The sequence below is a fragment of the Cibotium barometz genome, chromosome 21 (assembly GCF_041138505.1).
Source record: "Cibotium barometz isolate CiBa-2024 chromosome 21, ASM4113850v1, whole genome shotgun sequence".
Lineage (NCBI taxonomy): Eukaryota > Viridiplantae > Streptophyta > Polypodiopsida > Cyatheales > Cibotiaceae > Cibotium > Cibotium barometz.
Window position 1 is genome coordinate 7,794,275 of NC_141066.1, and position 72,089 is coordinate 7,866,363.

General features: G+C 45.9%; 1 protein-coding gene across 2 annotated transcripts; it reads right to left on the reverse strand.

The window, feature by feature from the left end:
* Window positions 1–20,556: 20,556 nt before the first annotated feature.
* Window positions 20,557–59,515, reverse strand: LOC147626798 (pentatricopeptide repeat-containing protein At2g39620-like). 2 transcript variants are annotated; one of them, XM_086815347.1, is made up of 2 exons: window positions 59,013–59,515; window positions 20,557–25,047 (listed from the first exon to the last, which is right to left on the reverse strand). In XM_086815347.1, the coding sequence occupies exons 1-2, from the start codon at window positions 59,375–59,377 to the stop codon at window positions 21,423–21,425; spliced, it is 3,990 nt and encodes a 1,329-aa protein (XP_086671473.1). In that variant the 5' UTR covers window positions 59,378–59,515; the 3' UTR covers window positions 20,557–21,422. The 2 variants fall into 2 exon arrangements, with proteins under 2 accessions (XP_086671473.1, XP_086671474.1); XM_086815348.1 differs by having other exon boundaries at window positions 20,557–25,043; window positions 59,013–59,403.
* Between the last annotated feature and the right edge of the window lie 12,574 nt (window positions 59,516–72,089).

Sequence of the window (72,089 nt, forward strand, 5' to 3'; positions counted from 1 at the left end):
ACAAGCTCAAGCACAGAGAAAACGTGAGAGTGTTGGAAAAGATATGCTCAATAATGATAAAATGAAAGTACAATGAGAGTACTAAAAAGCCTAGGGCTAAGTGCCCAACACACAAGAGTGTTCACACGGGGAAAAATCATGTGTCCAGCCACAAGGAAAGAGTGCCCGTGAGTAAGCTGGGTTCACACACCTAAACTAGCCAGGAGTGGTTGGGTGGACATGACCAACACATGTTGGCTACTATCGACAATTCATTTTTATGTATGCTGATATAGCTTGACCTCTTTATGGACTCTTGATCGTTTTCGAGTGGACGGAGGAATGCCAACATGCTTATACCACTCTCAAGAAAGCCATGGCTAGTGCTCCTAGTCTCAGGTCCCCCAAATGGGACATTATCTTCCATGTCCACATCGATGCCTCCGCTTTTGTTGTTGGATGTGTGCTGGCCCAACCGGGTGAACACAAAATGGATTTCCCCATTAGCTTTGCCAACCGCCAACTCAACGAGGCCGAGAGAAATTATACCACAACCGAAAGAGAAGGGTTAGCCATGGTCTACACTGTTAAGAAGTTTCGCCATTATCTTCTGGCAACCAAATTCATTTTCTTCGTAGACCATCAAGCTCTTCTATACCTGGTAAACAAGCCTTGTACGACAGGCAGAATCACCAAGTGGCTTCTTATTTTTCTTGAGTTCGACTTTACTGTTACAGTGTGAGGAAAGGCTCACAACATGTTTTGGCAGACCACATGTTAAGGATCCCCAATGGCAAGCCACCAGTGGGCGTGGATGATGATTTACCAAATGCCGCCCTATTCCAACTATGCTTAATTCCTAAGTGAGTGGGGTGAGATGGTAGCACACTTTTTAGCTAATGGCTTACCAGAGTGGACCCCCTCCTATACAAGAACCGTGCATGTTGCCTAATTAAACAGGCAGCCCCCTACCAACTCATTGGAGGCCAACTCTACAGGCAAGGGAAAGATAAGATTCTATGACGTTGTGTCCGTGAAGACAAATACGTCTTCCTTCTAGAACAGGCTCACTATGCCTGTGATGGGGGAAACTTTGTAGTAGATATCGCTGCACGCAAAGTCCTCACAGCCGGGTTATGGTGGCACACCTTAATGGGTTGATGCAGCAGAATATGTCAAGCGGTGTGATGAGTGCGAACGAGCAGCAATTTCTCGCTTTAAGGACAGCATGCCCCTGAACCCAGTTGTGTCTTTGCAACCATGTGAGAAGTGGGGCATAGATTTCATTGGACCCATTAGTACGAGGTAATCCAATTCCTCTTACAAGAGTTCCTTGTTACTCTCATCGAAAGTCCTCCCCATATTACCCACAAGCGAATGGCCAAGCTGAAAGCGCTAGCAAGGTTTTGTGTGCCATTCTGACCAAAACTGTGGAGGCCAGCTCTGCCTGCAACGTTTGGAAACAAAAGTTCCCGGTAGCACTTTGGGCCTATAGAACCTCCTACAAGGCAGCTACCAATGCTACACCCTTCAGTCTGCTGACCTATGGTAGTGAGGCGGTTATGCCCATGGAGTTCTTAGTCCCAAGTTTACGCATCGCAGTACAAGAGAAGCTCACAGGGAATGTCTTAGGCTATCACCTTTTTGAGCTTGAAACACGCCTTTTAACAGTATATAGCATGAGTGTGGAAAAGCTAAGGCAAAAACAATGGTTCGATGACTAGCTAAAAGACAAACAAATGAATGAGGGACACATGGTCCCCCTATTTAGCACGAAAACGCACAAAAAGAAACTCAAGCTCAGAGGCGTAGGACCCTTCCTATCACTAAGATAACCCCGCAAGGCGTTGTGCGCATAGAGACACTTGACAGTGTCGAAATGGCAAGGTACTTCAACGGTAGTAGTAAGTTAAAACGCTACTATGGCCCACTCACTGAAGCCACCCTAAGGGCCACCATCCATGCAAAGAAATAGAGAAAATAGGACCATGAAGATATGAAACAAGCCGCCCAACAAGAGGCAAAAGTGAAGCAAGCCAAGCTTAAATAGAAATATATAGCGGCGGCCAATATGGCCCAAGTGGTAGACCTCGAAGAGGAAGAATGGGAGGTGAAACCTGCTCGGTTGTGGTTAGGAATGACCACCCCGATGAGCTTCGTCCAAAAATCAGCTCTCATAGATACTGGGACTAGCTATAATTTGATGTCTCACGAAACATGGTGTTCCCTTGGAGAACCTTCACTGAAAGATATCCCTGCCATAGTCACAACAGTGGCATCTCAAGAAGTTCACTGCTTAGGCACAGTCACACTTTTGTTCCACATTGGAAATAATACCTTGGAAGGGAAGGTCTATGTGATGCCTACAGGAACAATGTGCGAAGGGATCATCCTCGGAAGGGATTGGATGGGACACAATAGGTGCAAAATCAATTGGGATGCGAGGACGACCACCTTACAGCTGGCCTCTGGCCAAGTTATTGTCCTCATGACGGATGAAGAGCCCGTACCCGCTACTCCCCCATGCCAAGAAGTCCCTCCTCCACCCCCGACCATCATTCCATCTTCACATGCCCACAAATCCATTCCACTCAAAAAGATGCCACTCATCACTCCAAACACCCCATTGCCTCTCACACCATCCCCACCACCACACTCGGCAACCCACTCCCACATCTCAAAACCCACACAAGCTGTTGAACCACCACCGAAAACTAACCACACTAATCCTTCTAACCACACTAACATTTATAACAACACTAACAAAAGCACACAGGGCACGCCTTCTCAAAACTGGGTACCGAAACGGCTCCTAAAAGCGCAAGGCTATTATGAGGGCACTTCAACTTTGTGGATCCCTTGACGATCCACCTCTCACCCTCATACACAGGTACCCCGAGCTCCTCGTCCACCTCGTCGGAAACCCATTCAAAAACCACAAGCCCACAAGGTACAGAACAAATACCGGCCAAAACGCTCTCCAACGCCTCACTATCCTCAATCACAACCCCAACCTTGCCCACCAACAACCCTCAGGTGGATTCCAAAACCTCTACTGCAAGCCCAATATTTTTATGAGGGCAATCGCAAAACATTTAGATCCCCAAACCATCACAACCCCAACTCCCACCTTGTGTTACTCCGCAATCACCCACCTTTCAATGGAAACCCAAGTTGGTCTCCGCCACGACGACTGGCGAAGGAAAAGGGAAGTAAAAGCTTCACGATGACAGTCTGACCCCCATTCTGTAGCCGACATCCCTTATCAGTGATATACCTTCGACGTCGGTAACTCCACCCTTTATTCTCAAGCTGCCTTGGAGTACTCCAAAGCAATCGTCAACCTCTCCAGTTTTCAAGTATTCCCTTTTCATCAACCTCTGCAGCCTCCCAAGAATTGGAACCTTCCACCTCGCCATCACCGCCTAATCGGAATTGACTCCTCTCTTTGGCGAATTGGGCACGCCGTCAGTACAAAACCCGCAATGGGGTGCTAGCAGCATAGCCCAAGGGTAGAAAACCTGATTCAGGGTGCTCACAAAAAAGAAAGAGAGAGAAAGAAGGAGAGAAATCCATGACCATACCAGGTTTGCCACAACCATACCATTCCCCTTCTGAGATGCCACGGCCATACCACATCCCCCCACGGCCGTACCACTCACATCCCCCTTTTCCACCACCGCAGCCTTCATAACTCCAAATATGCCACGGTCACACCAACATTCACTTCAACTGCCCCAGCCGTTCTGAATGTGCTACAGCCATTACAACTTTTGTTCAACATGCCACAACTGTACCAACCCCCAAATGAAGTGCCATGGATGTACCAAACACAAACCCCATCTGCCACACGGTCATTCGCTTCAAGATGCCATGCCCATACCAATCAGGTTGCCACCACGGCTGTGACCTTCTAGAGAACTATAAATATGAGCCCCACCCCCTCATTTCCTCACTTTCAGCTTTCATTGTAGCCAAACTCTTGCCAATTTTTCCCTCGAGCCTTCCTTTACTCCCATCTTCTATCAGCTATGGCCGACACCTCGAGCTCCTCCATGGAGGTCCAGCACCACCCCATCCTCAGGAGGAAGCACCCGATGGGGGGATGCTTTGAGGAATATGCCCGCCACCCCATAGCTTTCACAGTTGGGGGAGCCACTCGTGAAGCATGCACTCTATGATGAAGAACAACCATAAAGTCGAGCACAAGCTACTTTAGTTTACAGGGCCATGCTTCAGGGCAATGCTAGCCGACCACGCAATGGTAACACATCTGGAGCAGCTCGGGCTAGGAGGTCTACCAACAATGAAGCCATGGGGGCCTGATCTCTATAACTGCCTCTATTTCACAAAAACATATGATAGCAACCTCCATACAAGTGAAGTGCTCGACAATGAGGGGCAGCCCCAGAGAATGCAATTGAGCGTGGAACTAATCAAAGATGCCCTCCAGCTCCCCCAAATGGACCAGCCTTACGTACGGCTAACCAACGCACCCAAGTTGACCAGGGGCACACCAAAAAAAGACGGGGTCAAATGGGCCAATATCACACAGCAAGAGTTAGTAATGCCAAGAAGGGCCCTGCAGTTTCTGTTGACCACCTGCTAGACAGACAAGTTCACTAGATGCAACATGTCCACATGGGCCAAGGTACCAATGGCAGATGGTGAATTGGGTCGAATATTTACACAAAGAGCTCCAAGCAGTGTGCTCAAATCCACAAGGAAAGCTCGCAGAGCAACCACGCTCCTAACGAAATTTCTTTACCATGCCAGGCCATCCAGCTCGGTGGACCGGATGTAGTGCCAATTTCTATGCCCCCGCCGCAATCCTCTCCCCAGCCCACCACCAACAAAGCGCCACCAACGGGAATCTAAGGGCAAGGAGCCGGTTCCCCACCGCCCAGTCAAGGCTCTACACGAGGAGTAGGATGCTGCAGAAGTGAGACGAAAGGCTGGTGAGGAGGAGAGGCAGAAGCAAGAATTTTTCAACCAGAACCTTTATGAACCCCACCCTGGACAGCTTCACAGATTTCCCCCCTCACTTCACAAAAGCAAGCCCCTCCTCTCCTCACTCTTCTCATGTTAACACGCTGGAGACTCTTCGCTAGGCAAGATCAAGAAGCTTCAAATCAAGTCAGGCATATGCTGAGAGTAGACATGCGGCCCATGGAGCAATGCCGAACTTTGCACTAGGGTTCTCTAACATGGCCAGGGAGCTGATTACACAGATGATAGATTGTATATATCGCCAACAGGAGGTGGCAGAACCATGTCCCAAAGAGATATGTAGCTAGCGAAGGCTCAAGAGAGCCAAGCTGCAGAAGATTTATACACTGCCAATCTCAACAACCTGCAGCTCCAGAAAGTACTAGATGAGTAGGCACAGCAACTCGGGAAGGCTATATCCACCTGAAGGTGAGTTTATGTAGATGGGTTGATCATGTCCCAAAGTAAGATCTTGAATGGGGCTCTCCTCCGAGTAAGAAGTCCCATTCCCTGTGTGGTCCAAATCAGAGTTTGGAGAATCAACTTCTGGTGAGAAAAATTGGTCCTCCGGGAGTGTGGGTAGACGATCCATTCTGTGCTCTCGAGGTCTTCAATCCCTTTGCTCATGATAGCTCTGATACCATGTGAGGGAAAAAGGACGAAAGGACCATATGTACAAGAGATTAGAGCAAAACAATACAGCATGAAATAGGTGAGTGAGTGTATATATGATGGTGAGTAAAAATATGTACAGGAGGCCCTCTGATGTGAGGAGACACTAGTAGAAGACCAATGCAAAAGCAGAGATGATGTCAGAGCTGAAGCACGGTCGATGACGAGGGCTCGCGTTGATGTGAGGCAAAGCACTCCGAGAGGTGATCGATGTCGAAGGCTCGCGTTGGTGGATGTAGAGGCACTGTGAGGTGGTAGTGGGCAGGAGAAGGGATGCAGACTCATCCACTTCTGGTGGATCTTCCAAAACTGGTTCCATAGGAGCATAGTTGTTTCTCGTACACGTACGAACCTATTCGTACGTACGAGTCGTACGGTACGATACCGTACGAATTCGTACGGTACGAGTTAGGTTTTCCCCCCCCCCCCCCCCCTCTCCCAAAAATTTTTTTCCTTGAAAAAAAATTTCCAAATGCTAAAAAAAAATAGAAACCCTGCTTTACGAAGATCCCAAATGCTCGCAATACTTCGCAACTTTCGTGTCCACTTAGTATTCCATATGGGGTTGTGGAGAGACCTAAAAAATCTGGCGAGGTAGACTGGTAGTGTACACTTGATTGGTAGGATGAGAGAATCTTGCTACATCACTTGGGGATCCCTGGTATAGGTAGGCTAGACAATTAGATTCTCAAGTTATGCACAAGGGAGAACATTTGGACATGGCCATTTTGATCTAGAGAGGAGTCCCTAAACTTATCACCCTAGATGCACTCCTCGTATTTGTGCAAGGACGGTCCCTTAGTCATAAACGCTACACTGGGAGACCTTTGGTATTGCATTACCCATCCAGGTTCTTTTTTGGAGACAATCGGAAGATCCAACCGGGAGAGACACATATCCATGTACTGGTTTCTCAAGCACTGTAGACTCCTCCCCTCCCAACCTTCCCTCACATTCAAGCTTGAAGCTCCATAGCTTGTAAGTGTAAAAAATAAAAACCGTATTTTATCGTACCGTATCCCAAAATTTCATATCGTACCGAATATTCCCGTACGGTATCGTACCGTACAGTATCGTATTTTCGTACCGTGACAACTATGCATAGGAGGTGGTCCCACATTAAGGCCTCAACAAACTGACATGAAAGGCATTGTGTATTTTCCAATGATCGGGCAATACCAATCTATATGCCACTTCATTTATCTTCTGCAAGGTTTGGAATGGCCCGTAATATCTATTTGAAAGCTTAAGAAACCGACCTTCTTTACCTGGCCACTTCCGAAGACGTGCTTTCTCAAACTTAAGTAATACCCAATCACCTTCCTTGAAATCCATGGCAATGCTTTCCCATGGTTCCTGTGGTGGAATGGGTAAAGCAAACTAGGTGTCTTGTGCCTGTCAAACTTAACTTTCTGACACACTAGGCACTCACGCACATAAGCTTCAATATCTATGCGTAAATCTGGCCAAAAGAAATATCTTTCCAAAGCTTGTGTAGTAGCCAGAATACCACGATGACCTGCATATGGAGGAGCATGCACTCTTCCATAACCTTTTGGCGTAATTCATGCACTACACAAATACAGTTCTGCATCATCAGAAACCCATCTCTAATTGAATAAGGTGGGACAACAGTACCATCATTCAAATCAGCATAAATAAGCTGAAAATTTGTGTCCAAAGCATACATATTTCGCATCCCTGACAAGTCCTGATGATAGGGGGTAGTTACGACATGCACTTGACAAAACATCCGCCACCAAATTCTTCTTGCTGCCTGGAGTATGCAAAATCTGAAAATAGAACATGGACAAAAAGTTTGCCCACCTTAGATGCTTTTTCGAGAGTTTAGACTATGTAAAAAAGTGTCGTAAACTCTGATGATCTGTTTTGACCATAAATTCAGCCCCCAAAAAGATAATGCTTCCATGTTTGAAGGGCATGAATAACGGCCAACAACTCTTTCTCATAAACCTGCAAATACAATTCCACATGTTGCAGGCGGTGGCTTTCAAAAGCCACTGCATGTCCCTCTTGATTCAAAATAGCCCCCAAACAATCTCCACATGCATCACACTCGACCACAAAAGGTCTATGCAAATCTCGAATAGTAAGAACTGGCCCTGATATGATGGCATCCTTCAACTTATGAAAAGTTTCCTTTTCGGAATCTGACCAACGGAATGCTACTTTCTTCTTCGTTAGATCATGTAACGACGAAGCTAAGAAAGCAAAGTGTCGAATAAATCGACGATAATAAGAGCATAAACCAATAAAGCTCCTAACTTGATGCACATTCTGTAGTTCTGGCCAATCCTTGACGGCTTGAATCTTTGTGGGATCCATGCGTACTCCATCTTTGGAGACAATATGCCCCAAATAGTGAGTTTCTGACAAGAAGAATTCACTCTTCTTCCCATTGATGAAAAGTGTATCTTTTCTTAGCTCTTCAAAAAAAATGGCAAGATCCTCTTTATGCTCAGCCTCACTCTTTGAAAAAATGATAATATTATCAAAGAAAGTTCATGTGAACTTGCGGTGAGGTCTAAAAATTATGTCTATCATTCTATTGAAAGTGGCGGGAGCATTTGTAAGTCCAAATGGCACAACCAAATACTCATATAGTCCGAATGATGTTCAAAAAGCCGTATTGTGCACATCTTGAGGTACCATTCGAATCTGATGGTAACCACTCTTAAGATCAATGCGACTGAAACAAGCAGCTCCCTCAAGTTTATCAAGAATATCATCGATTCGAGGAATCAGAAACCTGTTCTTGATAGTAATCTTGTTAAGGGCCCTATAATCAACACACATTCTGTATGTCCCATCCTTATTCTGCACAAGTAAAACCGGAGAACCATTTGGGCCCCTTATTAACCCCTTCTCAAGCAAATCATTCACTTGAGTCATGATTTCCTCTTGTTGGGCAACACTCACCCTATAAGGAGGTCAGTTAGGAGGAGAGCTCCCAGGGATTATGTCAATACAATGACCCTCTGGCCTCTCTGGGAGTAATTGTCCTAGTAGTGAATCAGCAAAACAATCAGCATATTCACTTAAGAATTCAATCTTATCTTGATCTATGGGATTTACAACATCATGCTCAAGAGCAACAGCCATCTGTATTCATATGAAGTTATCTATTGAGACATTATCAAAAAGGAATAAAGTTGTTTGGTCCTTTAACTTGCCCCAAGCTTTGCATAAGATCCTGCTCTTTGGTTCATGTGCAATGTTACCCTGAACATCGGGTATAACATTCACACTCAGGAAGCTCCCGCCTTCACCCCTGCTCGCGCTGCCTGCTCGCCCCTCGCCTTCCCTCCCTCGCGCCCTCCCAACCCCCAACCCCCCCCCCCCGCCTACCATCGCTTATGCGCCCCCCCCTTCATCTCTTTCTCGCCCTCTCTCGCGCTGTGCCCGCCTCCCCTTCAGCTCGCCATCGCGCCCGCCTCCCCTCGTCAGCGCCCCGTCCCTCCCCCTCCGCCAGCCCTCTCTCTCCCCCCGCCTCTCCTTTCGAGCTGCTCCCTCCCCCCCCCCCTCCCCAGGGGGTTTTTTTTCTTCGCCGCCTTAACCCCCCCCCCTCCCCTTCTTGCTGGTTTTTCCGCCCCCTGGGGGTTCTTCTGTTTTTATCCTTCCGCCTTCCCTCTCCGCCCTTCGTGTGCACCTCGGTTCTTGCAGGTTTCGCATTCGCTCTGCCTTCGCCACAGCTTCAGACTCTGATGGAGGCTCCTCCCGCCCCACCTCAGAGGGACTCTTCTGCAACCCCCTCGACCGCCCCTGAGGATACCCCCATCAGGCTTTCTCTTTCGCCAGAAGAGGAAGTGAGCCTCGCCGCAGAGGTGGAACGCCTCTAGGCACATTCCACCATCTGCCGTATAGTCGGCACTTGCCCCAGCAAAGGGGAGATCCGGGATCTTCTTCAAGCCCGCCTTCTTGCAGACGTGGGCAAGATCCTGGACGTTCAGCTTCTGGGCCGTGGACACTACCAGATCGAGTTCGAGACTGCCCAGAGCGTGGCCCAAGTCCTTGCCATGAGTCCCCTAGACATCAGGGGCGCTCGGGCATTCTTCAGACCTTGGCAGCATGGCTTTGACCCCGCAGCGGCAAGCAGGGAGAGCGCCTTTTCCATGTTACTGTTTGCTTCCCTGGACTCTGCCGCGAGTACCTTCCGCTCCTTTCAAGGCTAGGAGCACTGGTGGGCTCGGTGCTCGAGACTGGCCCCACTGCAGCCTCAGTGGTGGCTAGAGAAGCTGGGCTACCTTCGGTCAGAGTCTTGGTTCCTGACATCTCCTCCCTTCCGAAGGTCATTCAGCTACCTAGGATAGGGGGGGGATGGATTGATCAGAGAGTGGAGTTCTCGGGGCTCCCGAACCAGTGCTTTATTTGCAGACAGGTCGGCCACCTAGCCAAGGCCTGCCCTCGCAGGAGACTCCGACCTGCACCGCAGCAGTAGGCCCCTGATGGCCCGCCCACAGATGCGGCTCGGCAGGCAGCCTCCGGGACACCTGCTCAGCCCACAGAGACCTCAGAGTGGCAGCCTGGATAGGGGCGCCGTCGAGGGAGACAGCCCCAGCAGCACGCCCAGAGACCGATGCAGCAGCAGCCACAGACTCAGCATCACTGGGTTCCCGTGAGGAACAGCTTTGCTCTCCTCCAGGAGGAGACCCCAGCGCCGACTGAGGACCAAGAGATGCCAGCACCCCCTCCTTCGCCCCCACCCCTCCCCCTCCCCCATCCCCCCCTCCCGCCTCGCTTCCTCCTTCGCCTCCTCCCGTCCCCGTTCCGGTTTCGGCAGCGGCTCCTTCCCCACCCCCCTCTCCCCCCCCTCCTCCCCCCCCGCTCGCCTCAGCTCCTCGGGAGGCCCTGGCGTTCACCTGCAGTCCGGAGGGCTCTGAGCACCGACCTTGCTCGAGCACCGCAGAGGAGACTTACCATGCCGATTCGGGCTTCATGGATATCCTCTATCCGCAGTCGGCTGAGTCGTCTCGACACTAGACAGCGCTCGGAGGCTTTTGATTACTCCTTCACACGGCTTTTTGGAGCAGAGGGCCCCCATGAGCCAGCACCCATCCGAGTTCATGTAGTGATACCTCCGGCCCGCGGGGAGGAGGCACTTGATTCAGCGGTGGCCTTCTCATTCCCTCTCTGTGGCCCTTGCGACCGGGAGTGGACCCTGGAGCTCGCTCTTAGCACTTTGAAGACTCAAGCAGTTGAGTTTTCTCACCATGTGAGCGATCTGGAGGTGACAGATGTGATAGGCCGACTATGGGAGTTGGCTCATTTTTTCATTGATCCCGGGAGTGTGGATGCCTCAGGGATTCGACATTTGTTCGTTCGCATTGTGGCAGACTTAGCACGCGACCCTGGATATGTATGTATACACGAGGGTGCTCTGTCTGAGCGGGAGGCAGTCGCCATGGGACACAGCCACTGGCGCCTGATCCGAGATTCTTGCAGTACACCAGGTGGCAAATTCGTAGCCGCTCGGATGGGGACTATTCTCCATCCAAGCCGCTTGCGAAGACCCGCCGTACGGCTGAGACAGCATCCACCTCAGCAGGTCATCCATGAGGATCATCTCATGGAATGTATAGGGCCTTGGCGGCGCACATTATATACGTTATCGTGGTTGCTTGAGGCAAGAGCTTCAGAGATGCCTGGTTGGGGGCAATATTGATATTCTGTTGATGCAAGAGCACCATTTGGGTGAGAGCAGGATCCGGAGATATGGTTCGGTGATACCTGGTAGATGGGACACCTTTTGGTCTGCAGGATTTGGCTCTTTGGGTGGGCAGGGAGGAGTATGTATGGTCATTGCGGATGTATGGCGGCAGGCCATTGTGGATCGCAGGATCATTGTGCCTGGTAGAGCACAGTATGTCATTCTGAGGACGCATGATGAGCTCTTTGGCGTGCTCAATGTCTATGCGCCCAACCATGCTAGTGCCAGAGAAGAGTTCTGGACCCAGGTTACGGATGCATTGCCAGAGGCCGCACATTGGTGTGTCGGGGGAGACTTCAACATGCTTGAGGACCTGGCCGATAGGGTGGGAGGCAGCCATGTTACACTGCACGGTACGGAGCTTGCAGCTTGGGAGCGATTTTGCATGACACTGAGGATCACTGATGCATGGCAGCATGAGGCCTTCTCCCGCTCTCAGGATAGTCTTAGTTTCTCTCGGTCGGATCGCCGGCAGGGAGGGACTAATCTATCACGGATTGATCGCTTTTATGTGGGCGACAGGTTAGGGGAGCGAGGGGGCTCCGTTGGCATTCTCGCTGGCACCTCTTTTTCAAACCATGCGCCAGTTATTTTGACTCTTGAGGAGAGGACACGGGTGACCAGCTTGCAGTTGAGGATCCCAGGGAGGGTACTTACAGATCCTAGTCTCGCTGAGGACATTGAGAGGATATGGCATGATAGCCAGAGCTCTGACCAGGATGCAGCAGGCCAATGTGCCCAGGGACTCATCGAGCTGAGCTCTTTTTTGCACGCTGCAGCCTTGACACGGCTAGGAGAGGCCCGCGAGAGGGAGCGTCGGCTGAGACGTAGCCTTGCTTCGCTTCAGCGCCTTCAGGAGCAGCAGCCTACATGTGAGTGGGTGGTGTCCCAGCTGAGCCAAGCACGCCAGGAGGTTAGAGAGGCGGAGGAGCAGAGACATGAGTTTTACTATCGTCGCCGGGCCTCTCAGTGGACGCAGCTTGGTGATAGAGTGACTGGGGAGTTTTTTGAGATTACTGGGCCCCGCCATGCTCGAGCAGGAGTCCGCCAGCTTGGGAGGCCGGACGGATCGGTAGCTACTGAGCCCGAGGAGATCAGAGCCATAGAGCCACTCGGTTCTATAGAGACCTGCTTTCAGCGGAGCCAGCCACTGAGGCTCGGGATGCTTGCAGACAGACTGTGTGGGCCCATGTGCAGAGGAGGGTCACAGATCGTATGCGTACAGTTCTGGGTGAGCCTCTCTCAGAGGTTGAGCTTGCTAAGGCCTTGAGGGTCCTTCCGTGCCATAGTTGCCCAAGGGAGGACGGATTGACGCCTGCCTTTTTTATGCGCTATTGGGACCTTTTGGGGCCAAGCCTCCACAGGGGCTTTCAGTATGTTTTGGACACTGGGGTGATGCCACAGAGCTTTCCAGAGGGCTTGATCTTTCTTATCCCCAAGGGGGAGGGAGTATCAGATGATATTCGGCATTGGAGGCCTATTACGATCCTCAATACTGTCTACAAGGTCTTGGCAAAGGGGGAGGGAGTATCAGATGATATTCAGCATTGGAGGCCTATTACGATCCTCAATACTGTCTACAAGGTCTTGGCAAAGGCCTTGAGTTTGAGGATCCAGCCCTTCCTGGGGGAGTTGATTCATGCTACCCAGACAGGATTCGTCAAGGAGCGTAGTATCCTTGACAACATTTTCACCTTCTGGGAGGCGACGGCCCGAGCTAGATTTCTTGGTGAGGACTTGGTCGTGATGCTTCTCGATTTTGAGAAGGCATACGATAGAGTCGATTGGGGTTTCTTAGAGGGCACTATGCTTCGCCTGGGCTTTGAGCCAGGTTGGATTCGAGGGGTGGCGGCTCTATATTCCACAGCTCGTAGCCAGGTGCTGATTGCAGGAGGAAGGGGGCCGAGTTTTGAGTTGACCAGATCAGTCCGTCAGGGGTGTCCTCTCGCCCCGTTTCTTTTTCTCTTCTTTGCGGAGGCTATGAGCATGTATCTGACGGCAGAGGAGGTTGGTTTGAGAGGACTCCAGCTCCCAGTCAGGGGGGAGGACCTGCTCGATGCTGAGTTTGCTGATGACACGGGTTTATTTTTGCATGGCCAGGAGGCCAATCTTCAGCGGGCAGAGCAGTCGCTCCAGGTTTTCAGTGCAGCTTTGGGAGCATTGATCAATTGGCGCAAGACAGTGGCCTTTTGGATCAGTAGCGCTCCCACTCCGGCATGGAGCCCAGACCCGGGTTTTAGATGGATTCCTCCTGGCACAGCAGTGCGATATTTGGGATGCCAGATTGGACTAGATTTGTCACCTGAGCAGCAGATTGCCCCGCTTCTTCTCAGCATTCGGAAGAATGCTTTTGTATTGGAGTACAGCTCGGCTATCCTTGGTTGGGAGGGTGGTGGTGGCAAATCAGGTGCTTTTAACGACCATGTGGTACATTACGTCTTGCTGGATCTTCTCGAGCTCTTGTATCAGCCAGGTACAGAGGCTGATCAGGAACTTTCTTTGGTCTGGGCGGGATGGTCAGCCAGCCAGGGCGGCAAAGGTTGCTTGGGCAGTTATTACACTTCCGTTGGCCCAGGGAGGCTTGGGCATTATAGATCCAGTTGATCAGAGTAGAGCCTTATTGGGGAAGCTTATTGTTCGGGGGCTGCTTCCAGGCGGCGCTGAGCCTTGGAAAGAGCTTTTTTTGCAGTGGCTGCAGGCTCGAGCTCCCCCAGCAGGGGGCACTTGGGCACCAGAGATACGATGGATCTTCATAGAGATGAGGAGGACAGGCCTTAGTAGAGGAGGGGAGGATAGATTTGCCTTGAGCATCCTGAGAGCTTGGGAGTTGCTGAGACCGAGGCTCTCTCAGAGACCTCCTCCTTGTGATGAGGAGCGGGCTAGACAGCCGCTCATCTGGAGCCCAGCGGTTCGCACAGAGCAGGGTCATATGCTGGGTTCTCGGCCTCGTCTAGCCTGGGGACCATTGGCGGCAGGCCCAGCACGCAGTTTTGGAGACTGGCAGGTCTTCTGCAGTCTCCCAGAGGAGATCCAGGTGGAGAGGCTGGGTCACTTCAGAGGGGGGTTGATTATGAGGGATGACATTCAGGAGGCACTCACAGAGGAGTGGTTCACGCCTCTCGAGCCCGTGGCCCCACGGTGGATGGGAGCCTTTACTCAGTTGGAGATCTTGATTGCTGTCAGAGCTTGCACTGAGGATGGCAGATGCCTCTACTATGAGATCCAGGATGAGGGCAGACTTCAGAGAATGGAGGTGGAGTCGCCTTTGGTTGCAGAGTGCATCTTTCAGCAACAGATTTGGCTGCGGATGCTGCGCGTTCCGGCCCCCCTCTCTCCAAAGGGGATGTATACGTAGGGTGCCGCTGCTTGGTCGACTTCGTCAGGACCTGCTATGGGCTATGAGACGCAGCAGGACAGCCAGGCCATCAGATTCATTAGGGGCCAACCTCGCCTTGTTCCTTCACCGGACTTCTCGTCCGCCGGCTGGACACAGGAGAGGGATCTACGATGGGCGCTCCTCAGCAGCCTCACCATATGGTTCACCTGGAGGGCCGGTGTTTCACGGCCTTTGAGGGGAGACTGGAGCCACCAGCCGAGACTGTTCGGGGGATCTGGTAGGAGCTCATCCACACCCTGCGAGGACAGTACGACCGCATCCGACCGGGGCGACTCGGATGAGGCGATCTTGTGGCGCCAGGCCTTTCACACCACTTGGCGCAGCGGCCCCTTCTATACCCTACACGTGGGGTCCCCCCGTTGGCACTACAGGCCACCTGTTTGGCTTTTTCCCCCTCCTATTGTATGATATAGCCTCTCTTTTCTTTGTACTGATTCTTGTATTTTTCAGCACCTAGGGAGAGTCTCCCTGGCTGCCTTGCTTTGTTCTCTACTCTGTTTTCTTATGAGCAGAGAGGATCTTTTGTAGCCCTACGGGCGTTTTTTATATAACTAATGAAAGGATCTTTTCTCGGAAAAAAAAACATTCACACTCGGTTTGGCATCCTGCACATTATTCTTTTGAGATTATGGGGGCATTGAGCTTTCATGTGATCCTTGCTCCCACATGTGAAGCACTTCCCCTCTCTCATGCAATCAAAAATATGATGTCTGGACACCTTAGGATCATCCTTTTTACCCCTCGGCTTCTTTTCCGAGCCCCCCTTTTGCATTCTTGGACTCATTAGGCATAAACTTAGGTGGCTATCCACCCTTTTTCTGCTCATTTCCAGCTCTGAATTTTCCCTTGTATGAGCTGAATTCTTGCCTTTTTGAAGCTCCCTTACCATGCAACTCCTCAGAAATAGTGGTTGAGTATATGAGCTCCTGTAAGGTGTTGTGGGGATACACTGCAAGACTCTTCTGAATGATTCTTTGCAGCCCTGACTCAAACTTTCTTTTCTTCTCATCCTCACTAATCGTCACGAAAGGTGTGACCTTGAGAAGAATCCTCCAAAACTTTGAGACATAAGAGGAAACGGATTTGCCTTCATCCTGTGTTAGCCAATCTCATTCCTTACATACATCCTTTTCTAAGTGAGGAGGAAGAAACTAATCATAGAATTGCGCTTTGAAAGCACTCCATGTATGAGCAACCGTCTTGTCCAAAAGCTTTGCCATCCACCAATCACTTGCAGTCTCTTTAAGATGCATACCCACATGCCTGAGCATAGATTTCTTGGTAAATTCCTCAGTGCAAAAGGCTATTTCAAATTGCCTTATGAAAGCAAGTGCCTTGGTGGTATCCAGCTTTCCATTATAGCTCTCGAATTTGATGTCCTTGTCCCCTGACTTGAACTCTTTGGCCTTCTTGCTGTGCCGAGCATCTCGACGCTCTAAAACATCATCCTCCTCATCATGTCTACAATGGCGACGGTGCCCAGATCTAGGGCTGATTTCCCGTGCAACACCCTCCACTCTGGATGGAACTCTGGGAGCAAGAACATACCTAGAAGGTGGAGATACCACCGACAATGCATGAAGATCTTCTGCATCTCTCAAATGGGCTGAAAACCCCTCATCATCCCTTAGAGCTACCTGTCGATGTACATCATCTCCTCGGGCTGCATGCCCACTTACATCACTTGTTTGGGCTTCATACCCTCTTACATCACTAGTGCGGGCTGCATGCCCTCTCACATCACTGGTGCGGGCTGCATGCCCTCTCACAACATCATCGGAATTCCCTTCACAGGATAGCCTGCGAGGCTGTCGTGTGAAGGCCCACTTGCCCTCATCATCGGAAACAACATCGCCACGGGTTTTCAAATAAGCAACAACCAACTCTCGAGGTTTGTCAATTCCCATCTATTGGACAATTGCATCAAAAGTGACCACATCAGCCTTGACATGAGATTTTGATTCAATGACCCTCTGTACATCAAGATCTCTTTGCAAAACACAGAGCTCTTCAAGCTCATTCATCAAGGCATCAATATCATGCTGATCCTCATCCCTGGCAGACAACGGTGGGTCGTTATCTACCAAAGCCCCAACATGATCCCTATCTCTATCCTCTTTCCGCATGCGGTGAGTACGAGTGATAGAGTCCTCCACAGAATGATCTGACTGGCTAGCCATACTGTATCTTCCAGACTTTTAGAAAGAAAAGAATTTTCCGTGCCCCAGAATCACTTGCTAGCAGCTCCCCAAGTATGATACCGAATAGACTGCAAGGGTGCAATAGTGCCCCTACACAGACAGGCGGGCCACGAAGTCTTTCCACACGCTCACTGCCGCTTAAACCAAAAGTAACCTCTTTCACGGTACGACAATAAGACGAGGGCTACCTCAGAATCCCAACCTTCTCTCACGGATAATGACTCCTTACAGCCATATCCAACATCATATTAGGCACAACTGTGTAGAAAGCCAAGCTCTGATACCAATGTAAACGGAAGGACAACTGTACACGGAAAAATCTTATCAATCCTGAAATCTGAAAATACACATAAGCATGCTAGATAAAACAAGATGACAAATCTGCTCAATACACTACACTAGGGGCCAAAAGATAGGCTGACCCCCCCCCCTTTTTATGGTTAGATTACCAAAAAGGAGTCTACTTCCAAATACAACTTCACGGGTGCCCAGGGATTCTCTACTGGCTAGCACCTGTCTCTTCCAGTACAATATGAAAGCAAAGCAAAAACACAAGCAGAATTTGTTGATGATCCTCAACACAAGAGAGCATTCCCGGAATAAACAACACATAGCACTCCCACATTAGTCCAGGACAGCTCTGCATCTTCATCTTCCTCATGTTTGACTCATAGAACTAGTCGACCAGCCTTATAGGGCTGTTAGAAACAGTAGACCAGTCTTATAGGGTCGTTAGAAACAGTAGACCAGCTCTCAGTAGCCACAAAAGGGGTCGACTGGCAGCAGCACACATTCGAGGAAGACTCCGATCAGCAAAAGATGACTCGCTCTCCAATCGGCCAACTTTCTCCCCTTTTTTGAGCCCTGACCAGCAGCTTTTTAAGAGCTGTAAACAGGCGGCCAGTAGCAAGAACGGCTCCCAGGAGTAGTCGACCAATTTCTACCATACACCTGGATGGTTTCCGTCGTGATGGATGGTGAGAAGAGGCTGCCCACATATGCAAAACTGGTCGATCAGCTCCCATGCACCCAGAAAAGCTAGAAGTGGATATAAATGAAGTCCGGTGCCCACCTTATGGTGGCCACATGTACTAAATAAGTCCCATCCAATGTGTACAACTTATAAGTTGTCCAGCCACTTATAAGTGTGTGTGAACCTACACCCATATTTATTGGTATGTGAAAACGTAAAGCTGTAAATTGGGTTTTTGGGGACACTTACCATCTACGAAACACATGTAGACCACTTGTCAATCCCAAACAGGTGTGCACATACACGTCCACAGGGTGCCCAGGCGTCCCCGGCCCCATGGACAACGCAGGAAGAAATCTCAAGCATTGTCCAGGCAAACAAGACAAGTCATCCAAAGATAAAATCAAAGTCATCCACACACATGAGTGTGGCTAGACTAGAAGAAACACCCATCTGCTCAGTTGTATCCGATAAAATGTCCAGGGCTCATGATCCTTCCGGAACCTTCCTAGAATATAAATACAAAAGATCTCCAGGATAGCTAGTCCCAGGGACTTACATCATGTCAGGCTCCGTGAGCCATACATGTACACCATGTCAGGCCCCACAAGCCACACATGTTATGTCAGGCTCCATATGTCACACAAACACACCATGTCAGGCTACACCAGCCATACATGTATGTCATGTCAGGCTCCACATGCCACACATGAACAGTAGAAAAACAGAAGCTGTACGGAATTTTGTGACACGTGGCCTTCCCGACGGACTTCACACCCAAGAAAGCTGCGGAGGCAAAGGCATTTTTCTGATCACATGGCCCAGAAGATTCTGGAGACGAAGCTCAAGGCAATGACAACGACGAGCACGACAGAGACGATGACAACCAAGGCGCCTAGCCACCTCCACCCCCACCACCCTCATCTCCCCCCAATCAACCTCCATCCCCCAACCCCTCTCACCCAAGCACCAGCACCCAACCACCACCACCCCCTGGAACCTCAACCCTCCCCCTATTCCCTCCAAAAATCATCTTCCCCCATTCGTTTTCCTACCCCACATCCCTCACCACCTCTGGAAACAAAGTCTGTTAAAGTCACAAAGGGTGATCATGATGGCAAAGGTGGTGAAGGTGAGTTGATGTAGATGGGTTGATCATCTCCCAAAGTAAGATCTTGAACAGGGCTCTCCTCTGAGCAAGAAGTCCCATTCCCTGTGTGGTCCAGATCAGAGTTTGGAGAATCAACTTCTGGTGAGAAAAATTGGTCCTCCAAGAGTGCGGGTAGACGATCCATTCTGTGTGCTCTCGAGGTCTTCAATGTGGCCAGTAGTAAACACTGATGTGCTGGGGCTCACAAGCGATGATGATAAAGCAGGTATGGCGTATGCGCCGGCAGCAGCAACAGCAGCAGCAGATGGTATCTGATATGGTCAAGAAGTGGTACAATGGTGAAGTGATCAGGCAAAGCTATATATAGTCTGTGGGACTGCTGGTCAGCCAGCAGCAAAGCCACAAAAAAGAAGGAAAATCTAATAAATCCAGAAAAGTCCAGAGAAAATCCCCTTTTTAGGACTGGACAAAATGCCATTTTCAGACACTAAGCCCTAGAAGGATTTCTTCATGTACCATATTCTTAGATGTGCCCCTGAGAGTGGTGGTGATTGGAGACACGACACATGTTTTATTTTCTCTCAGGCAATTCACCAATCCCATCCTCCCCACTGGTTTCTTCCATTATCTAGGCTTGGAGAAGTATGAGGATATTTTTATGTCATAGATCCCCAAGCTCAGTAGATGAGATTGAATGGAAGCCCATTATGTGGAACAACCTTATCAGAGCAGACCCCTGGGTGCAACAGGTGTATACAGTGGCCAGGCTGGGAGAGATGCGCAGCGACAGTACTTGACTGCAGAAATTTTAAGTGTCTTCTAGATGATGAGAGAGGAATCTACCTAACATCTCAGAGGAAGTCACTGAGGGATTGCACAGATAATGCATACCTAACCACTCGATCACTGGTACATTTGTACATGAGTATCATCACTGATGGTTGGGGTTTTTTTCGGGGACAGCATGCCCCTCCAGGTGTTGGGATTCTGAAAGCCAGAAGAGGAAGAGGGGTGTTGCCTTTCTATTCCATTCAGTCTGGATGGCGGATGGAGAGAGGTGATGTACAAGTGATCACACCGGGTTCTGTGATCCGTCCAGTGAGAGTAGTGGGTCACTCCAAGAACCATTATACTGACCCTTCCCCAGTGATGGTTATTCATGCTTCGTGGTGCCTATAGCTATATGGTGGATGCCCTATCAGATATCTACATTGGGACGCTAGTGAGTGGGAATGGACTGATGTGACTAACCCCATGAGGAGCATACCTTTCTTCAGCTACACTGTGCATAACGCCAGGTTGCTCATGCTTGGGCAAACCCAAGAGTTCCCACTCTTAGGCCTCATTGGGATGTGTATGACATTACAGCCCCCATTCAGCACTGGTAATTCGGCCCCGATCATATCCCAGCCATCCATCACAAACGTGTTCTACAAAGAAAACTTGCCTTGAAAAGTTTGAACCAATCATGAAAAATGACAGTGCCCATGCTATCCAATCATATGATGGTGGGAATTTGACAGCCGCTTTATATCTCAGCAAAATTGATGAAAAAATGTGTCATATGCATGCCTTATGTATGTATTATTCCCTCCTTCGAAACAGGAAAACAGTTTCCAGGTTGACAGAATGATTTGCTGCTCTATCGTTGATATAAATGGCAGACATTATAAACCCAGATATTTTTTACATGTATGAGTGTCACTTTCAGTGGGGCACACCTCTCACTGCGACATCTTTCATTACGTCATGGTCTTTTAGCCACTAAAAGATCCTCCAGTACCTCTGCAGGTAAAATCCATTCTGCATGGAATCTGACATGTCACCCTCTCTCCGCCCATCATTTTCAACCTGGGAATGCTCACTGCAGACAACATCATCCTCGGAATGCAACCATGACGTTCATGAATGTTTATGAGTCACTATTTTCTTGGAAAGGACTTCTGGCTGCTGCCACCAGTCGCTCTTTGCCGGAAAACTGGCTCCCCAACAGCTGTTCCCTCTATTGTCACCCCGATATGACCCATGACAGCAGATGCGATTACAAACCTGGGGCATATCCCTTCTTCTCTCATTTTGGAGGGAAAATCTGTAGCTTTGCAGACACACCATTCCTTTAAGAATCTCTTTTAAGCCCAACCATAGATGATTATATTCACCAACTTTGTCTCTATTGGGAATTCTGGGGTAGCAGTTTACATATCAGGCTCTTAATCAAGAAATTCCAGGATCAAATCCCATTCCCTGCACTTCCGTGCAGTCATATGGATCATGTGTTGTGTCTAGTCGCTTGGCTATGACATTGAAAGACTCATCTCAATTTATTCCATGCATGTCTTTCCACTCTCATTACCTCATCAATGCCTGTATTTTCAGTTGCATTGCCTTTCAACCCTTTCCACACCCTCCTGCATGTCAGCATCCACATAGATGTTAGACATACAGACATAAGCTGCAGCATCCTCCTGATCCAGTTGCACTGCATGTTCATAGGCATGTTTTCCAAGCTCCACATTGCCCCACTTCCGACAAGCACCCAACACAGTATGCCACATCATAAGATTAGGATGGAATGGCATCACCTTGATCATCTCTACCACTTTGTCTAACTGGCCTGCACGGCCAAGGAGATCAACCATGCACACATGGTGCTCGAGAGTTGGGGTGATGCCATAGTCTTCTCTCATAGCCTCAAAGTATGCATGGCCCTTATCCACTAGACCTGCATGACTGCACGCATTAAGAACGCTAACAAACGTGACATCATTTGCCTCTTTGCCTTCTCCTCTCATTTTGTCAAAGATACGAGGAAAACTCTCACTTTGTCCTAGCTGGGCATATCCTTTAATTAGAGCATTCCACGAGACTACATCACGAACCGGAAGCTTGTCAAACACTTCCTGTGCTTTTGCAAGAAAGCCACATTTCGCGTACATATCAACCACCGTGTTGCCAACACCTAGATCTCGTTCCAACAACCCTTTTCTCACAATCTCAGCATGTAATTTTTGGCCCTTGTCAATGGCTCCTATGCTGCCGCAAGCCTTTAAGCTGCAAACAGACATGACAGGATCCAGAGAGACACCCTCAAGTTGAATCTTTTCAAAACAGTCTAGTGCTTCCTCACCACGCCCGTGTTTCGCATATCCTGCAACTAGTACAGTCCACGACACTATATCTCGAACTGGAAGCTTGTCAAACACTTCTTGTGCTTTTGCAAGCAAGCCACAGTTTACATACATATCAACCAATGCATTGCCGACAGAAAGATCTCTTTCCAATAACCCTTTTTGAGCAATCTCAACATGTATTTCTTGTCCCTTTTCTGCCGCTCCTGTGCTGCCACAAGCTCTCAAGACACAAACAAATGTGACATCATCTGGAGAGATGCCTTCAAGTTGCATCGCTTCAAAACACCTTAATGCCTCCTCACCACACTCATGGTTGGCATATGCTGCAATTAGTAATGTCCACGAGAAGGCGTCGCGCACTGGAAGCTTGTCAAACACTTCCCGTGATTTTGCAAGCAAGCCACAATTTATATACATATCAATTAGCGCGTTGCCAACAACAGGATCCGTTTCCAACAACCCTTTTCTGGCAATCTCAGCATGTATTTCTTGACCCTTGTCTACAGCTCCTATGCTTCCACAAGCTTTCAAGCTGCAAACAAACGTGACAGCATTGGGAGAGATGCCCTTAAGTTGCATTTCTTCAAAATAGCTCAGTGCTTCCCCACCATGCCCATGTTTGACATATCCTGCAATCAATGAGGTCCATGAGACAACATCTCGAACTGATAGCCTGTCAAACACTTCATATGCTTCTTCCAGCAAGCCACAATCAGCATACATTTCGACCAAAGTGCTGCCAACAACCAGATCTCTTTCCAACAACCCAATCTGGGCATGTATTTTTTGGCCCTTGTCTACAGCTCCTATGCCGCTACAAGTTTTTAAGATGCAAACAAACGTGACAGCATCTGGAGAGATGCCTTCCAGTTGCATCCGTTCAAAAGACTGCAATGCTTCCTCACCATGCCCCCACTTGGCATATCCTGCAATTATTGCAGTCCACGAGACTACATTTCGATCTGGAAGCTTGTCAAATACCTCCTGTGCTTTTGCAAGCAATCCACAACTGGCATACATGTCGACCAATGCGTTGCCAACAACAATATCTCTTTCCAAGAACCCTTTTCTGGCAATCTCAACATGTAATTCTTCACCCTTCTCTGTGGCTCCTATGCAGCCACAGGCCTTCAAGCTGCAAACAAAGGTAACCACATCTGGAGAGAGACCCTCAAGTTGCATCTGCTCAAAACAGTCCAATGCTTCCTTACCACGCTTGTGTTTAACATATCCTGCCATTAGTGCAGTCCAAGCAACTGCATCTCGAGCTGGAAGCTTGTCAAACACTCTGTGTGCTTCTGCAAACAAGCCACAGCTGGCATACATATCAATCAACGCGTCACCAAAAAAGAGATCACTTTCCAACAACCCTTTTCTGGAAATCTCAGCATGTATTTCTAAGCCCTTTTCTGTGGCTCCTATGCTGCCACAAGCTTTCAAGCTGCTAATAAACGTGACAGCATTTGGGGCAATGCCTTCAAGTTGTAAGCATTCAAAACAGTTCAATGCTTCCTCACCACATCCTTGTTTGGCGTATCCAGATATAAGTGCCGTCCATGTGACTATGTCTCGAACTGGACGCTTGTCAAACTCTTCTTGGGCTCTTGTAAGCAAGCCACAACTGGCATACATATCAACCAATGCATTGCCAACAAAAAGATCTTTTTCCAACAACCCTTTTCTGGCAATCTCACAATGTATTTCCCAGCCCTTGTCTGTGGCTCCTATGCTGCCACAAGCCTTTAGGCTGCAAACAAATGTGACAGCATCCGGAGAGACACCCTGGAGTTTCATCTGTTCAAAATAATTCAATGCTTCCTCACCACGCCCGTGTTTGACATACCCTGCAATCAGTGCATTCCACGAGACTACATCTTGAACTGGAAGCCTGTCAAACACTTTTTGTGCATTAGCAAGCAAGCAGCATTTAGCATACATATCAACCAATGCATTGCCCACAGCAAGATCTCTTTCCAGAAACCCTTTTCTAGCAATCTCAGCATGTATTTCTCGGCCCTTGTTGATGGCTCCTATGCTACCACAAGCTTTCAAGCTGCAAACGAATGTAACAACATCCGGAGAGATGCCCTCAAGTTGCATCTGTTCAAAACAACCCAGTGCCTCCTTACCATGCCCGCATTCTGCATATCCTGCGATTAGTACAGTCCATGAGACTACATCCCGAATTGGAAGCTTGTCAAACACTTGATGTGCTTTTGCAAGCAAGCCACATTTGGTATACATATCCACCAAAGTGCTGCCAATGAAAAGGTCACTTGCCAACCCCTTTCTGTCAATCTGGGCATGTATTTCAATGCCTCTTTCCACATCTTTTAGCTTAACACAAGCCTTCAGTACGGCAACAAAAGTATACCTATCTGGACATACAGAATTCTCTTGCATTTTCTGGTACAGCATGAGAGCGTGCTGAAACTCCCCACATCTAACATATCCTCCGACAAGAGAGTTCCAAGAACATTCACTCCGGTGAGCTAGCCTGTCAAAGACCTGCTGGGCATTGCACATGCTTCCAACTTCCACCAACATTTGGACAAGGTAGTTCCCAAATAATCTGTGAGTTTCCAAGCCACTTTTATGCATATGAGCATGCAGGCGTACGACATTTGCATGGTTTTTCATCTCTCTGCACTTGTGCAAGGTGCATGCAAGGTTAGCATGGGGGGAACACCCTTCAGTGTGATTTATGGTATGGAGGCTTCCTTCTTCCAAGGAGGTGAGTGCCTCTTCTAAGCTAAGCATCTCCCAACTACCACTACTTATGATGTTCTCTCCCACCATGTCTTGTGCTTTGGCCTCCTTATGCGTTCCGTTGTGGAGATATTTATGTTTCATGTTATCAGCCTGTCTTTAGAATGGAAGGCCTTAGTGTTGTGATAAAAGTCAAAATTCAATATTAACTTAGCAAAAAGGTTTCCAAAACAAGGCTCACATTTTATACTCTCACTGAGTGGGTTTCTTTATTAACGCTTGCTCTCACATCCATTCCTCTCTCTCTCTCTCTCTCTCTCTCTCTCTCTCTCATATTACACCCCCATTATGGTACTGGTTGGAGCTAGACATATCTGCATTGCATTCTTGTATACCCTACGCATATAGGTTGCAGACTGAGCTTCTAGCAGTAGTGCTCCATCCATCACACCCCCCAACTAGCTCAGTACTTTCATAGTTTATTTCATGTTCATTTTGTCCTTTTTTTTCTGGACATCCAGAGGACATCGACAGTTGTACATTGATTTGTCTCATAGGTCGAGTTCGGCCTCTAGTAGACGTTAATACAGCTCTCTCTCTCTCTCTCTCTCTCTCTCTCTCTCTCTCTCTCTAGTAGGCTGGGATAGGGCAGACATAGCTCAAGAGCTTCGAGAAGACTACATATTAGATACAGATGTACTTACAGCACAACTGAGAAAAGTAGTCCCCTTCGTGGACTTAGGAGACCCTATCTCTATTATAGTAAAGGGTACATAGGCAAAAGTCTCCTATATGGACAACAATGAGAAAATAGCAGTGATGAAGCAAACAAGGTCTCTCCAAGGGACAAAGGTATGGATAGCTGATGAACTCACCCCGCTACAACTCAAGAACAGATCGGCAGAGCTAAATAAAGTTAAAGAAGCAAGAAAGAATGGCAAATGGGCAATATGAATTCCGTACCCCACCCCCCTCAATAGCAAATCCATCCATGGATGAAATATAGCTATTTTTATTTTGAACCTCAATTTTGAACTAGATGCAATAGAACCCATTGTAATTTAAACTCTTAAGAGTCTTAAGAGTTCATTTTGAGTTTTTTTTTTTCAGTTTTAAGCCTCTTTGGCATCGATACCCAGAGTGGAATGTAAATGGATGTACCTGATCTGTCCCATAGGTCGGATTCGGCCTCCCGTGGACGTTAATATAACTTTCTTTCTTTCTCTCTCTCTGCATACATGCATACATGTGTGTGTGTGTGTGTGTGTGTGTGTGTGTGTGTGTGTGTGTGACTTCGCCTCTGTCTGATGCCAACCTCGCCTCTGCGCAGCCAACTTCGCCTCTGTGCAGCGTTGAATTCGCCTCTGCGCAGCACAGGCTGTCTTCTCTTCTGTGCGCCGTCTTCATTTCTGACATGTGAGTCCCACTTTGTGTCTCTGCTGTGCGTGTACAAGAGTTCGCTGCTTCTGTTGGGGTTTATGATATGTCCCGTCTCTCTTCTATCGAGTCTTCCTGCACCTTCACATCTTCCCTGTTTTGACTCACTTTTTGCTCGCTGTTTTACCCTCTGCTTAGCTACTGTACAATGAACTCTGCAATCATGGCGACTGTTTATGAAAGAAAAAGGAATCAAGATACCAAGAGAAGACATTTCGAAGTCAGAAGTCAACAATTCAGGGGTGCTCCATAACAATGAAGATGCTCAATTCGTTTATGATGTGCTGCATGATGAGTTTGAACACATGCAAAGAACCTAGGATAAGCCTGTACCTACTCTCAAATACAAACTCAAGCTTCCTTGTGTGGTCTCGCCATTCAAAAAATACTCGCAAAATGCAATCATAGTGTTCTTTCCAGACAAAATGCCCCTAGCAAGTGATGTTGCACAATGGCTTCAGTCTTTACTGGTGGCAATTACTTGGAGGGAGTGTATTATGGAGACAGGATTTTCTCACGTGTATTATGTATACACGTGTGGTAAATTTGGTCATATGGCCACTCAATGTCCCACAATGTTGCATCCTCCACCGCCTGCTGTGTAGTCCCACCGTCGACATCAACCGTCAATGTGAAAGTTCAGGCACCTCCTGCATGTGGGCAAACCGATAAGGCAAAAAAAGCAGCCTCATCTGTTGCAAATGCAAATGTCTCGTATTCACAAGCTATGCAAAAAGGCAACGAAAAGAGAAAAGAAAAGTTGGCAAACGATGGTTGGCACACCCCTAAAAGACCAGCGTCGCAGCGCAGCAACCGTTGCCATTAAGAAACCGGGCCTTGGATGCTTCCTCCTTGCATATTAAATTTGCAAAATAATATTGTGGGCAAGAAGTGGGAACAAACGGTGGAGCTACATAGAGCACAGTCTCTTATGGAAGTGCAAGAGATGGAATTGCTAATGCAAGCACATGAAGACGAAATGCAAGAAAATATGTTACATAATGATAATGGGGAACACATGCAAATGGCAGATGCCTGGGCAGGCCGTATCATCTATTTTCCTGTACATATTTTTCATGGTAGCCCCTCTTAAATGCTTTTCATCAATGTCAATGGCCTCTGTGATGTAAATAAATGGAGGGGTTTCTAGTTCTATGTAAATATGACGAAACCGGATATAGTTTGCTTGCAAGAACATAATCAAAATGAGTTTGTAGGGCAAGTAGGTCACTTTGCTGGTTATGGCATCTTTTATGCAGGTCTGGGTGCCAATGACTTTATGACGAGGGCGATCCACAAGGGGAGGGACGCTCAGTATTCGAATGATGATGACAAGCAAAGAGGGCTGCTGTTCCAACGATGTGAAATGATGCGCAGAGAGGGCTTCTGTCCCAATGATGTCAAATGAAGATGATGAGCAGAGAGGGCTGCTGTCTCGATGATGTGAGCGGTAGAGAAATGCTGATATGATGGAGCAGAGAGTGGGCTGTTGTCCTAAGATATGCTGCAATAGCAAAAACGCAGATATGGTGAATGCAGAGAGGGTTGAGAGGGTTGCTGTCCCAAGCTATGTTGTAGGAGAAAACGTAGACTGCTGAATGCAGAGAGGGCTCCTGTCCAAAGAATGTGTGTTGTAGGAGAAAACGCAGACTGCTGAATGTAGAGAGGGCTCCTGTCCAAAGAATGTGTGTTGTAGGAGAAAACGCAGACTGCTGAATGTAGATGACGATGATGATATTCTGATGTAGAGCAGGCGCCAGCAGCAGCAACAAATGGTATTATTGTTTATGATGTGGTGACTGCCGAACCAAAGAAGGAGGCCGTCAGCGGCTACAGGTACAAGGTGCTGCGCTGCGCAGCAACAGATTTATATCAATTATGTTGTGATATATTGCTGATTTATGATGCGTTTATATACATGCTGGTTGCTGGTCGACCAGGGAAAGCTGTCGGCCAACAGCAAGACACAAAAATGGCCTAAATAAAATCCCTTTTGGGCTGGATAAAATACCAAAATTGGGTATATTTTCACACACCCCCTCTTAGACCAAAAGGGGACCATGAGAGAAGATGAGAAGGATGGTAAGTGGGTGAAGAGGAACATGAAGAAGTAATGGGTTTTCGGTAAGGTTGGTTGTCACGGGTGTAGATCATGTGCTCTTCGTCTGTTGGAGAGTCTTTTGAGTTTGGGTTGTACTGGATCAATGCCACAATGCAAGAGGTTTTCACATGCATGAATGCCCATTTTTGGGTTTTCATCCATACATGCGTCCCAAACACAAAAAACAAAATGCTATGCAAAGGGTATGCAAGATGGTAAATGCTATGCATTGGGTTTTCACACGAGCAATGCCCTCATGGGGTTTTCACCGTTACAAGAATGATAAATAATTTGAAAGGAGAGGATGATCCCCCTGTCAAGATGCTGAGGGTGATGGTGGAGGACCGATGTCAATCCGCTCGCGAAGACGCTGGAGGATGGGCCGGTTGACGAACTTTGTAAGGATGTCAACATGGTTGTCTGCCGTAGGAATGTACTGGAGCCTGATGGTACCAAGCTCAACCTGTTCCCTAGTAAAATGAAAATGGACGCCAACATGCTTGGTACGGTTACAAAAAATAGGATTGCCAGCACAGCGAGGGCAATCGCACTCTGACTGTCGACGAAGATGGTAGAAGTGGTGTCAATGAGAACGCGCATCTCCTCAAGAAGCTAACGGAGATACATAGCCTCGTGGTGGCATCATAGAGGACCCGGTACTCGACCTCAGAAGAACCTGCAACATATCCTGCTTCTTGCTAGACCAAGAGAAAGGGCCAAATTCAAGTGAGTACAAATAAACACCATGAGAACACCGGGAATCAATATCACCCGCCCAGTAAGAGTCCGTGTAACCACGCAGGGTGATCCCACGATTGTAGTGAAGTCCAAACATATAGGTACGCGCTAGATAGCGAACAACCCTCATCGTTGAACTCCAATGTATCTCCTTCGAAGCATTGAAATACTGACTGCCAATGGATGTGCAATAGGAAATGTCAAGTCGAGAGTTTGTGAGCCATATGAGTTTTCCAACCACTTGGCGGTAGACTCGCTCTTCATGTGACGGTGAGTCCTCTTCCTTGGATAGTTTGATGGTTGAATCCAATGGGGTAGCCACACGGATAGCACCATCAAGAAAGTAGGAAGACAGTACTTTTGTTGTGACACAAAAATACCATCAAGATGTTAGACCACCTCCATGCCAAGGAAATATGAGAGAAGATTGAGATCAGTCATCTCAAAAGTTCGTCTCAGCTGTGCCACGATATCAGCCACTTTGGCTTGATGTGATCCAGAGATAATGAGATCATCGACATACAACACTAGATAGCAAACCATCCCCTGATCTGTGTGGATATAGATATTGGGATCACAGTGAGATGGTTGAAAACCTTAGCTGCATAAAAATTTATCGATGCGATGATACCACGCTCGAGGGGCTTGCTTTAAGTCCATAAAGACCTTTATGCAGGCGGAAGACTTTGTCCTCATACCCATGGAGAGGAAAGCCCGGAGGTTTGTCAACATAGACTTCCTCCTTGAGAAAGCCATTTAGGAAGGTACTCTTAAAAGTTGACATCCATCTGATAAACTAGCCATGTGTGGTGTGCGGCCAGATTGAGTAAGAGATGGATTGTCGTCATTCGAGTTGTAGGTGTGTGTTGAAATATACAAGTGAATAGGGTATGTGCGGGAACAAGCCCTTGGTTAGAGGCTATAAAAGAGAATCTGTAAATGTGAGAGAACCTGTGAAAAGGTGAGAAGAATCTATTGGGAGAGAATAAAGGGTAGAATGAGAAGATTTAGGAAGTGTGGAGATATTATGGGAGAGGTGGAGAGAATCAAGCAAAAGAAGTTGAGTGAATCAAGGAGAAATCAGTGGGATTAGACGCTTGGATGTAAACTCTATAAATTGAGGCATTGGCCTAATGAGAACTTGCTGGTTTTTTATTATCCATGCCTACATTAAGCTATTAGTTAATTGCTCACTAATCACGTCTTAATTATCATCTAATCTCTTTGTTAATGATGTTGATTCTAGCATTTGATCCACCATAGCTCATCACATTGCTGTAATTTTAACATGGTATCAGAGCCAAGCCTAGAATCCATCAATTTGTGAGCCCATTATCTTGCTAATCACTTGGCTAATTAGGATTAGTAGCTAATTAATATTTTTCCCTCTTTTTCAACTAACCCTTTGTACCCCCAGCTGGTGGAGGAGCTCTATCTCCTTACACACATTAAATTAGCCCAAATGCTTCTAGCCCAACATAGCTAACTCAGTTGTACTCCAGCCCATTCAAGAAATACCTCAAACCGCCGGCGCAAGCTCTCGATTTTCGCTGATTAAGAAGCACCGTTTTTCTGAAGAAGATCTCAAATCTCCACTCACTCAAGGTGAATCAGCCTAATTCCTCTTAGCCCCGGGGGTTTTCAAGCATGCTCTACAAGCTGGTGAAGTCAGAATTTGATTTGATCAAGTCTACAGTGAGATCCAAGCTCTTCATCAAATCTGCAGGTGACTTTGGTAAAACAGAGATTAAGCATTCAATGTTTGGTCAAATCTTGTGTTTCTTGGCTTAATCCTCTACTAGACTAATTGCTATTGATGGCCTTGAAAGGATTTGAGCTCATTTGAACTCTAAGGCCTCAGATCTGGGCTCCCCACATACTCTGTTTTCTGCACATAAAACATAGGATTAATTTGCTAATCAGTGATTAATCAATGCTAATCACTGTATTTTGGTGCAATTGAGGGTTCAAATTAACCATTAGATATCTGATACAGATCCCTATAACTTCACATTGCAATTCGGAGATAGTTTGATACTCCAACCATTCCGTACAAATTGGTTACCCTTGATTTAATGTAATTTCTGGTAGAATTATGCTGATAAATTTGTGGTAATCATCATTTTGCATTTAACCCTTGGTTAATGCCTACAAATCACACTCAAATTCAAGATTATTCACAGCCAGAATTGCATTTGGGAATGTGCATAAGAATGAATGCTATATGCATTATGTATTAGGCACATAACATCAATGTAAAAATGGGATCAGACACTTCCCTTGTCCAGAACAAGGCAAGAGGTAAGATCTCCCGCATAGATTTGGGTTTGCATTGCATAATGACACAAGATAAACATCAAAAGCCCAAAAGAACTGTCAACAAAACATTTAAACATGTTGCTCACATGGAGCAAGAACTCACGGACAATCTCATGAAAGAAGAAGAACATCTCTTTCCAAGAGGAAGATCTACACCAAGAAGAAAAGCTAAAGAAAGCATTGAAGGAAGACATGGACGCGTGAAGAGAAGCTGTCACAACAAGAAGACTGAAAGAAGAGGAAGACATGGACGCGTGAAAAGAAGCTGCCACGACAAGAAGACTGAAGACAAGAGAAGATGTGAGGCTCCAAGAAGTGAGAAGCCATGTGAAAATCTCTGTGAAAGAGAGAGAGAGAAACCCCACAACCCAATGTAACCTGCCCCAACAGAGTAAAACCACCTCTGAGTCACCGATGATGTAGGCCACGTGGTAGATGTATGTGTGAGCACTTTAGTCAAGGTCGCGGGTACTTGTAGTAGCCTTGGACACATAGAGAGAGAGAGTGTCAAGGACTATGAGTTTAGGGACTTGAGGCACTCGTCGCGGACTATCAAGTAAGAGGGAAACTTGGTATAGGATCCAGGTGTGCTAAGATTGTTCACTTGAGAGGAGGTGTGCTAGGCACTGGTCACGGACTATCACGTAAGAGGGAAACTTGGTATAGGATCCAGGTATCCTAGGAGTATTCACTTGAGGGGAGGTGTTGAAATATACAAGTGAATAGGGTGTGTGCGGGAACAAGCCCTTGGTTAGAGGCTGTAAAAGAGAATCTGTAAATGTGAGAGAACTTGTGAAAAGGTGAGAAGAATCTATTGGGAGAGAATAAAGAGTAGCATGAGAAGATTTAGGAAGTGTGGAGATATTCTGGGAGAGGTGGAGAGAATCAAGCAAAAGAGGTGGAGTGAATCAAGGAGAAAGCAGTGGGATTAGATGCTTGGATATAAACTCTATAAATTGAGGCATTGGCCTAATGAGAACTTGCTGGTTTTTTATTATCCATGCCTACATTAAGCTATTAGTTAATTGCTCACTAATCACGTCTTAATTATCATATAATCTCTTTGTTAATTATGTTGATTCTAGCATTTGATCCACCATAGCTCATCACATTGCTGTAATTTTAACAGTGTGAAGGTCTCGTTGAAGTCAATGCCTTCTGTTTGGCGAAAACCTTGCACCGCAAGCTGGGCTTTATACTTGTCAAGGTACCATTAGCTTTAAATTTGGTGCGAAAAATCCATTTGCTGCCAATGACCTTCTTATGACGAGGGCAATCCACACGGGACCACATGCCATTAGGGTCAATGCTTTCAAGTTCTTGTTCCATGGCCTGTTTCCAAGCTAGTTGTTTGATTGCCTCTCTTCATGATGTTGGCTCATCATGCGCCACATAGTCTGCAGAAAAAACAGCGGCAAATGAGGCACGATGGGACTGACGAGGACCATCCAAGGAGGTATCACGGGAAAGCATGACTGAATCCCACATGGTCTGTTGGTACCAGTGGGGTAAAGGGTCCCTAGGTGGGTGTCAGGAGGAGGAAAGCTCCTCAAGGGACGGAGTAGTAGTTGACTGATTGGGTTCATGTGGCACAGTCGGAGAATCTTGTTCGAGTGACATGGGCATGGTTAGTTAGTACGAAAGGTACGATACGGTACGGTACGATAAAATACGGTACTAATTGGTACCTTAAAATTTTTTGAGGTACGGTACGATATTAGTACGTTTTAAAAAAAAATACTTCCTAAACTTAAAAATTGTAGACAAGAAGTTACAAAATAGTAGAACCATGAACATAATGTCATCATGCCATTAGAGTACAAAATTGCTACAAAAGGATAGGCCAAAAACTCATGGCATGGGCGACCGCAAACATGCGTACATACATGATACTACATACTACAATACATCATCGATGGGCTAGAAGGAGATAGATGCCCAATGCCTAGAGAGCTATAACATATCAAAAGTCTACATCATCACCAACATCTGCATGATCATCAACATGATCACTACTAGAGTGTCCATCAAGAGAGTTCTCTGAAGAGGACTCTTCGAAGGTGGACGAGACACTCTGGGGATCATTCTCGCTAAGTAGGTTGCCATCATCATCAAACAAGGGCTCTCTAGGCAGTGGAGTATCATCATGAGGGGGCAATGGAATATCATCATGAAGGCGGGGATTGGAGCTCGAGGATCCCCGCCTCACATATGTGCGAAGGCCACCCTTTGCCGATGTCGAAGGCGGAGGCCTATGAACTCCAACTGCTCGGCCCCGTCCATGCTGACTCCTGGTGCTGCGAGTATCTGCTGCCACAGGCTCACTATAGAACTCCATGAAGATTGCCTCCTCCTCCTCATCAGGCTGTTGATTGACACTTGCAAAGTTTTCACTCGTCAACGTGAAAGTGTCAACATTGACCTACACATTAAGGCACAAAAGTTAGAGTCTGTACAGTGTACACAAAACTTAAAAGTTATGAGTCATGACAAGTTAGAATCTAGACTTGTCACTTACCTGCTTGGGACTACCCATACTAAGAATGCCCTGCATCATGCGCAAGTTAGTGCGGCAGTAGACCAACCGCTCCAACTGTCGTGTGCTCAGTCGATTGCGTATCCTCGTGTGTATGAGAGAATAGGAACTCCAGTTCCTCTCACATGCACCCGTAGAACAATCCTGGGCTAGGACCCTTAAGGCTATGGGTTGGAGATGCTCTAGTCCGTACCCAAAATTGTCCCACCAAAAAAGGGGCTTCACAAGTGACTCCCTCCTCCAGCAAGTGGGAGACGAAAAGGAGATTTGACCTCTCTGATCAACATAGCAGCCCAACTCCTCTAGAAAGGCATTGTGCTCATCAACTGGCACAGCTCGAAGCATATATGCATCCCGATCTTGTCGAAGCTCCCTATCGGTGCAAACTACTGGAGACTTGTAGGCTGGATGTACCAATGCTGCAAACCCGTGGATTGGTTTGTGCACCACCTCCATCTCTTCTGTGCAATCTTCATGATTTGTGCTCGCTCGTCCGATGTAATGTCTATGCAAGCCTCCAACTCCACAAGGGCAGCTCTAAAGAAGTGGACAAGAAGGCCCATGGTGGACCCCTCGCAATCTGTCATCCGCAAGAGCCTATAGAATGGAGTCATAGCAATGACAATTGCTCGAACTCTAGTCCAAAATCTCTCCTCTAGGCAAAAAGCGTTGCATGGCTTTGGCCTCTTCAGTGACGTGCTCATCCCATTCGTTCCACATGGTGGAAACAACTGTCTGGCGAAGGGCGGGCCTCACATCGTATAGACGCTCCAAAACCAGCCACATGTAGGCAAAGCGGGTGGCCGATGGCTTCTTCAAGTCAAGCCTGCTATGCTCACGAAACATAGCAAGCACCTTCACCTTTAGCATGAAGAAGTTGACAATAGATGTAGATTGTTGTACAATCCTTTTCACCCACCCGAGCTTCGCCACATCCTCCATGAGTAAGTCAATGCAATGACTCGCACATGGAGTCCACACAATGGTGGGGAATTCCTCCTCAAGCAAGCGGCCCATGCGTCGACAATTTGATGCATTGTCGGTGATGACTTGCACCACGTTTTGAGCCCCAACCTACATGGTAGATAAATCATATGAGTTGAGGGCTTTGCACAAATGACAAAATCAGCCACACTTAAGTAAAATAATGCTTACCTCTATGATCGCTTGCCTAATATGGCGGTAGATGAAACTCCCTGTAGTCTTTCTCTCCCTTCTCCCGGTGTCAACCGCACGCAAGAAGTATGTGCCAAGCGGGAAGGACACAAGGATGTTGATAATGCCACGCTTCCTTTGATCACTCCATCCATCTGTGAGAATAGAACATCCATACTTCGTCCATGCGGCTCGAATCGGATCAAGGGCTCGATCAATTCTCTCCTTCTCTTCATCAATCTTCCTCGTGCGCATAGCCGTGTAAGAGACCCCCGTCCACCCCTCACATGGGCCCACATTCGCAATCGCCGTCACCATCTTCTTCCATTGCTCCTTTTGGAGTACATTGAAGGCAAGATTGCATTCAATAATGGTGCGAGCAATCTCTATCTCCGCAAGGCGTTGCCGCTCCTTAAGGAATGCAACCGAACCTCTCACACTACCCATGACTTGGTGGAGAGAGGGTTGCACCCCTTCACGCTCCACCACCCTTTGCCTTTTGCCCGATGCGGAGGCGGACCATGCATCCGTGGAAGTGGCAGTGGAGGATACACCAATGAAAGAGCCGGTGGCCGCTTCATCATGTGCCGATGGTGGTGCTGGTGGTGGTGCCGGTGCGTGTGTTGATGATGCTCCTCTACTTGAATTTGAGCCGCCGCTCATCTTCCACGAAATGTCATCGGCAATGCTTTGCGGAATCTCCTTGCATGGGGCAACTTGTCCCCCAATCTTTGAAAGGTGCTGGAGAAGCCTTGTTGTTCCACTGGTGTATGACTTGCCGCAATATCGGCATGTCCAATGATGGGAGTTGGACTTCTTGGTGTCCTTCTCCACATTGAGGCAATGCAAATCAAAAGCCTCATGCTTCTCTCGAGGCATGATGGATAAGAGAAGGGCTAAAGTGTGGAGTAGAGGAGAGAGCGTAGAGAAGATGAAGTATGGGAAGAGCTTGGAGGAAGAGAACTTGGAGTAGAGGCTCAAGTGGGATGGAAGGAGCTTGGAGGAGGGTGGAGGAGGGTGGAGCAGAGGCTTGGAGTAGATGGAGGAGAGGCTTGGTCCTTGAGGCTTTTATAGAAGGACTCAGGAGAGATGAAAGGAAAACAACCAAAAAAACGGGCAGAAAACCGCCAGAAAAACGGGCAGAAAACGGGCAGAAACGGCTACTTCCAAGGGGCAGAAACGGCTACTTCCAACGGGCAGAAACAGGCAAATTTCGTACCTGATCGTACGGATCCGTACGGTACCGTACGGTACGATCCGTACCACGTACGGCCAGATCTAAGCATGGGTATAGGTAGCGGAAGGCGAAGTAAATCCCACTCACCAAAGACAATGTCTCAACAAACAAAGACTTTGTTCGATCGTGGATCAAAAACTTTATAAGCCTTTGAATCAGAAGAGTAGCCCACAAAAATGAGAAACTCACTCCTTGGCTCAAGCTTACCCTCATGTCATTTGGAGTGTGTGTATGTAACTATTTGGTCCTCCTAGCTCTATTTCACATGATGAAACCCATGCTCGGACACCAGACAAGTGGAAGAAAACATGGGAACAAGGTCCATAAGGTTTGATTAAGAAAAAGCACCATTCTTGGTCAAAAAGCAAGAAAAAGCAAAAAGTCAAACAGGGTTGACCGCAAGCCACAGGCACCATTGGAAAGAGGAGACTGAGCCAAACCAAAAAGCTAATAGGAGCTTTCTCAAAAAGCAGCTCCAAGGCCAAAAAGCAAGGCCCTGAAGTTAGAAAAGCAAAGTTTCAGAACTTTGACAAAAGTGAGTAATATTTTATTATAAAGTGGAAAGCAAGGGAAAGAGACAAAAGCAAAAGCTTAATTAAAAAAGCAAAGCCCTCTTCAAGTATAAAAAGGCTTGAACCTCTCTTGTAGCATCATGAAGGAGATAGTGGAGTGTATGTGTGGGCATCATTATGATCATGGAGAGCTTCTTTGCCATCAACACATTCTCCAACTTGCTTTTCAAATGTACGGTTAGCCCTAGACTTGTATGGGCATATGCATGGATGATATGGATGCATGTACGGAGCTGTACGGACATGCACGAAACTAAATGGACATGTATGGACAAAATTTTCAAAAACCCTAAAACTACTAAAAAAAACCCTAAAAAGCTGCTTTTTTTATGTTTTTATCGCCCGAAAACCATTCAAACAGGTTTTATATCAGTTTCCTTGCGAGAAAGAGCTTTTCCATGGTTTTCTTCAAGGACAAGGCTACAGGAGTTGTGGAGATTACTCATGGGATGAGCGAGTGTTTCTTGGACTTGGAAATAGAGCTTAGACATGGAGAACTTGGGCATAGAGCTTGGACATGGAACATGAAGCTTGGACATAAACATGGAACTTGGACATATAGCTTGGGCATGAAGCTTGGACATGAACATGAACTTGGTTATGGAACCTGGACTTGGATTTGGACTTGGACTTGGACTTGGACTTGGATTTGGATTTGGATTTGGATTCATTGGACTTCGATTTATTGGATTTGGATTTGGATATTAGATTTGATACTAGCCCGGTGAGAGATACTTGTGGGTAATCCCCGTGGTGTGCTCGGCATCAGAGATCTTGTGCCACAACATCGACATTGACATCGACTTGGATATCCTACATCGGCATATTTGTTTGTTTTCTATTCATTGATTGTATTGATCCTGGCCAGTGTGCCCGTGGATTGTTCCTGAATAAATGCCTGAAAGGGGGCAGGGCCTGTTCCCCGCTCAATGTGGTGTAGTGTGCAAAATCCATATTCCCTTCTATCTCTCCTGTAAACCGGCCTTCACAGAGAGCAAAGGGCGGTGAAACAAACACTTGCACATAAAACACTTCAACACCATTGAAGACCTAGAAAAGGAAAACAAACAGGGGGAGCTAGAGTGCTCCTACAAACAGTACACGGACACCGATTGGCCCCAAATCGCAGTGGCGCCCCTTGCGGTATTTCTTTAATTGATTATAAGAGCTTTGATTACAATATAAGGCTGGTAATTCAGCCGTCGCAGTAGAACTCCTGAAGCCTGCAAAGAACCTGCATCTGGCTTCTTGCCCACACGGCTTCCACAAACAAGTCCAGCCATTGTTCATATCGAAAGACTCTTCTCACATTGAGTCTGCATACAGAAGCTTTCTCCCATGATCAAGGCTGCCACAACCATCCATAGCCTCTCACACTATGACAGCATCACACCCTGACACATCCAGTGCTCCTGTATCACAACACAAACTCCCAAACTGTCTCTCAAAAGAGAACTCGCATCACAGCACAGCATACAATACAATTGACACACCTGTACAAACCCTCTCTACCATCCAAGGGTACTATCCATCTGTCATGGATTCCCTGTCCCCTGTCCTGTCAGTAGCAAGGCTGTACCAAACATGTGTCCACTCCTGTACCTTCTGCCTGCATGTGACCTATCTCCTGGAGAAACCCAAAAACATGTTTCCTCGAGAAACCTACGACCTGTTTCCACATGAAACCCTTAGGCCTGTTTCCCTTTGAAACTTCTGTCTTGTTTCCATACATCTAGTTACCTGTTCCCTCATGAAACATCTGGCAACATAGAGATACCCATAACTGTAGGTCCCACTGTTCCTTTCTAGCAGGAAGAAAACAATCTGCTCCATGAGCACGCAGCCATGCGAGCTTGCATCACTCCCATGCCAAGAAACATAACCACAAGACCTGTACTTGCAGTCAAAAACCCAAGCACATAGCTGAATTTGCAACCAAACAAAAACAGCCCATAAACTGCCCCAAAACAGTCCTGAACCAAAAGCAAAGAGAAGCTGAAAGTTCCATCAGTTGAACGCCATCGACATGATGTCTATGTTCATGGAAAAACCAGCCCTTGTTCACCTTTCAGTAGAGGGAGAGAGAGAGAGAGAGAGAGAGAGAAAGCGGTACTGGCTGTCCCCACATGTACGCCCTTGTTTCTCCTGCAGTCCCCTCTTTCCAAGAGAGCATCTCATGCCCTGATTACCTGCGCAACTTTTCACTAGGAAAGGGGAGAGTCCCACGCTCAGATCAGCCATTGCCCAACTGTCCTCTCTTCCACGCTGCCGTCTTGTACCTGCAGTTCATGCCTTTGTGTCCAACTCTGCCTGTATGGACAGCAGCGCAGCCAGCCAGCCAATCTGCGGTCCAGCCCACCTGTTGGCATGGGAAAAAGAGAGGGCACACCCAGTTCTGTGCGCCTGCAGTCCTGCAGCCGCCTGCAAGAAACGCAGCCCTGCAGCCCCTGCCTGTATGCGCCTCTTTTTCAGAAAACTCTCCACGCACAGCAGCCTGTATTCGCCTGTTTTCTGTCCTGTCCGTACAGCTGTCCGTACAATCGTACAGACCTGCATGGATACTCCTGTGCGCAGCCAGCATGCAGTCCACCTACTCCCCCATGAAAAGCACATGCGCCTCATCAAGAGATAGGCGCCTCTTTTGCCTGGCAGCCCCTCTTTTACCAAAAAGCTCACACGTGGCCCCAAAATAGCATAAGGGCCACGTCTTTCTTTAATGAAGGGCTTTATAATGACTTTTAAAGGTTTTTAAACCTTTTAAGTTAAAATTCCTTTGCCCCCTTTCACACATGGGGTTATCCACACATGGGCTTCCATCTTCACTCCCACCTGATGCCATTCACACTGTCCACCATGTCCCCGTGCACATCTGCATCTTGTCCAGAGAAAAACACAGGGTCATGACATACCCCCCTCTTGAAAAATGGCAAGCGTCCTCGATTGCACTCAATGGCACAGTAAAGCATCTTATGAGCAAAGACACCCATATGGCAAAAACAATGGCCTTCCAATGCATCTGGATGATAGAACAATCATCCTGCACAATAAGCCATACTGTCCTCTTGCTTGTTCCTTCAGAACCTACAGCAAAAGTCTAAAACCAAATGGAAACACGTTAACTGTGTTAGCCAAAAACAAAACCATGCATCATTCTACATATGACACACATATGCATGACACACATATGCATTCGCAAACAATATGCTCCTCAAAATGCTCTACCTACTCCAAAGTAACAGTCTAAGGGCTGCTCGCAAGCCTTACGCCCATGGGCATCCCGCAGGACCCACGACTGATGGTACAACATGAGCATATGAAAGCAGTCAATGCATCCAAACACTACATCTACCAAGTACTTTCCCACATGTCTCATGGCCATCCCGCAGGAGTCACATCCATGAACATAATAAAGCACTTGATGTATCATACCAACGTACATGCAGCACATGACACAATGCAGAGTATTTCCCAATGTATTCTCAATGGTACCAGGATCCAATGGCACCAGAATACAAAAATACCTCTACCTCAAAAAGTGTATGCATACATGCACAAATAGAGTTCGATCCATATTTCCATGAACCAAACCAACTCTAGGACTGCTCGCAAGACTTATGTCCTCCATAGAGTTATCCATAGTTGCAGTTATAGTTCAAGGTGCGCGCGACTGTGAACCATACTCAACCATCATCTCATGTGTCTAGAACACAATATCATAGAAGTCCCATAAGCAGATGTACTGTCAGCCTCAGTACCTTCGGGTGAATACAAAGATGTCACCAAGCGACTCCTAGATAACAAATGAGCCTGTCTGTAACAACAAGGGAGCGGAGGTGCTACCCCCCTCTTGAGCATCAGGCAATGCTCCAGACCCATGCTCTGCTGAACCTGAATGAGCCGTAACAAGAGTCAACTCCAACTCATATAGGCATCAAGATAAAGCTGCAACTCCTGAGGTGAATCTGCTAAGTCACCCTCCTCCATCCACTTCGCATCCATCAGTGAACCTCCTCCATCCACTTCGTATCCATCAGTGAACAACTCTTGAACTTCACAGGATAGCGACGGGAAACTTTACCCTGTACCTTTCTTTCCTTATGTGCCAGTATATGCTCAGGAATAAGAACCTCGTCAAGTTCCTCCACTTCCATCTGAGCCTCATCTGATACATCCTCAGGCACCCAAAACCTGCTTGCACTCCACCCAAGTGGTAAGCACAAGTCCCCGATGAAGCATAGTAGATCACCACAAAGAAACTGTCTTCCGAACCCATGAAGCCTCTATGAAGATACCACCGGTGACAAACTGTCCAATGTTTTGTACCATAACACTTCAACTGCTTCTTGTTCTTGACTGACTACTTCTTGTCCTTGGTGTCTTTTCTCCTGAACTTCATCTTCAGCTCTTGCTCTTCACCTCATATAGGCAAAGACACAAAATCCTGTACTGTGTCCTGCACTTCCTTTTCACTTTCCTCATGTTGAAGCTTTTAATGTGATAACCACGGGCTCGCCTCCTTGAGAAAAGTCGACGATGTGTCCCGGCAACGGAACCTTGTAAACCGGCCTTCACAGAGAGCAAAGGGCGGTGAAACAAACACTTGCACATAAAACACTTCAACACCATTGAGGACCTAGAAAAGGAAAACAAACAGGGGGAGCTAGAGTGCTCCGACAAACAGTACACGGACACCGATTGGCCCCAAATCGCAGTGGCGCCCCTTGCGGTATTTCTTTAATTGATTATAAGAGCTTTGATTACAATATAAGGCTGGTAATTCAGCCGTCGCAGTAGAACTCCTGAAGCCTGCAAAGAACCTGCATCTGGCTTCTTGTCCACACGGCATCCACAAACAAGTCCAGCCATTGTTCATATCGAAAGACTCTTCTCACATTGAGTCTGCATACAGAAGCTTTCTCCCATGATCAAGGCTGCCACAACCATCCATAGCCTCTCACACTATGACAGCATCACACCCTGACACATCCAGTGCTCCTGTATCACAACACAGACTCCCAAACTGTCTCTCAAAAGAGAACTCGCATCACAGCACAGCATACAATACAATTGACACACCTGTACAAACCCTCTCTACCATCCAAGGGTACTATCCATCTCTGTCATGGATTCCCTGTCCCCTGTCCTATCAGTAGCAAGGCTGTACCAAACATGTGTCCACTCCTGTACCTTCTGCCTGCATGTGACCTATCTCCTGGAGAAACCCAAAAACATGTTTCCTCGAGAAACCTACGACCTGTTTCCACATGAAACCCTTAGGCCTGTTTCCCTTTGAAACTTCTGTCTTGTTTCCATACATCTAGTTACCTGTTCCCTCATGAAACATCTGGCAACATAGAGATACCCATAACTGTAGGTCCCACTGTTCCTTTCTAGCAGGAAGAAAACAATCTGCTCCATGAGCACGCAGCCATGCGAGCTTGCATCACTCCCATGCCAAGAAACATAACCACAAGACCTGTACTTGCAGTCAAAAACCCAAGCACATAGCTGAATTTGCAACCAAACAAAAACAGCCCATAAACTGCCCCAAAACAGTCCTGAACCAAAAGCAAAGAGAAGCTGAAAGTTCCATCAGTTGAACGCCATCGACATGATGTCTATGTTCATGGAAAAACCAGCCCTTGTTCACCTTTCAGTAGAGGGGGGGAGAGAGAGAGAGAGAGAGAGAGAAAGCGGTACTGGCTGTCCCCACATGTACGCCCTTGTTTCTCCTGCAGTCCCCTCTTTCCAAGAGAGCATCTCATGCCCTGATTACCTGCGCAACTTTTCACTAGGAAAGGGGAGAGTCCCACGCTCAGATCAGCCATTGCCCAACTGTCCTCTCTTCCACGCTGCCGTCTTGTACCTGCAGTTCATGCCTTTGTGTCCAACTCTGCCTGTATGGACAGCAGCGCAGCCAGCCAGCCAATCTGCGGTCCAGCCCACCTGTTGGCATGGGAAAAAGAGAGGGCACACCCAGTTCTGTGCGCCTGCAGTCCTGCAGCCGCCTGCAAGAAACGCAGCCCTGCAGCCCCTGCCTGTATGCGCCTCTTTTTCAGAAAACTCTCCACGCACAGCAGCCTGTATTCGCCTGTTTTCTGTCCTGTCCGTACAGCTGTCCGTACAGTCGTACAGACCTGCATGGATACTCCTGTGCGCAGCCAGCATGCAGTCCACCTACTCCCCCATGAAAAGCACATGCGCCTCATCAAGAGATAGGCGCCTCTTTTGCCTGGCAGCCCCTCTTTTACCAAAAAGCTCACACGTGGCCCCAAAATAGCATAAGGGCCACGTCTTTCTTTAATGAAGGGCTTTATAATGACTTTTAAAGGTTTTTAAACCTTTTAAGTTAAAATTCCTTTGCCCCCTTTCACACATGGGGTTATCCACACCTCGGCTTCCATCTTCACTCCCACCTGATGCCATTCACACTGTCCACCATGTCCCCGTGCACATCTGCATCTTGTCCAGAGAAAAACACAGGGTCATGACATCTCCCCTCTCTCTATATATCTCTATCTCTTGGACACGTGGTTGAGTCTGTCACACGACACGCCCCGTTGGGCTTACAGTGTATGCACGACACCCAAAGACATGGAGATGGAAAACAGTGGATTTTTCGCCATAAAATGCCTCAAACGGGGTCCTGTGAGGGACAACGACCGTGGGGCAACGGATCAAAAGGTACACTGTAGTGTTGACCAATTCTGACCAAAGGCGTTCAGGCAACTCTAGTGCAGAGAGCATGGAGCATGCCATATCCATCATAGTTCGGTTCTTGCGCTCGACCACTCCATTTTGTGAGGGGGAGTTGGTGGAGGTGAGTTGGCATCGAATGTCCTGTTCTTGCAAGAACTCAGCAAATTGATGGGAGATAAACTCACCACCATTCTCACTGCGAGCAATCCCAATCGAGACACCCATTCAGTTAGTGACTAACTGAACCCACGTGGAAAAGTATTGGAAGACATCTGATTTATGCTTAAGGAGTAGCCCAAGTGGTGTAATTAGACCCATTGAAACGAGTCTTATCTGTGACAGCATTTCTGGACATAGAGACGTGAAAGGAAGGAGATGGGGGGGGGTCCAGGATGGCTGGTACCCATATCCGGGTGTAGAGGGTTAGGTGGATGGGAGAACAAGAATCAGAGGCGCCTGAGTGCAGCTGCATAGGGGCAAGAGAAGGTGGCGCTTGTGCGATGCCACTTGCAGGCTAGAGAGGGTGGCGCTTGTGCGATGCCGCCTACGGGCAAGAGTAAGACGCCTGGGCACAGCCACCTGCGGACAAGACAAGGTGGCGCCTGGGCGCAGCCGCTTGCAAGGTAAAGAAAAGGTGGCGCCTGGGCACCGCCGCTTGCAAGGTAAAGAAAAGTCGGCCTGGGCACAGCCGCTTGCAAGGTAAAGAAAAGGTGGCGCCTAGGCGCAGCCGCTTGCAAGGTAAAGAAAAGTCGGCCTGGGCACAGCCGCTGCGGGCAAGAGAAGGTGGCCTAGCGAAGGTGTCCGGGCCACGTACAGCTGGCCGACTCACCCTTTGCATCGGGGGCTGCCAGTTTGAAGGCTTCCAAGGGGGAAAGGACCATGCACCCACCACCACACACGGTTAAGGGAGGGCTTCTCTCCCCACCATGGTCCAAGTGTGGGCACTGGGTGCCCACCCTAGAAAAGGGCACCATGAGGTATTGGGGAGGCCGCCCACTCATTAATGAGTGTGAACCTGCAACCTTATAAAAAAAAGGTTAGAAATAACGCCATAAAACAAACAAATGGAATACACTTACCACCTGTTCACACACAACAAAACTCGTCAGAAGACAGAGCAAACTTCACAACTCACTGGTAGGCGTCCCCGCTCAGTAAGTGGCACGTCAAACAGGCAAACACAAGAATACAAGTCACGCGAAAATAGTTCCAGGCATGCAAAACATAGATGCATGTGCAAACAGTATCATGGACATATCTCCCGTTCATGGAACAAGTACTAGACATTCCAGTTGGGCACAATGATGGCACGACAGAAAGTATAAATCCCGGTCTTCCTATGGAGTGACAGTCCCATAGGTAAGACACAGATCCAGGCACGAGCCTCCCTATGGAGTGACAGTCCCATAGGCAAGACACGGCACAAATACTGGCTCTTCCATGGTGTGACAATCCCATGGATAGAACACAGTCCAAGTCATACACGGGTGGCACCAGTCTGGCTCCCGTCCATACGACACCATCCTGCTAACACACGGGTGGCACCAGTCTTGGCTCCCGTCCATGTTATGCAAAATACTGGCCCCTTCACATGAGACACCGGCCCCTTCACATGAGACACCGGCCTGCTAACACACGGGTGGCACCAGTCTTGGCTCCCGTCCATGTTATGCAAAATACTGGCCCCTTCACATGAGACACCGGCCCCTTCACATGCAAAATACTGGCCCCTTCACATGAGACACCAGCCTGGCCTCAAGTGAACAAGATACAAATCTGGAGATGGACCAAATGGTCGGCCAATTGGTGACATCCCCCCGGGCTTCTAAAGAGTTGTCCTCAACTGAAAAGCCTCAAGATATGCCTACAACAACTGTGGGTAGTCAACAAAATAATTCTCATTTACCCACTTTGCATCAATGAGCAAATAATTCTTGAACTTCACAAGGTATCTCCTAGAAAGCTTTCCTGCAGGTAGCCTTCTCTCCTTGTGAAAGACAATCTATTCTGGCTGGAGGATCTCCTCAAGCTCATCAATCTCTGGCGGATCTTCTGGACATGCTCGTCAGGATCTGGCCCGACATACTTCCGCAAAAGACTCACATGAAATGCATTGTGAATCTTCCAATGACTAGGTAAAGCAAGCCTGTATGACACTTCATTGATCTTTTAAATCACCTTGAAGGGTCCATAATAGCGAGTAGATAGCTTACTATATGATCCTTCTCGTCCTGGCCTCTTCCGAAGCCTAGCTTTCTCAAATTTCAGCAAAACTCAATCACCTTCTTTGACTTGCATGTCCCTTCTATGCTTGTCAACAGCCATTTTATGCTTATCTTGTGACCTTGCAATGGCTGTCCATACCTGAGCAAAGGCTACATCCAAGTCACGTACATACTCATCACCTACAAAAATCTCATCCTTTGTACAAAGGATGGGTGGCAAGACCACTCTGCCATAAATAATCTCAAACGGGACCTTTCCCGTGGAGGCATGGACCGTATTGTTGTAGGCAAACTCAACAAGTGAAAGATACTTCTCCCATGCAGTCTTTTGATCTGCCACATAACACTTCAACAAATCCAACACGGCTGAATTTGCAGCTTCACTCTGGCCATCCGTTTGGGGATGATAAGCTGATGAAAACTCAAGTTTAGTGCCCATGTTATCAAATAAAGCCCTCCAAAAGAGGCTCGTAGTCCTGGGATTTCTATCCCCAATAATGGACTTAGGCATACCATGATGCTTGAAGATGTTAGCAAGAAAAAGCTTCACCATATGATCAACTTTAATGGTTTTCTTGACGGGCAAGAAATGAGCTTGCTTGCTAAACCTGTCCACAATGGTCCAAATAGCATCATTCCTATGCTGAGATCTAGGAAAGTCCATAATAAAGTCCATAGTAATACTTTCCCATGGTTGCGAGGGAATAGGTAATGGCTGAAGCAAACCTGGAGGTTTTTGCCTGTCAAATTTCACTTTTTGGCAAGTAATACATGCACGTACATATACCTCAATGTCTTTACGTATGCTTGGCCAAAAGAAATCTCTCTCAATCATGCGTGTAGTAGGCATGATACCTCTATGACCAGCATAAGGTGGAGCGTGACATTCCTCCATAACCTTTGGACGCATATCCTTCACCACACATAAGCAGTTATCCTTCATAAGATAACCCTCTTTGATCACATAAGAGGCATGCGAGTGACCAGCCATCAAATCAGTCCATATATGGCAAAAATCAGCATCCAAATGATACAAATCTTGCATGGCAGATAAGTCCCCATGAGAGGCCACTGAAACTGCAGCCACATAAGGCCTCCTGGATAATGCATCTGCCACCACATTTTTCTTTCCCAGAGTATGTACAATCTGAAAATGAAACATGGAAAGAAAGTTTGCCATTCTCATCTGCTTCTCCGAAAGCTTTGTTTGAGATAGAAAGTATCTCAAGCTTTGATGATCTGTCTTGACTACAAATTCAGCCCCAAGAAGATAATGTTTCCATATCTTTAAGGCATGAATTACAGCCAAGAGCTCTTTCTCATAGATATCCATATGAAGCTCAGCATCATGCAAACGACGGCTCTCATATGCTACTGCATGACCTTGATTTAGGACAGCCCCTATACAATCGCCACAAGCATCACATTCCACTATGAATGACCTTTGCAAGTCGGGAACAATCAATACGGGTCCACATATGATAGCATGCTTGAGTTGCAAGAAGGCATCCTGCTCCTTTGGAGTCCATTTGAAAGTGGCTTTCTTCTTTGTGAGATCATGTAGAGGGGTGGCTATCATAGCAAAATACCTTATGAAACGCCTATAGTATGAACATAATCCCAAAAAACTACGTACTTGATGTACATTTTGCAACTCTGGCCAATTCCGAATGGTTTCTATCTTGGCAGGATCCATTCCTACTCCATCCTTGGATACAATGTGACCCAAATAATGTATCTCTGAAAGAAAGAACTCACTTTTCTTGGCATTAATGAAAAGTTTATGCTTCCGCAACTCTTCGAACACTGTGACCAAATGAGTTCTATGTTCCTGCTCATTCTTGGAGAAAACCAAGATGTCATCAAAGAATACACCTGTGAATTTGCGATGGGGTCGGAATATCCTATCCATCATACGATTGAATGTGGCTGGGGCATTGGTGAGACCAAAACGCATCACCAAAAATTCATATAATCCAAAAGCTGTCCTGAATGCAGTTTTGTGGACATCTTGTGGCACCACTCGTATTTGGTGATAACCACTCTTCAAATCAAGACGGCTGAAACAAGCCGAGCCATCAAGCTTATCCAAAATGTCATCAATACGCGGGATTGGAAATCTATTCTTGATGGTGAGCTTATTTAGAGCTCTATAATCCACACACATGCGGAATGACCCGTCTTTCTTTTGAACAAGAAGCACGGGAGAGCAATAAGGTGAGGAACTTGGCTGAACCAAACCTTTCTCTAAATGCTCATTAACCTGCTTCATGATCTCTTCTTGTTGTGCAGCACTCACACGGTATGCAGGTTTGTTAGATGGAGAACTGCCTGGCACAAGATCTATGCGATGATCCTCGGGCCTTTGAGGAGGTAATTCACCTAGCAATGCATCAGCAAAACAATCATTGTATGCATGAAGAAAATTCAGCCTATCTTGAGTCAAAGCATCCACATTTTGATGACTTGGTTCTATGCCATCATGAACAAAAACCAAGTACGCAAAAAGACTCTTTTTCATTGCTTTATTAATCTAGATGTGAGATACAAGTGGGATAGAATCCCCTTCCTTGCCGGCATCAATGACATGCATGCGGCCTCTATGCATAAAAGAAATCATGTTTGTCTTGTACTCTTTGCGGGGCTCAAGCCTATGATGCCATGGCTTGCCAAGCAATACATCACATCCATTAAGTGGTGCAACCAAGAAATGCTCATGATCAAGGTAACCCTGGATATGTATGCGCAGCTTCCCTATAAGTGGGGTAACCTGCACCTCTTTACCAACAAAGGCAACTTCTGCTTCAATTTGAGGCTCCATGTTCTCAACCTCAATACCCAAGGCGGCTGCCATCTGAATAGAGATGAAGTTATCTGTTGCACAATCATCAAACATAAATAAGGCGGGCTGATCCTTGATTTGACCCCATGCTTTGCATACCATCCTCTCTTTTCCATCAAGTTTTGTGTTTCCCTGCACATCGGGAACTGCATGCACATTTGCCTTGGTTTGCTTGTCCTCATGCTTTGGTTTGCGGTCAGGGCATTGTCTAAACATGTGCTCTTTACTGCCACAAGCAAAACATTTTCCCTCCTTGGTATATTGCTCCCTTTGCTCGGGGGTCAAGCCAAATTTGTTCTTCTTTGGCCCATGATCTTTAGATGAGGTATTTTCAGCTTTACCTCCCTTCTGGATCTCCCGGAAGCTCTTTTTAGGTGGCTGTCCACCTTTTCGCAGGTTTGGGACAGCCTTATCTTTGCCCTTAGAACCCCCTTGGTCTTGCTTAATTTTGAGCACCAATTGCTCCGTAGCAAGAGCAGAGGCTATAAGCTATTGCAAAGTGTGTTTCGGGTGCAATTCAATGCCCGAACGATAAGCTGGTTGCAATCCGGAGCGAAACTTCCTCTTTCTTTCATCCTCAATGATTTGCATAAAGGGAGTTACCTCAAGCAACACTTTCCAAAACTTATTGACATACTGCTGCACACTTTCATTACCTCTTTGCTCAAGTCTATCCCACTTTTGGGTGAGAGTTGGCTCCACATTAGGTGGCAAGAACTGGGAATAAAATCTGTCCTTAAACTCTTTCCAAGTGCAAATGGGGTCTTTGGTGGTCTTTTCAGTGATCCACCAATGAACGGCTGTCCCCTTCAAGGACATGCTAGCATGGTGTACTTTAGACTTCTCAGTGAAGTCCTCGTCACTAAAAGCAATATCAAACTGTGCCACAAATGCTAACACCTTGGAAGCATCATGCTCTCCATGAAAAACATCAAACTTAACGGACTCGTCACTTGCTTTGAATTCCTTGAGCTTTTTGGCATGAGGCTCATGGTCCTCTCTTTTTCTTTTCCCCTTATCCAACGGGGCAACCCTATCTGCATGGGCTCCATGGGCCATCATGAAAGTTTCATGAAGCACGGTGGCATGTGCTCCACGAACCTGAAAATCAGATGCATGTGACCTTCCTGCATAAGGTAATGTCTCTCCATGAGACAACTCAGTAGGCAAAGCTCTTCTAGTTGCAGACCTGTCACCCCCTCCATGGGATACATGCCTTGAATACATGTGACCATCATGCCCTCCACGAGCACTAGCATACATATACCTGTCACCCTTTGTGCCTTGTGGAGAAGATGCATGACGAGAGGTGGCTGTCACCTCTTCCCTTTGCATAAATGACCTCGACCTTTGAGATGCAGGATCTCCATGCTTCAAGCGAGGTGGATTTCTGAATTTCAGCTCTCCATCTTCCCTCTCTTTGATATCACCTTTGCGGAGGAGGTTGGAAAGTGCCAACTCCCTTGGCTTCTTGCCCACTTCTCGTGCCATGGACTCAAAAGTCATGTCCACCATTGCATCGACTTTCCTTGCTTCAATGGCACTTTGTACATGGGGATCTTCATGCAAGAATTTCATGGGGATCTTCATGGGGATCTTCATGCAAGAATTTCAGCTCTTGCTCTTTTGCCTGCAAAAGCTTTCTCATATGCTCCAATTCAGCCCTCATTGCATTAGGCTCATCAGCATTTCATATAAGCTCATGGAACAACAGCCCTCTCTGCTACAATAGAGCATACCATCGTTTTTACCTCAGCTTATGGGACAGCAGCCCTCTGCTACACACAGCACATCAGCGTTTTTATCTTCAGTTCATGGGACAGCAGCCCACTCTCTGCTACACAGTACAGCACCTCATCGTTTTATCATCAGTACACCACTTGGGACAGCAGCCCACTCTTTGCTACAGTTTATCGTTTTTCTTCTACAGTTTACCTTGGGACAGCAGCCCATTCTCTGCTCACCATCTCACACCACTCGAGATGGCAGCCCTCTCTGCTCCTCTCCATCCCTCGGGTATTGCAGCACCCTTGTCACCGGAGCTTGCACCACTTCCACCACTCGGGACGGCAGCCCTCTCTGCTCCTCACCACCCCTCAAGTATTGCAGCACCCTTGTCACCAGTGCTTGCACCACTGGGGACGACAGCCCTCTCTGCTCTTCATCACGTACCGTAGCACCCTTGTCACCAGAGTCTGCATCATCATCGACATCATCATCACTTCAACTTCCGCTGCCCACCACCACCTCGAAGTGCCTCTCCATTCACCGACCCGAGCCTTCGACATTAACCACCTCACCGAGTGCCTTTGCCTCACATCGAGACGAGCCTTCATCACCAACCATGCTTCAGCTCCGACATCCTCTTTGCTTCTACACTGGTCTACTACGCAGAGTCACCTCACATCAGAAGGCTCTTGTACATATGTTTACTCACCATTATATATAGACTCACTCACCTATTTCATGCTGTGTTGTTTTGCTCTGATCTCTCGTACATCCGGTCCTTTCGTCCTTTTTCCCTCACATGGTATCAGAGCTATCGTGAGCAAAGGCATTGAAGACGTCGAGAGCACATAGCATGGATCGTCTACCCACACTCCCGGAGGACCAATTTTTCTCACTAGAAGTTGATTCTCCAAACTCTGATCTGGACCACACAGGGAATGGGACTTCTTACTCAATGCAGAGTCCCGTTCAAGATCTTAATTTGGGAGACGATCAACCCATCTACATCACCTCACCTTCACCACCTTTGCCATCACGATCGCCCTCTCTGAAAATGGCATTTTGTCCAGCCCTAAAAAGGGGATTTATCTGGATTGTTCTGGATTTATTAGATTTTATCCATCTTTTTTGTGTCTTGCTGCTGGCCGACTGCCCTTTCACTGGCCGGCCAGCAGCCCCCTTGACTATATATAGCATTGCCTCTTCATTCAGTTTTTCGTACCACTTCATAGACATATCCAGTACCACATCAGCTATTTGTTGCTGCTATTGCCGGCGCCCGCCCTACATCAACACATCTTCTTCGTTGATAGCATATCTACAACGTTTTCCTTCAACAGCATACCTTGGAACAGCAGCCCATTCTCTGCTACATATCATCAGTATTTCATATCAGCTCATGAGACAGCAGCCCTCTCTGCTACAGTAGAGCATACCATCGTTTTACCTCAGCTTATGGAACAGCAGCCCTCTCTGCTACACACAGAACATCAGCATTTTTATCTTCAGTTCATGGGACAGCAGCCCACTCTCTGCTACACAGTACAGCACCTCAGCATTTTATTATCAGTACACTTGGGACAGCAGCCCACTCTCTACTACAATTTATCATCGTTTTTCTTCTACAGTTTACGTTGGGACAGCAGCCCACTCTCTACACACCATCTCACCACTCGGGACGGCAGCCCTCTCTGCTCCTCTCCATCCCTCAAGTATTGTAGCACCCTTGTCACCAGAGCTTGCACCACTTCCACCAGTCGGGATGACAGCCCTCTTTGCTCCTCACCACCCCTCAGGTATTGCAGCACCCTTGTCCAAAGCTTGCACAACTCGGGACAGCAACCCTCTCTGCTCTTCATCACCATTCAGATACCACAGCACCCTTGTCACTAGAGTCTGCATGTAACACGCGGAAGCTCTAAGAGTCTTCTTTCAACCGTAAACACTACTGGAAAACATCTGATGCAAAACGCAAATATGTAGAGAGAGTAGAGAGAGAGAGATGTGCTGGAAAATTCAGTATATTACTATAGTACAAAAAGGTACTAGGCTGCCTTGAAGAAAAGGTGATAACACCCAAAATTTTGTCCCCCTATGGGACTCCTATTGACCCAATCCCTAGAGGATTGAATGGTTCTAATAATAAGCACATGGCCCCCTTTTATAGGCCCTCTCTAAGGCTTGGCCAACTGGCCGACTACTGGTCGGCCAGTCCTCATTCCCTAAATTATCCTCAGCACTGCCCGACCTGATATATCACCTTTGCTCATCATGCGCCGGCTCCTGTCTATCTCTGGTTCAGCCGACCAGTGCTGGTTCAGCCAACCCCCTGTTGTCATGTGCATCAGTAATGCCATGGACATTCTGAGAGCTAGATCCAGAAGAGGCAACCAGATAAAGAGTATGAACCCAGTAGAAGAACCAGGATGATGGAGCACAAAACTCAGAGCACCTTTGCAGTGCAGACTGAAGCAAGGCTTGGAGAAAGAACCAAAGGGATGCTGTCGGCTGGCATCAGCATGGTCAAAGAGCTGTCGGCAGCATACTGGAGTGGTCGGCTGAGCTAGCAGATAAGGGCAGCAGGCAGGCGCCAGAACCAGGACCAGTCGGCTGAATTAAAGGGATTTAATGAATTAAAACTGGCCGACCAGCAGTCGGCCAGCTCCTACCTTGTCCAAGAGTGCTATAAAAGGCACCAAGTGCTCCATGTTTTACTCATTCCACCCACTAGGGGTGTGAGTCAATAGGAGGTCCCATAGGGGACAGAATTTAGGGTTAGGAACCTTTTTATGAAGGCAGCCCATGGCTGCAAGGATATGTACCTTTTTGTACCATAGTATATATTGAAATTCCAGCACTTCTCACTCTCTCTCTCTACTCTCTCTCTACCTGCGTTTTTGCATCAGATGGTGCGTTTTTGCATCAGAAGGTCTTCAAGAGTGTTTAGGGCTGAAAGAAGACTACCCAGAGCTTCCGCACGTTACATTGGTATATGCGGAAGCTTCGGAGAAGGATCGGTACTTCAAAACTCAGAAATCAGCACTCTTTTCGCGACGGAATTAACGCACAAACTGAAAGACGATGTGCAGAAAAATAGAGAGAGAAGGGGGAGATGGAGAAGGACACGGTATTGGGTCCCAATTACCCTCTGTAGGGCCCCCACCACGGATGGTGTATTTGCTTTATTAGAATGATGTAAATCTGAAACAAATACAAAGTACTTGACCTTTTCTTGGCTGGAAAACCTGCCCTTGACCTTCAGTCCTTCACCCCTTAGCTTTAGCAAACCCTTGGCTGTCCTGGCCCTTGAATGCTTGAGGCTCTTGGTGAATTATGAGATGATTAATGGGATTATGGGCTGGGGTATTTATACCCCTCCCTTCATGCAGTCGGCTGGCTTCAGCATGGTCAAAGAGCTGTCGGCAGCATACTGGAGTGGTCGGCTGAGCCAGCAGATAAGGGCAGCAGGCAGGCGCCAGAACCAGGACCAGTCGGCTGAATTAAAGGGATTTAATGAATTAAAACTGGCCGACCAGCAGTCGGCCAGCTCCTACCTTGTCCAAGAGTGCTATAAAAGGCACCAAGTGCTCCATGTTTTACTCATTCCACCCACTAGGGGTGTGAGTCAATAGGAGGTCCCATAGGGGACAGAATTTAGGGTTAGGAACCTTTTTATGAAGGCAGCCCATGGCTGCAAGGATATGTACCTTTTTGTACCATAGTATATACTGAAATTCCAGCACTTCTCACTCTCTCTCTCTACTCTCTCTCTACCTGCGTTTTTGCATCAGATGGTGCGTTTTTGCATCAGAAGGTCTTCAAGAGTGTTTAGGGCTGAAAGAAGACTACCCAAAGCTTCCGCACGTTACATTGGTATCAGAGCATCAGGCTCAGCAAAGCTAAACGCTGAATCAGTCCCAGATGATGGTGTACAGGTCCAAGGTACAGGAAAGTACACGGAGTCGAAGCCCAAGGCAGGAACACAGATCGGGAAGAACTCCCAGGAGGTTTGTTGGTGGTGTTCCACAGTGCCAGATGGGGATGGCAGTTCCGTGAGCCAGATGGGTTCTAAGGGAACGGTCCCAAGGGAGGTTGATCCTCCAAGGGTGATGTGAGAGTGCCAGACTCAGTTCCAGGAATGAAGACCAAGACGGTGTTCAGAGCCAGGGCAGGAATGGATTGTGGACTAAGAGGAAGACCAGATGCATAGATCTTCATCAGAGACAGAGTGGTTTGGAGAACAGATTGGATTTTCAGAGAAAAAAGTTTGCCAGGGATGGATGATGACAGAGGGACTTCGGAACAGGATTGGGATGATGACAGTCATCCAAGAGCAGGTTGGATTCCAGTCATCAAGTTTAGCAGAGGGGGATGTCATGTGCATCAGTAATGCCATGGACATTCTGAGAGCTAGATCCAGAAGAGGCAACCAGATAAAGAGTATGAACCCAGTAGAAGAACCAGGATGATGGAGCACAAAACTCAGAGCACCTTTGCAGTGCAGACTGAAGCAAGGCTTGGAGAAAGAACCAAAGGGATGCTGTCAGCTGGCATCAGCATGGTCAAAGAGCTGTCGGCAGCATACTGGAGTGGTCGGCTGAGCCAGCAGATAAGGGCAGCAGGCAGGCGCCAGAACCAGGACCAGTCGGCTGAATTAAAGGGATTTAATGAATTAAAACTGGCCGACCAGCAGTCGGCCAGCTCCTACCTTGTCCAAGAGTGCTATAAAAGGCACCAAGTGCTCCATGTTTTACTCATTCCACCCACTAGGGGTGTGAGTCAATAGGAGGTCCCATAGGGGACAGAATTTAGGGTTAGGAACCTTTTTATGAAGGCAACCCATGGCTGCAAGGATATGTACCTTTTTGTACCATAGTATATACTGAAATTCCAGCACTTCTCACTCTCTCTCTCTACTCTCTCTCTACCTGCGTTTTTGCATCAGATGGTGCGTTTTTGCATCAGAAGGTCTTCAAGAGTGTTTAGGGCTGAAAGAAGACTACCCAGAGCTTCCGCACGTTACACCTGTCCTGGCTTCTAACGCATGGTCAAGAAGCCCCTCCAAGCCTTGCTATGAATCCACCCTTGTCCTCTTGTGCTCCTATCTGGTTCATAGTCTTTATCTGGCTGCCTCCTCTGGATCAGCACCTGAGGATTGTCCATGGTATTGATCATGCACGTGACATCCCCCTCTGCTAAACTTGATGACGGGATTCCAACCTGTTCTTGGATGACGGTCATCATCCCAATCTTTTCCCAAAGTCCCTCGGTCATCCATCCATCCCTAGCAACCCTTTTTCTCTGAAAGCCCGGCCCGTTCTCCAAACCACTCTGTCTCACAGACTAAGCTCTATGCATTGGTCTCCATCTAGTCCACAATCCATTCCTGCCCTGACTCTGAACATTGTCTTGGTCTTCATTCCTGAGAAATGAGTCTGGCACCCTCACATCACCCTTGGAGGATAAACCTCCCTTGGGACCGTTGCCCGAGAACCTATCTGGCTCACAGGACTGCCATCCCCTTTGGCTTTGTGGAACACCACCAACAAACTTCTTGGGAGCTCTTCCCGATTCTGTGTTCCTTGCCTTGGGCTTCGTATCCGTGTACTTTCCTGTACCTTGGACCTGTACACCATCATATGGGACTGAATCAGTGTTTAGCTTTGTTGAGCCTAATGCTCTGATACCAATGTAACACGTGGAAGCTTTAAGAGTCTTCTTTCAGTCCTAAACACTACTGGAAAACATCTGATGCAAAACGCAGATATGTAGAGAGAGTAGAGAGAGAGAGAGAGATGTGCAGGAAAATTCAGTATATTACTATAGTACAAAAAGGTACTTATCTACAGCCCTAGGCTGCCTTGAAGAAAAGGTGATAACACCCAAAATTCTATCCCCCTATGGGACTCCCACTGACCCAATCCCTAGAGGATTGAATGGTTCTAATAATGAGTACATGGTCCCCTTTTATAGGCCCTCTCTAAGGCTTGGCCAACTGGCCGACTGCTGGTCGGCCAGTCCTCATTCCCTAAATTATCCTCAGCGCTGCCCGACCTGAGATATCACCTCTGCTCATCATGCGTTGGCTCCTGCCTTCCTCCGGTTCAACCAACCCCCTGTCTTGGCTTCTAACGCATGGTCAAGAAGCCCCTCCAGGCCTTGTTCTAAATCCACCCTTGTCCTCTTGTGCTCCTATCTGGTTCATAGTCTTTATCTGGCTGCCGCCTCTGGATCAGCACCTGAGGATTGTCCATGGCATTGATCATGCACATGACACTGCATCATCACTTCACCTTCCGTTGCCCACTACCACCTCGGAGTGCCTCTGCATCCACCAACGCGAGCCTTCAACACTGACCACCTCACGGAGTGCCTTTGCCTCACATTGACACGAGCCTTCGTCACCGACCGTGCTTCAGCTCCAACATCCTCTTTGCTTCTGCATGGGTCTACTACTCAGAGTCACCTCGCATCAAAGGGCTCTTGTACATATGTTCACTCACCATTATATATAGACTCACTCACCTATTTCATGCTGTGTTGTTTTGCTCTTATCTCTCGTACATCTGGTCCTTTCGTCCTTTTGCCCTCACAGGGGCTCTTGTTCCCTCCAATCAAATGGTTACATTTGGGTTACCCACTTGCTTGGCACACGTCACTCGAACTCCAGGCTGACTGGGTTTTGCAAAGAATAAATGCTAAATTGCAGTACTGGAAGTTGGCCACATGGCCCTTCCATGTTAGACTCCGTATTGTGCATTCCATTCTCATTGCATATATATTGTTCTTCTTGCCGTTGCTTGCTTGGCCAAAGAAGCACTTGGATGTGTACATGTTTGCTATACTAGAGATACTTTGGAAAACTAAGCACAATACTAAAGGCCTCAGATTGCTGCGAAAGGACAAGCTATGTATGCCAAGAAATCATGGGGGCATCAACATTCTCGACCTTCATACTTATGTCATTGCGAGGAAAGCCACTTTGCTCGCTGATTTTGCAGCTCAAAAACAGCCATGGGCACATATGTTAGTAGCCATGTGCACCACTTTGAAGTCCGCCACATTTGGTGCGTGGACCACGGACTATTGGGAGGTGGTTTTCGGGCATTTTAGAGGAAAAATCCGAGGTTGTCCATGCAGCTCTAGGCTACTCATGGACTAGAAATTGCTGATAGAGAGATCACCCAAGGATGGAAACACCATGAGACTGGAAAGCATACATTGGAGTAGCCTGTTTCGTGCTCCGTTAGGCCTTCTTGAGCCACGGAAAGCTTTCTTACCGTCACAAAAGGGTATACGTTTCGTGGCGGATGTGGTCAATGATGAAGGCTATGTTATCTCCTTCCCAACAGCACACCGGAGGTATGGGTTAGGCATGCACTAGAAGCCCCTATGGCATCTCATACGCACCCTCTTGTAGCATCTTCAACCAGTGCCTCCGCTGAATCATGAGGAGCGTTTGAAGGATTGGCGGGTCGCTCCACCTCAAGCTACAGGGTTACATGAACTAGCAGCTAAAAGGGTCTATATCAAATTGCTTGCTCCTCCTTGGATCGCGGATCATGCGCACTTTGCAATGTACAAAACAGATAGATGGCGGGCTAGTTGTTGAGGTGCATATGGAAAAATGGTTTGCCACTGAAAGAAAGGCTGTTTCTTTGGAGATGCATTGTGGGAGTTCTGCCTGTCGGTGTATTCTCGGAAAAGAGGCAAATCACTATGGCAAGATGTCACCGTTGCATTCTACGTGATGAGACAAAGCCTCATTTGCTATAGTATTGTGATTTCTCTCGTGCCCTCCTAGACAGATTCTCAGGGCATCTTCGCACGCAATTCCCAGGAGCTCAATTTGGGAAGATATATTAGCTTTTCGCCCGGATTCCACAACGATATACCAACTTCGGGGTATTCTTCACGTGGACTACTTTTTCGGCACTGTGGACAATATGGCAAAATAGAAATCAGATGCATTTTGGACACATTCCTCTGGACCAATACACCTACTTCCGATGCTTGTTGAGACAATCTCTACATGACTGCCGAAACTTGCAACAAATAGACAACCAACAATACATGGCCTTCTTTGATTGCTTTTACGCTGTCAAATCCATGGCCCCTATGTAGGGACCTCAGTTGTGTCATGATGTTTTGTTTGTAGGTTTTGTGGGTTGTCACCTCGCAATGAGGTCTCCCACTGGTAATATAAGAATTACTATAATATAAAACAGTGTGTGTATGTTTCAAAAAAAAAAAAAGTGTGTGTGTTGTGATCCTGAACAAAAGGACTCTTTTTTTGGTGGCCATGCTCTTGGCCAGACTGGGACCTGCATGTGTGCATGTGCGTGAGTGTGTTTTTATGTATGTAATGTATGTATAAATGTAGGTTAGGTCTGTATGAAAGTATGCATGCATATGTAGGTCTGTATGCGTGTGCATGAAAGTTTGTGTATGTGTTAAGTGTGTATGTTCACGTGTGTGCGTGTATAAAAAAAATCTCTCTTGACTATCAAGTACAACTTAAGGTCTAAATTACCTTTGATTCATTAAGTGAATGTGAATGCCCTTCTTGTGCATTCCCTTGCTTCTTGCCGGCTCTTCTGTTTTTATCAGCATAGCTTTAACTAAGCTCGGATAAGTACCAATGGCGCCAGGGATGACATCAAAGGGAGGCCAAACACTAGAGCTTTGTGTCTTTCGATCATGTAAAAACATGGCAGCAGCAGTTACTATGCTCTTCCGTTTGAGCCACCACTGCGAGGGGTAGTCCTTCTGTGATAAGCGATCGGTATGTAAGCTACGTTTGTGCCACCACTGCGAGGGGTAGCCATTCCATAAAAATCTATCGATACGTGAACTACCTGCTTGCATAGTTCTTCTAAATTGAGGAAGAGTACACATTGACAACTTTTATTAGTGTGGTATATGGACAACTTCTATTAGTGTGGTATATATTAACTAAACGGGCCCAATGTGCTATTTGCAAACCTTATAATTATAAGGTTTTGGATTGCCTGTGCAGCAGCCCGGATGCCTCCTACACGAACACTCTTCTCCTCCTCCACTTCCTACGCGAACACTCTCCTCCTCCTCCTCCTCTAATCACCTGCTACCCTCCCTCCTCTTCCACTTCCTTTTCCTCTATCAATCTGCACAACCCCCTCCCACTCCAATCGTGGTTTCATGAAATCCGCGTAAAGCAACAGATGAAACAACCTTCCTAAACCGAGAGTCCTAAACCAAAAGACAGTTGATGGAAGCCTGCAAGCCCTCCAAACAAGAATTGAACTGTGATTTTGTCGATCGGGGTTAGTTGTAATGCAATCAAGGAAAATGCTTGTATGGCCAATCAAAACACGTGCAGAAGATACTAAAAACGGAGATTCCATTATATTTTATTTCCAAAACGTTTACATTACAACCTTTAAGAATGAGCCCTCAAATACATTTTCCCAGGCTAATTAATTAATCAGCCACCAAAAAAACGTTTTGGGGCCTTATTGAGTTTAGTTTGACTTATAAAGCTTTGGAATATGTAACTCTCTTAAGAGCTACTTAGCTGCATAGTCCTACAAATTTCGTGCGACTTAGAAGCCTTGGCATCTAACTCTCTAATGTACTTGAAAATCAGAGCAGTATTTTATGCTTTATTGTACGACGCAGGTTTAATGTGTATATATATATTTTTGTTCTAATGTACGTAGGTTTATTGTATATATATTTTGGATGTGTGTACATATACATGTATGTGTATTACATATGTATGTATATATATACAAATATATATACATAAATACATTATATATGTATGTCTATATATATATAAACTAGTTTGGATTCTAGAATGTTATGACTTCATTATTCAAAACTTCAAAGTTCAATTTGAAGCAGTAGTGTGTCCAAAAAATGGTAGCCTGCAGATTGATGCAATGATGGAATAATTGCATTAAAATCTAGCCTAAGCTACTCATTGCTTAGTGACCAATGACCAGCATTGTAGCTAGGTAGGGAAAATCAAAGAACAATACAAAATGAAGATATTTTTCATGTGCAAGGAACTTGAAATAATTGGATTGAAATCTGGCCTAAGCTACTCATTGCTTAGTGCGCAATGATAACCAGCAAAATAAGCGGCTCACGAGAATCAAAGAAGAATGCAAAATGGATATATGTTTCATGCTATAAGGAACTTGGAAGAATATAGATACTAGACATTTGAGCTTCATTGCTTACTTCTTCTAGAAGCACATGACTTCCTAGCGAAAGATTCAATATCATGTGAGGATAGAAGAAATGGCCTCATTCACAAAATGTTTCCTTCCCTTGGTCACCACTTACCATCTCCATTGGGCATCCAAAGTGATGAAAATTAATCTCAACATTGTGGCCACAGTGCTGTCCTTCGTGGCCTTAGCTTCATGGCATAATCGGTGGCAACAACCAAGATGTACTCACAACCTGTGGGATGGGACTTGGGAGTGATGGGCCCCACAAACATCGCTCAAAGGAGCCCAAAGGAGTGGAGATATGCACGGGACACTTGTGGACTAAGTCACACTACACAACACATAACTCTTAATATGGGCCACCCATAGCCTTGCAGGTCGTGATGTGACTTGGTAATTGTCCACCTTCGAGACCTTCATAAGCACCTTCCAGAACGAGGAGTACCTCATGCAAGAGTTGACACAACTTCTCAAAACCTCATCTCTACCCATCTTGTAGAGTTACCTTCTGACACTCCAAGCATGCATATAGTTTGACCTCCAACACATATAGAATTCTCATCTACATTAGCATATGTGTGAGATAGCCCATTATAGCCTATAATGCAGCACTCCAAGCTTGTATGTAGCTCCAAACACTCATTTCCTTTGTTGTGTTGTGGTTTTCCAAATTTTCATCATCTTATTCCTAAGAGCTCTATTGATTGAGATTATGCATAAGAACTCATCCTTATACATTGAGTTATTCTTATGCATAAGAGCCCATCCTTATACATAGAGCTATTCTTATGCATATTCTATGCGAGCTTTGCATTGAGCTCTTGTGTATAGAGATATTCCTTCTACAAGTAGCTCTATGCAAGAGTTCATGGATAACAGCAAGAGCGCTATACATAAGGAAGAGCTCTATACATAGAACTCTTACACATAAGAGCTCTATGAATAACACATTCATGCATAAACTCTTGTTATGCATAAGAACTCACATGCTTGAAATAAATCCTCATAGAATTAGACATATTGAATTTGAAAACCTTGTGCTCCCCATAATCTTTATGCTTCCTAGAACCTTAACCTATACCTAGAAGTAGATCTAATGTGATCTTCCATGGTTTGCAAATTGAGGTATCCTTAGAGAATTCAAGATGCAGAAGACTTGCATGTATGGAGCCAAAGCATAGAATTCAAGATGTAGAAGACTTGCATTTATGGAGCCAAAGCATAGAAGAGGAGACAAGGCACACGTTCATCTCACGATCATTTGAAATGGGGTGTACTTTAAAGTTCTCTCACTTCACATCTAGGCTAGTTACATCGCATCACAGTTTGTGTGTTATTCTTATAATTTATTGTTTTGTTCTTGGTGGTGCAAGAACAAAAAGAATGGTGTGTAGTTAGAATCTAGTGAGACCTCGTTAATCTCATATGAGAGTTGTAGCATTACAGTTCCTCTAGATCTAGCTCTATGTAGGATGATCCTTCCAATTCTAAGCAAACTTATATCGTGGGAACATGGGCAAGGATTATAATGCGTCCAAATCTATTTCCAATTTCTATTGTCTCTCACTATGCCAACAAAGAAGATGAGAGCTTACCATCCTATGGTAAGAAAAGAAACACCAATGAAGAAGAAAAGAAACAACAACAAATAAAATTATAGTTTATCAACCCACATTATGTAAGAAACTCCAACGAAGAAGATCCATGGTAGCTTTATCTTATTTCATGTATTAGGCCAATAAGTTGACATCTTCTTTGTTGGTATAGTGGTTGAAAAATAAATCTCTATGGATTTGGACTTGCTATGCTCTTACCCATCATGACTCCCCCATTATAATTTTTCTCAAATTAGAGCATCTAAAAATGTAGAAAAAAAAATTGCTACTTGTCATTGTTAACCCAAATCTAGGATTCACAAGATCTACCGCCATTATCTTACATCAAGAAGTCACGATAGATACACCAAAGGGTCATACATTCAAGATATGAAGCAATAGTGTCCAAAGCTATAACTTGGACGGGCACCCGTAATGGTGTGATGGAGTAATTATGGTTATTCCCACTTCAAGAACGTGTAGTAGCAAGTTAGGATGAAGCCTTAAGTGATGTAATTTATGGATATATTATGAGAGTAGTCATTGTAATAGCATTAGGCCTCTTATGAGCCTAAAGTGCCCAACCGGCCACAGTTTAAGTGAGTGTGAACACTTATGGCCATGTATATAAGTGAATATCTCTCATAATACAACATACTCTCCCATTGTGTAATTGAGTCTTGCTCTTGCTAATCGTCTTGCTAATCTCTCTCCCTAATGCATGCTAGTGAGTGTGTGTGAGTGAAGTGAGGTGAGAGGAGGGACGAGTACCCGTAGTGCAACGCGGCGGTGTGACAATGCTCGCGGCGGGAGGCACAGTGGAATTACTTCTCAAGGAGTTATAGAGCTTGGAGACCTCAAGGGTTACGAGTTCGGCCATTGGAAAGATCCTCACGACAGTTGTGATTCACCAAGTAATCTCTTTTTGGGTGTGTTTCAAGGAGGGTTAGGGTGAGCCATAATATTTTTGACGTTGCTGTCGGGGAACCATCCCTTGGCTTTTTCCATCATTTTTCCTCTAATCTATGCATTACCCATTGCCCATTATCTTGATTAATGGTTTCCCATGAAAAAGATGTGGATTTGATGGTGATTTGTGTGTGATTTAGTGTAGAATAGCTCTCTTTGTTTTTATAAAGAATGTTTTTTCCTTAATTTGTTGTTTTTGTTGTTATTATTGTGGTTTTTCATGTTCTTAGGGCTTGCACATACATTGTATTAGGCTTAGCTTACATCCATTGCATCAAACAATGCAATAGAATGCAATTTTTATGTTAGCTCTCTTTAATGTTAAACATAGAACTAAAATTATTAATTTTAGCTTAATTGTGTGTTTTTGTTTGAATTGTTTGCATTAGAGTGTTAGCAAGCATTAGGAGGAGCTTAATCTTTCAAAAACAATCTTAAAACCATAAAAAACCTTGAATTTGACTAATTTCTCTTAATGGACTGGTTTTTGTCATTAAGGGTGATTAATCTTGTTCAAGAGGCAAAAAAACGTAGAAAATGTGATAATTGGGGTCTAAATTGATCATAGGAGTAGTCGAAATTGGTATTTTTAAGTGTTTTGAGAGCATCTAGATGCATCAAAACACCTAATTACATCAATTTTTTCATTAATTGGAGAAATTTGACTCTCTTTGCTTAACTCTACCTTAAAAGAGGAGACCACAATTAAGAGTCTAATTAATCTTCTATTTTAGATTAATTTACATATTTTTTGATGCACAAAGATTAGCATTCCCTTGCTCTATCTAATGATGTGCTCAATTGTGTGAGTTAATTAGTAGTTAATTAGAGTTGATTAGTGTAAAAGAGAGAAAGATTAGTTAAAGAATTAATCTTTGATTAATTTTTAATCACTTTTTTACATAACTTATTAAGGCTAATGAGCATTCAATAAGTAGATACTCATGAGTTATCAAATTGTCCATTTTGGGGGTCATTTATGAAGGGTGTAAGGAGTGTCATTAAAAGGTTGACTTTTTGATTCCCACTTACCTTTTTGGGAAAATGTCCATATCTCTGGTCATTTATGAAGGGTGTAAGGAGTGTTATTAAAAGGTTGACTTTTTGATTCCCACTTACCTTTTTGGAAAAATGTTTATATCTCTTTCATTTTAAATTCAAAAAATATCCCCCCAAAAAGGGATATTTTTTCATAACTCATTAAGGCTAATGAGTGAGTAGATGCTCATGAGTTATCAAATTGTCCATTTTGGGGATCATTTATGAAGGGTGTAAGGAGTGTCATTAAAAGGTTGACTTTTTGATTCACACTTACCTTTTTGGGAAAATGTCCATATCTCTTTCATTTTAAATTCAAAAAATATCCCCCCCAAAAAGGGGAAATTCGTATTTCCCACTAGACTAAAAAAAAATCGAATTTATTTTTTTTTGTGGAGTTCGGTTCACGCGTGAACCATTTCTCCAACTTCACGACCTAAGGGTTCACGCCCTCGAAACCTGTGCCAAAAAAAAATCAAATTTAAATTTTTCGTGAAGTCCGGTTCATGAGTGAACCATTCTGCAACTTCACGGCCTAAGGGTTCACGCCCTCGGAACCCGCATAAAAAAAAATCGAATTTAATTTTTCTGTGCAGTCCGGTTTATGCGTAAACCATTTCTACAACTTCATAGCCTAAGGGTTCACGCTCTCGGAACCCGCACTAAAAAAAAATCAAATTTCATTTTTTCGTGAAGTTCTGTTCACGCGTGAACCATTTCTGCAACTTCACGGCCTAAGGGTTCACGCCCTTGGAACCCACGTTAAAAAAAAATCGAATTTAATTTTTTTGTGAAGTCCGGTTCATGGTGTGAGACCTTTTGTTCACACGACCAAAATTTACAAAATCCGTGAAGTCCGCTTCACGACGTGAAAAGGGGTCGAAGGCCAAAAAGAAAAAACAAGAGACTCTGGAAAACACCCCTGTTTGGAGGCCCGTATCTCCTAAACCGTATATCCGATGAAAGCGCTCTAGGGCTCATTGGAAAGCTGACATCGAGCTCTTCGAGTTTGGACTCGGCTGTTTGAAGTTAAAAACGACCATTTTGGCCTTCGACCAGCAGCCTCAAAATTTGACCCAAAAATCGAGGCCAAAAATCATGAAAAATTAAAAAAAGCGCGAAAAACGATGACAAACAATATTCGGGCTACTTTTTGAGGGTATAAACGATAAAATCATAGACGACTCAGGGAAACAAAGTTACAATACTCCAAAAATACTACAACTCTCTCATTTAGAGTTTTTCAAAATTCCTTTTGGAACACCCTTAAGCGAAATAGGGAAAAATTTCCTTTTGGAACACCCTTAAAAACGTGCTACGAAATAGGGAAAAAATTCTTGAAATTTTTTTTCATCTTAAGATTGATGGAAAATAGGTTTTAGGACCTTCTCTTCCATATGGGAAGTTACTAGCACACGCTTTTTTCAAAAAATTATCTTTGAGAGGTCGTTCGTGTGCGTATAGCGTCTAAGCTGATTAGGGCAAACGGACACCCGTTTGGCCCAACGAAGAGAACGCCAGGTCTCTTGAGGCTGTATAACGAGCTGTGAGAGAATATAAAAAGCTTTTAAAAAAAACCTGTGTTTAACGAGCATTTAGGCACTCCGACATATCCACGATAGAGGGATTGCGAGGAATCACATAATAAGGACTTAATGGCTGACATCTTGGAGCCATTGAGATCTATGCCACAAATGCACCTCCCAATACCATTGGTTATGCCTATAACAAGTGTGTCATTGGGTTTTACACCTCCTATCCCACCAGGCTTTGGTCTCTTACCTAACATTCCCACAAATTCTATAAGTACTATCCCTTTCCTGGATGCCCACACCCTGGGCATACTGACTAGTCTAGGAAGGGGGGTAGCCCAAGGACTCAGTGAGTCTCTTCCAATAAGAGCACTCACATATGGCCTTAGTGACTCATACAAAAATACGGCCGTACAAATTTCTAAAATAGGTACATGCGTTGAACCTATGCTTAGGGGGAAAAGCTAGTCGATGGTTTATCACATTAGTGCTGCGTGCGATCAAGACCAACTTCAAAACCTTGAAATCAGCCTTTATACATGGCTTTTCCAGACAAGGTGATTGGTGGAGTGCAGCAACAGAACTCTATTCAATAAAGCGTCAACCAAATGAATCCATTTTAGAGATTTTATCCTTCGGATAAAACTCTTGGACTCACGTTGTGAGTTATGGGAAAAATTAAACGATATTCAATTGAAGAGATGTTTCATGATGGGCTTGAAGAATAACAGCTTACACAACGTGATCATTATATCCAATCCGGAAACATTCGATCAATGTTGTAAAGAAAGCCGTACGTTTAGATGACAACATGCTGAAAGATGATCATGCTACGAGGTGTTCCTCATCTAAACCAAGTGAAGCAATGGCAAAAGAAAGATTGATCTCGAAATTGACATTCCCCGAATTCTATGTAGCCTTGCTTAAAACCTTTCAATCGACATCTCTAAGAGAGGATGAACTCCTTTAAAACCAAACATCCTTAATGCCTCTATAAGTGAGGAATGAAATGACTTGTGTTGAGTGCAATCACTATGACCATCCCAATATTGCCCCATTGTGCATACAAGGCGCCTATTCTTCTATACTGCATATATTGTAAAACCTTTGACCATGATACTAAAAAGTGTCCCGCTTCATCCACAATTGACTCAAAACCTCCATCTCTCATGCACCAAATAGAAACAGTCCAAAGGGTAGAAACTGCTCAGGAAGTAGTTAATCGAACACTTCAGTGTTTTTATTGTCGTGGACCTCACAAGGTGGTAGACTGCACAGTTTGGAGTACTTCCATTCCCATAGTCATTGACACTTTGCGACCCATGTGTGAACGATGTGGCATTGATTACATGTTCCAAGATTGCCCAAAACGAGTTGATTCAATGCAACTTGTCTCACAAAATACAACTCTTAACATCTTAAGCATATAAAACAGGCAATTGGCCATGGTACCCTTGAATGTGCTTACACGCTTACAAGACAAGGCATGACAGAAGGTCAAAAAGGACACAAAAGACAATACCTCAACATGGGTAGAAGAACATGCTTTAAAGCAGAACCCAAAAGGAAAAGCAAAACCTTCTAAACCCAAGAAAGACGGGTTAACAAACTATTGAAACCAAAGTTGAATTAAAAGACAGGGAAAAGGAGCCTGTAGAGGACATAAATCCAAAAGGGGACATAAACCCAAAAGAGCCAAAAGTTATACATGATGTAGAAGCATCCACGTCAAAGACAACCACACAAACCTCAAAACCCATATGTGCGACACATGGTACAAAAGCCCAAAAGAAAATTTGATCTTGTCGCATAGGCAAATATAACGAAAAACTGACAATCTAAAGAAAGTCAGAAAATGAAACAAGTTCTAGTACGTCACTAAGTGAGGATGAAACAAGTTCTAACTCTTTACTCAGTGCACCACATAGACTAATTAAGAAACTAGAACCCCCCCAACCACCCCAAATTGAAAATCATGATTATATGACATATGTGGAACGCAAAAAGCAAGCTCAGGAGGGCATGCTTAGCTTGGTTGAATGTCTTACAGGATCACCGGTTGTGATTGAGCTTCATAATTCCAATCCTAAAAAAGTAACCAAAATACAAAGCCCATAGGAGTACCGCTTCCCCCAGAGGAAGACACACTCTCTACAGAAGAGTCATTTGAGACAGATTGCATGAACTATATGCTTAAGAAATCACATGAGGAATTCGATAATTCCCTTACAAAATTAAAGCAGCCTCTCAAAACCTCATTTGGAGGAATTCTCTTCTCTCTTGATGAAGCCAGCATCACATCGACACTTGCACCTTTAAGGGCTCAACATGAGTTATACCAAGACATGAAGAACTCCATAAAACAAGACCATGAGGATTCACAAGTTTCCAAATAGACCTCATTAAGAATTGTTAGAGGACCAAGTGTGCTACTGTACACATTGGGTACTCTTGAAAAAGCTAAGAGCCAAACAGAGGATGAAAGTGAATGGGACTATGAAATAGAAACGGGATCTGAAGCCAAAACAAAAACTGAAACATCCATGGTTCCTTTGGAAGATTCTATCATGGTATGGTTGGATTTTCCTACAGGCAATGATGTTAAGCGCAAACGCGTATTGATTAGCCCTCGAGCTAGTCATAACATCATGTGACAATAGACACTTGGGTGTTATTGGAACAACCTAAACTCATCCCTACCAATGGACAAAACATTGAAGTTCCAGGTTACTTTCGCTACACTACAACAATCGATGGCGATATGGAATTTACATTCCATGTTACCCTAGATTCCCTTGAGTATGATGTCATCATTGGTGGAACTTTGATAGGTGAATCGTTGTATTCAATAGATGAATCTATGCAAACAGTCACCTTGAACACTCCTGTAGGCAAGGTACGATCACTATTATGGAAGGAAGAGACCTTGGAGGACCTCGAACTTCCAACATATCTTACTGAAAAGATTCCTAGGATTCTGGTTGGATTGGAAATTTCAAATAAAATCACCACAGCTCAAGCACAACTTTATCTAACATGAGAACACAATCTCATGACCCTCGAGCTATGGGACTTGTTAGGTCAACTAACACTCACGACACATCCTGAAAGAATTACCTTTACACCAGACTTGAACATGCCATGTTTGGGGTACCTTGAACATATAATGTATATTGAAACTAACCCCCTTACTTGCAAGTTTTTTGTGGTTGAGTATGTGTTAGAAGTAGATTTGATCTTGGGGCATAAATGAACTATTGCTGCCCAAGCACCAATGTGCTTTACTAGCGATAGAGTCATCATGATGGTCAATGACAAAAAGTTGACTATACCATACTGCAAGGAAGATGATCCAACTTTAATGGATTTCTATAATGCTGAACGCAAAAGGCTACAAGCCACAGAAGCCCCTTTACACAATGACCTACCATCTGCGTCAACAATTGACTCCGTTAGAGCATCTACTCCTTCATTCCCATCCTCACCTACGAAGTTCGATGCCAAAACCTCGCAATCAAAGGAAAAGCCCCGGAGCCTATGCATCTTCATCAACAAACCTCACCAAAGGAGACAACCACATGCTCAAAGGCCTCGTCATCATCGAGAGCCACTCACAAGAGATTGTAGCCTCATCATTATAAAAAAATACCCGTGAGTCTCAAACCTATAGCCTTAGCGCTAACCAAAGTCAAGGAGGGCCCTAAACCTTCCACATATCAACCCAAAAGAAAACTTTACCAAGACAACCACAATCAAGGTATCTTAATAGTATCAAAATGTGGGTAGAAACTTCTTGTAGCTCAAGGCTACTATGAAGGTGCTAATCAGATTTGGGTGCCTTGAAAGTCAAAGCCTCTTCCTCAATGCAGTACTCAGAGGCCAAAGAAAAAGAAAAGTACTCCACAATACCGTCCAAAAAAGCCTATGCGAGTTCCTCAAAGAACTCCACTAAGTCAGCAAGTGTGGGTACCAAAAACACTACTGCAAGCACAAGGATACTACTAAAGAAATATCGAAGCTTGGATCCTCAAGTGCATCACAAAGTGCCATAAGCTTGCACAAAGAAGGAAACCTCAGCACCAAGCATATCCGCCATCTATTTATAATGTTCATCAAAGATGGGTGCCTATGCATATGCTTCAACAACAATGATACTATGATGGTAATCCCATCATATGGTTGCCAAAATCAAACAATGTGAAGAAAGCCTCACCACCGACTTCAACCCCAATAGCTTCGCCTAAAGTTTGACAAGAATGGAGGCCCAAGCAACAACAAGCAAACCACTCAACCACTCTCGTGCATTCAACACCAACACAAGAGCTTGTGTGTTTAAGAAAACAACCAACAGTCTTACCTACTACCTTAACAACATTTGAGCAACAAATTTAAGAATCAATACCCACGTCTACAAATAGAGACTTATGAGCGCATCAAGGACAAAATAACAATGCTCTTGTCTCACTGCTTTGGATGTGAAAAATAAGTGTACAAGAACCTATTGCTCGCAAGTCATGCCCTAGCTAACCCATAAAATCAATTAAAGTCAAAAACCATTGAGGGTCAAAACCTGCAACTTCACGGGGTCAAAATCTGCAATTTCACGGAATTCCATCTCACAGAACTACACTTCACGGAATTCCATCTCAGACGGAAAACACTTCACGGAATTCCATCTCACAGAATTATCTCTCACGGAATTCCATTTCACGGAATTCCATTTCACGGCCTACACTTTCACGGAAACACCATTTCATGGGATAAACTTTCATGAGATTAGGCCCTTTCACAGAATATCCCTTTATGGCCAAAAAGCCTGCAATCTCATGGGATTAGGCCATTTCATGGAATATCCCTTCACGGCCAGAAAACCTACAATCTCACGAGTTTAGGTCTCACACGAGTTCACAGTTTCACGGCTTAAGAAGCTGCACTTTCATGATTTACACCATATCACAGATTAAGCCATCTCACGCATTAACACCTTCCATATAATCTTCAATCGCCATTATATATTATTAAGCTTTTTCTTTACTATTATTTTGGTTAAATTAATGTAGCAGCTACTCCATGAGTACATATCCATACTCATGCACTAGAGAACATTTGCACTAAAGCCTCAGGTACATCTCTGGATGGGGGGGCCATGGTGGACGAAAGCTTGGTCAATGGTGCAATCCATCACCTGGAATTTTCCTCTTCGAATTTAAACCTCTCCAAGCGATGCTACCATCTTCACAAATCAATGATCTTCAATCTTTAGTGAAGATATTTATATGAGCCTCGCAAGATGATGTAATTCTTTCAATCCTTACCAACAAGTGGCTGCTTCAACACAAAGCAGTTCAATAAGAGTCTATATGACTCAATTCTTGTACTTCGTGTATATCTTCTTCATAAGAGCACTTAAATATACATAAAAAAATAAAAAGCACATAGGTAGAAGAAAGCAGAAACAGGTCCTACTCGATAATATTTAACAAGAATCCTGCCACACAAAGGGACATCATCAAGGCCAATTTCTTCGAATGATGAATGTCCCTTCAATGAATCAAATGAGGAACTGAGAATCACCATCTCGTTTTCTGATGATTAAGTCTACGTTCCTTCGGATCCTTCTCTCTCTTCTCTCCCATTATTAACATCTCTTAGAATCCCTACTAACACAAATCACATGTAACATTACTTATGATTGCTAAAAACAAAGTGAGCAAAAAGCCAAAAAAAATTGCTCACACAAATATACAATCATTCGTAAAAAACCCCACCCTGTTAGGAATTCCCCATAAACCACTAACCTTTTCATTCATTAACTAGCTTTTCTTATTCCTTCCGCAGGGACAAAGACCATTGAACGTCACTCAACATCAAAGCCATCAACAAAACATGTCCATTCTCCCCACATAAAGGTCTTCAACGCGATCACGAGGACCCGATCGCTATCAGGAAGGGGGGATGTTAACCCAACTCTAGGGTTAACAACATCTACCACCATTATTTTACATCAAGGAGTCACGATAGATACACCAAAGGGTCATACATTCAAGATATAAAGCAATAGTGTCCAAAGCTACAGCTTGGACGGGCACCCGTAATGGTGTGACAGAGTAATTATGGCGATTCCCACTTCAAGAGCATGTGGTAGCAAGTGAGGATGAAGTCCTAAGTGATGTACTTCATGGATATATTATGAGAGTAGTCATTGTAATAGCATTAGGCCTCTTATGAGCCTAAATTGCCCAATCGGCCACAG

Excerpts from the sequence above, each read along its gene's own strand:
- LOC147626798 (XM_086815347.1), bottom strand. The coding sequence starts at position 59,377 with ATGTGTACTCTTCCTCAATTTAGAAGAACTATGCAAGCAGGTAGTTCA. Across the intron at positions 25,048-59,012 it reads ATTCACTTAATGAATCAAAG|ACAGGCTGATAACATGAAAC; the intron begins GTAATTTAGACC and ends TCCATTCTAAAG.